This window comes from Gracilinanus agilis, chromosome 3, assembly GCF_016433145.1.
Source record: "Gracilinanus agilis isolate LMUSP501 chromosome 3, AgileGrace, whole genome shotgun sequence".
Classification (NCBI taxonomy): Eukaryota; Metazoa; Chordata; class Mammalia; order Didelphimorphia; family Didelphidae; genus Gracilinanus; species Gracilinanus agilis.
In genome coordinates this window covers 407,560,037-407,632,125 of record NC_058132.1, presented here as the reverse complement: position 1 = coordinate 407,632,125, position 72,089 = coordinate 407,560,037, and the positions used below count along the sequence as shown (strand labels likewise).

Genomic DNA, 72,089 nt, shown 5'->3' with positions numbered 1-72,089 from the left:
TAGGAGTTTGATTATCTACTCCATCCATCAGATTGGAATGAAGTAAGGAAAAAGAGCCAAGGATTAATTTTTTCTGTACTGGACCAACAAATTTTATTGGTTTAACTTGAGTTATTTGGCACAGTAAATTGATCATAATATCCAGTTTCAGGCTTTTGTGTCTAATTCATTTTTCCTTTTTTCCTATATATATATTTATATATAATTTTTTTAACCACCAAACCAAATTGGGAGATCAATTGACTGGTAGAGCCCAGTTCTCACATTAGTGGAAGAGACTAGGTCCATAGCTGAGGCAGATGAGGTATACGAAACTAGATGAGACAGAGACAGGCCAACTGTCACCTTTGATTTCTCTCTGGGCCAAACCAACCAAAATGAATGGGGCTGCTCATTCTTGCTCACATTGACAAGTAGAGCAGTTAGTGCATGACTCCTCTTTCAGGGCACATTAAATTCTAATCTTCATAGTACTATGTGACATTTGACACTTATCAAACCTCCTGGAGTAATCTGAATAACAATCTTATCTTGATAGAAGTCATGGAACTACAAAAGTCACCATCTTCTCTTGGACATTTTTTTTCTTTTGATTTAACTTGACTGTTCTGTGACTCTCTTACACACTTCCTTTATAAAACAAGGCAGGCAGCCCACAATCTAATTTACAAAGTTATTGCTTATGTATCTTTTTTACAATATCAAAATCTTTCAAAATCAACCAAAAACCCCTGGAGTGGAGGATTACATTATATATGTATCCTGGAAAGAGATGAACTCCTTTCTCCTCTTCCTCCAATAACCTTATATAGTACCTTCCATGCATCTCTCTGATGTATTTATTGTGATTGCCCATGGTCTGTATTCTTATTATTGGGGTATGTGTTATGATCCCCTACCATACTGCAAAATCTTTTAGGGCAAGATCTTTAACTAAACTACATTTTATATCTACCCCAATAGAGCTTTGTACTTAAATGCTGAATTAAATTTAGATGTGGAGAAGATTATATATTTTTGTATTTTCCTGGATATGCTTTGGTGGAGGATGATATAGAAAGAAGAACACTTTTTTGTGATTCTCAAAAATATTTTTTCTGATATTTTTTATTTTTATATTTCTTTCATCTCTGAAGAAAGACAATATGGGTGAAGTGTATAGAGAACTTGCTTTGGAGCCAGGAAGATAGGAGTTCAGGTTCTGCTTCTAAAATGTACTGGCTATATTATTGTTCAGTGGTTTTTGATCATGGAAATTCTTTTTTTTTTTTTTAAACCTTACCTTCCATCTTGGAATCCATACTCTGTATTGGTTCCAAGGCAGAAAGGTGGTAAGGGCTAGGCAATGGGGATCAAGTGACTTGCTCAGGGTTACACAGCTAGGAAGTATCTGAGACCAAATTTGAACCCAGGACCTCCCGTCTCTTGCCTGACTCTCAATCCACTGAGCCACCCAGCTGCCCCTTCATATCCAATTCTTCATGACCCTATTTGGGGTTTTCTTGGCAAAGAGATTGGAGTGGTTTATTATTTCCTTTTCCAGATCTTTTTTTCCTTCCTTATTCATTTATTTATTTATTTGTTTGTTTATTTTTAGTTATATGCAGAAACAGTTTTTAACAATTGTTTCTGGCATTTTAAGATTCAGATTTTCTCTCTCCCTCCTTTCTACCCTTCCCGAAGATGGTAAATAGTCTGATATAAGTTATGTTAGTGCTTTCATGTAATACATATTTCCATATTGCTCATGTCCTGACCAAAGACACATATCACACATACAATAAAAAACTCAAAATGGAAATAAGATGGAAGACGGCATGCTTTTATCTACAATCAGATTTCAACAGTTCCTTCTTTGGCTATGGTTGGCATTTTTCTTCATGGATAATGAGAATAATAAAGAACAAGACCTATATTTTCAAACATGGCATATGTGTGGATTTATTTTGCTTGACTATGTTTATTGGTTGCAGTGGGGAGCTGTAAATTTCTTTTTTTAGTAAGGAGACAGAAAATTGAAGTTGAAGAGAAAGGGTACCAATGAAACATTAAAAAAATACAGAATAGAACGGAGGAAGGTTCAGAAGGAAACAAGACCAATGTGACAACTTGGGAACTAATTTTCTGATTGTATTATAGATTAAAAACACAAACTCTCTATGTTGGAGATTTGCAATTTCATATACAATCTTCTTTCCCCACTTTGTATGTGTTTGTGGAGGAATGTTCATATTTTCTGTGTTATGTTACTGATATGGGACTGTAATACCGATGATAAGATGGCCCAAGGTCCTCTGATGAGATGAGGATCTGAAGCTGAGTGAGAGTGGGAATCCCTAGATGAACACCAGGTAGTGGTAGTGAACACCGAGACCCCACAGGAATATTTGTAACTAAACTAAACACCCAGCTCCAACATACAGTGTCCCAGGAATAAGTGATCAAATAAGAGGCTATGGGTTAGATCACACAGCTTCTTTGATTGCTTATCCTGGCTTCAAAACTGATGGATAACGTCGGTGACTGAGGCTTTGCTTTAGTTTGAGCAATCCCTCTTCCCTAGATACCCAAGGATATGATTAATGATCCTTAGGGCAATGCTGACATCCACCTAAGTAAGTTTAGAATTTAATAACAACAAACTTAGGGAAGGGAAACAGGGCTGAAGGAAAGAGGTGTAAGGAAAGCTTGGCTAAAACGACGGATGATCAGGTGTTATCAATTTAAGGGAGTCAGGTCTGAGATTATCAGCTGGAGAGGTTTGGCTCCTCAGTTGCAACTTGGCCAGGCCAGGCTGCTGGACCTGCACCAGACTGTTTAATGCAATTGATATTGCTTCTTCCTTGATGATCAATTGGCCAGGATATATAATACGGCTTCACACAGCAGTTGAGGATGTGATAGTGAATTGAATTGGATGCAGGTACCCTGGATTAATTTGGCCTACCCAAGATCCCAAGCAACCTCCCACCAGAAATCCCCTTCTCCAAATTGAGAGAGCTTCTTGTTCAAAATTCAGCTTTATATAGTCTGCCCTCAACTGTCTGTCTCTTGCTGGCTCATGGCAAGTTTGGTGGTTCCAAATTCTAAACTGCTGAGTGTCAATCATCCTGTTCTCTATTTTGCATAGCAGAAATGATATTACAGCTGGAATTTGTCAAGTTCAGAAAAAAAATTAAACATTATTAAAAATAATTAAAACTGCATTCCAACTCCCAAAGCAGGGGAAATTAAAAATATATATCTATATATCTATATATATCATATTGGAACATCTAGGGGACTCAGTGGTTAGAGAACCAGACTTAGAGAAGGAAGATCTTGGGTTCCCATCTGGCCTCAGACACTTCTAAGCTGTGTGACCTTGGGAAAGTCACTTAACCCCAACTACTTACCCCTTCCTGCTCTTTTGCCTGTGAACCTATACTTAGTATTGATTCTAATATGGAAGCTAAGGCTTTAAATATATATACATTTATAACATATATATGTTATGAAATGTAATCAGCAAAATTCTTTCTTTTAGCTTTAGAACATTATATATATAATGTAGCAGCATCTGGGATAAAGGAGGTGTTTGGCTAAAAACCAAAGCTTTTAAAACTCTCTCTGAGATGTTTCCTGCAACCAAAGTGTGGGTGGAACCATTCCTTTTCAGACATTCCCCTTCTCCTTCCATTGGGTGTAAATTTCAATGATCACCCCTCAGTGCTATCCCAGAGAGGTGGAGTTCTTTGAATCTGTGGTGAGAAAAATACAACACTAGGGGGAAAGTTTGCCTGAGGGATCCTTGTCCAGCTTCTACTGACCAACACCCCCCCAACCTCCTTTCAAAGCTTCTTTGTGGTTCAGGCTTTGTCTTAAATCAAAGGTCCAGATTAGTTTAATCTCTCTGGGAAGTTATGAAATGTAATCAGCAAAATTCTCTTTCTTTTAGATTTAGAACTTTGATCTGAGAAGAACAGACAACTTCCAGGAGGACCTATGTTTTCTCTCTAGGTAATCTGTGTTGCACGAATTTTCAAGTCCTTATTAGCCACTGCATGAGTAAACCAACACAAGTAATAGACCCATAGCATATTTATCCACTCAAGGGGTGATGGACATATGTGTCTCACAATTACACCCACACAGGCAAAGACAATGAGACAGAGAGAGGCAATGAGAGAGTCTCTCCTCCTGTCTACTCTCCAGAGTAGACAGACTTACAAAGCAGTTTTGGGATAAGATCTCCTTAAGACCAGAAAAGACACATTTTTAGCACAAGAAAAAGGATGCTTAAATTTTTGAAAAGGTCTTTAGGGTAATCATTTATACCAATGCAAAAAAAATGTTATCTCCTTTATTAGTGCCTTGCTCCTGGAATTTACCCCTCTGCCCTGGAGAACTGAATTTGAAAGAAGGTACTTATTTCTGTGAGAAGTAAAATACTTCCATCTTGCTTAGCACCCCAACAGTGAGACATAGGCGTCACAGAATCTATCCCTGATGCTTGTCCCCAGACAGCCAGTGTCAGCATGAACATCCCTATCATTAAACATGCCAGAGCTGGCATAATGATGCCAGGGAAGGACAGATGGCATGAAGCCAAGAAAATGGAAATGGAGCTGAGAGGGTTTGAAAATCAAGGGTGGGAAACCCGGTCGATCTCTTGATTTCTGTGCCTATTCTGGCTGGTCTCCGAATAGTTCCTTTTCTTATCAGGTGATCTCTTGCAAGCCTCTGCCCAGCCTAAGCCAGTTAAATGAAATATCAGATCTAGAAAGGCTGAGATCTTTCTTTCTCTACCTCTATGAATTCCTCTCTTTATTTAGGAGTTGACTATGCCTGGCACATAATAAATCTTTTTTAACTATTGACCTTTTTTACCACCTAATCCTTCTCTAGTCAATAATTAAAAAACATATTTAAGATTTCCTTCCTATCCAGTATCTTAGTAGCTCTAAATTTGCTCTAGTGGAGTAACACAATGTTTTCTAGTTCTTTAATGTATTTATGTAATGATGTATATTGTAGTGAATGTGTCTAATCCTTATACTACCATACCATTGGCTCCTTGAGATCTAGGAAGATATTTTACCTCTGTGAAGTATTGTTTGTTGTTCAGATATTTCAGTCATATCTGACTTTTCATGACTCCATTTAGAATTTTCTTGGCAAAGATATTGGGGTGGTTTGCCATTTCTTTCTCCAGCTCATTTTAATGATGAGGAACTGAGGCAAACAGAATTATGTGACTTGCCCAGGGTCACTCAGCTCCTAAGTGTCTGAGATTTGGCCTCAGAAAACATGAGGGTTCCTGACTCCAAGCCCAGCACACTATCCATTGTGCCATCCAGCTGCCAGTTAGTAGTGCCTTTTCTCTAAACTCACATAGCACTTTTATTTTCTAACCTTTTAAATATACTTATTACATTGGATATTATAGATAACAATTTCTATTTAAAAAATCCTGTCCAGTGACTGCAAATTCCCTGATGCTAGGGACTATGTCTTATTTAAACCTTGTAGCTCCCTAATGACTTTAAATATTGTCTCTGCTCCTCTACACATGGCAGGTAGTTAACAAATGTTCATTGTTATTGTACCCCTTTAATTTGTAAACTGGACAGCTAGTTAGGTGGCACAGTGGATAGAGTACCTGACCTAGAATCTAGAAGGCTCATCTTTTGGAATTCAAATCTGGCTTCAAATACTTACTTGCTGTGTGACTCCGGGGAAATCACTTAACTCTGCCTCAGTTTCCTTATAGGTAAAATGAGCTGGAGAAGGAAATGGCCATCCACTAGTCTCTTTACCAAGAAAACACCAACTGGGGTGTCTAAGAGTCAGACACAACTGAAAGTGATTGAACAACAACAAAAAATTTGTGAAAATCTTTACTAATCTTTACTAATTTACTAATATTATTTTAATTTTACTACTTAATTTTAATTTAAGCAATTTAAATAATAATTTAAAAATTAATATTTAATTTCAAAATGATTTGCCAATAATTTACTAATATTAATACCATATGGTAAACTCCTCAAGTACTGTTTTGTTTTTTCCATCTTTGAATCCCTGATATGGAAACATTCACAAAATACATGCTTCAGGGGGCAGCTGGGTAGCTCAGTGGATTGAGAGCCAGGCTTGGAGACGGGAGGTCCTAGGTTCAAATCTGGCCTCAGATGCTTCTCAGCTATGTGACCCTGGGCAATCACTTGACCCCCATTGCCTATCCCTTATCACTCTTCTGCTTTGGAGCCAATACACAGTATTGACTCCAAGACGGAAGTTAAGGGTTTAAAAAAAAAACAAAACAAAAAAAAGAAAGTACGGGCTTCATCAGTTTGTTGAATTACCTGAAGATTATCCGATATTCCTTTCCAGTGGCTACAAGTTTGAATATGTCTAGAATCATATTCTACTATAAACACCAATAAGGCAAACGTCTTGACTATCCTGGGAGATTTTCCATTGAATGATTTACTTGTATTTAGTGAGAAATTCACCTAAAAGCCTCAAATTTAAACCACAATGCAGAGCCCCAGAGGTTCTCCTATTCCAGCCATTAACTAACTCTTTCTATTGGCTATTTAGCTCTTGTTTTTCCAAGTGGGTCTCTCCATGACTTCAGCTTTGGAAATTCCTTAAGTTTAGGAAGTGAGATCAATGAAGTCTAAACATATTTTTAAGAGGAGATATGACCTTGAGTATCTGATTTTCTTGTATTCAGGGGTCATGCCACATACTCAAAATGGCTAGACAATAACGCACTCAGCATGCTCACCTTATAGTAACAGAAAGCCTAACTGGAGTTTGTACCCTTCCTCTCCTCAGGAAGTTCTTCAACATTTCTGTCATAAACCTCTTCTTCTGTGTGTTTATACCATGTCAAGTGGGGTTAAGATTCAGGGCATGAGATCTCAGTCTAAGAGTCATTTCTTCCTCTCTTTTTCTGAACAGCAGAAGAAAATATATCTTGCCTTCTTAAAGTCACAAAATGGAAATGAGGACTAGTAATGAGTTCCAGATGCTTTTATTTTCTCATTTTTATAATCTGAAAAAATATGGCACAACCCAAGTTTTAAATTCCAAATCACTGAAGGGAGCAAGAAGGACTTTGCTCCAGTGAAGTGAAGACACACTTTAAAAGCCACACTCACAGCTGGGGAATCATATTATTCTTTCACATTATGCAAAGACAGTTTCTACTAACCTGATCTTGCTCATCTGTGAAGTTCTCATTGGTACTGTTGGGGTTAATAACTCATATTTATACAATATTCTAAAAGTCTTAGTGCATTTTAAAGCTTGAATAGCTTAAATAAATAAGCTTTGAGCTTATTTAATACCTTAAAAACTATACTAAGACTTCAGGGACATTCTAGATAGCATTTTCCTGACAGGGATGAGGCAGGTGGTTTGCTATCCCCATTTTTGGATTTAGATATAGAAAATACTATAGGTCATGTAGGTCATGTAGTCCAACTTTTTCATTTTGTAAATGATGAAGAAACTAAAAGAGATCATGTAACTGAGTAAGTGGTAATGGTAGGATTTTAACCCAGATCTTTTGACTTCTAGTCTACCCTTCTCTCTCCACTGTGTCATGATGCTGTTCTAATTTTATAAGATGAGTAGCTTAAGGTTCAATTAAAATAAAGGCTTAGAGAGACTTGCATGATTTTAATGGTGGAGTCAATCTTCATACTCCAATGGGTGTATCCCATTTTTGGAATACTTGAGGTACAAAATCATAAAAATTTAAAACAGGAATTACATGTCTTCTAATGCAGCTCCTTTTTAATAACCAATCTGGGAATGGAACCCAAACCTCTGTATTGCCAGGCTAATAATGCTCCTTTCCCTGGTAATTTTTGTTGAGCAATCTATGAAACAGTGTTCTAAATTGAGATGACATTCTTCAACTTCTTACTAACTATAATTGCTAGCATTACTAATACTACACCAATAATTTCTACCTACCTTCTCCTTACAATCACTTTATGATAACAGCAACAATATCAACAACAAATGGTTAAGTAAAACTACTCTGACAGTCTCTGTCATATTCTGTACCCATACTTGCCTTTCCAAGAGGAGGGAGGCATATTTTACCACTTGCCCCCCCTTAATTAAAATTGGTCATGATGATTACTCAGTGTTATCTTCATATTCATTATTACATATAGGAATATTGCTTCTTTGATTCTACTTATTTCACTGCATTAGTTCATAGAAATCTATTAATTATCAAACCAACTTAGTACTGCATTAGGAAAAAGGATGATCAGTGATACAGATTAGGTACACAACATACCTAAACAGCACTGTAATCTAGTGTTTGATATATTCGAAGGTTGAAATTGGAGGGATACTATCCCACTACATGACAAAAGCTGTTGGGAAAACTGGAAAGCATTCTGGTCTGGCAGAAACTAGTCATAGACCAATATTTCCCATGGTATACCAAAAAAATTCAAAATGAGTACATGATTTATACATAAAGGTTGATATTATAATTAAATTAAGGGCATATGGAAGAAGTTATCTGTCATATCTCTGGATAGGGGAAGAATTCATGACAAACAAAAGAAAGAGAGGTTCACAGGAGGTAAAATGGATAGTTTTGGTTACTTAAAATTTTTTTGATACAATGTAGTTAAAAAGAAAAGCAAGAAACAGAAGAAAAAGCTATACCGCAAATATCTCTAATAAAGATCTCATTTTCAAATTATATGGGGAAGTGATTCAAATTTGCAAAAATAAGAGCCATACACGATTGATAAATGGTTAAAAGATAAGAATTAGTTTTCAGAATCAAAACCATCAATAGCATATAAAATGTTTAAAATTATTAATAGAGAAATATAAATAAAACAGAGTTGCCACTTCACATCCATCAGATTGGTTAAGATGACAAAAAAGGAAGATGTCAAGTGCTAGAGAGAATGTGAGAAAATAGGCTTATTAATGTACCATTGGTGGACATGTAAACTAGTCAAACCATTCTACAAAAAATGTGAAAATATAACCAAAAAGCTATTAAACTGTATGTATCCTTTTAGCCAGTTATCCTGCTGCTAGGTCTATACCTTACGACATCAAAGAAAGAAGGAAAATATTCATATTTTCAAATGTTTATACCACCTGTTTTTGTGTTAGCAGAGTTGGAAACTGAGGGGATGCCTATAAATTGGGGAATGGTGAATAAGTTATGGTATATTAATGTGATAGAATACTACAGTGCTTTAAGAAATGAAGAAGGGGATGGTTTTTAGAAAAACCTAATGGAGAAAGATATATTGCTGGGAATTAAGATGGTGAAGTAAGGGACATTCAGGTTGCCTAAGCCCTCTAGACACACAAAAATAGAAAACAAAGTGACTGAAAACAAAGGAAAGCCACAGTGAATGTGATTTGGGGGTAGCTCATTTTTCTTTAGCCTGTCTTATTTGATTTTTTAATTCCTTTTTGAGTTCTTCCAGAGCTTGTGACCAATTTGTAGGGTTTTTTTGGTTGTTGTTTTGGTAGTTTTGCATGTGGTTACTTGGATCTCATCATCTCCTTTTGGTTCTTTGCTCTTTTTCCGCTAAAGGCTCAGATAATGATTGATTAGGTTTTTTTGTTTTTTGTTTTAGCAATGTAATATTTCTAAATTAAGGTATGTACATTTAAAAAAGACATTATACTATTTCACACTGAATAGAGTACAGTAGAGTGTAAACATAACTTACATGCATTGAAAAATAACAAAGTTAATGTGATTCAATTTATTTTCAATTTCTGACTTGTTATGGTTGTCTGGAACTGAACCTGAATTATCTCCAAGGTGTGCCTGTATGCAGTAACAACAATATTGTAAAAAATAATCAACTCTGAAAAACTTAATATCTTTGATCAAAACAATGACCAGCCATAGTTTCATGGTCAAACTTTCTATCCACATCTAGAAAGAGAACTTGATGGACTCAGAGTTCAGATTCAAGTATATTTTCTTCTATTTCTTGTTTTTTTTTCCTGGAATATGGCTAATGAGATTCGATTTGTTTTGTGAGACTATACATATTTGTAATGGATTTTATTTTCCTTTCATTCTCAATAGGTAAGGTAAAAGGGAAGGAGAGAATTTGAAATAAAAAAATAAAAGAAATAAATTTGGAATTGAAACTAAAATACAATTGAATAAAAACAAAAACAAAGAAATACATATAGTTGAAATTAGGAACTAGAAAATATTTTACTATTCATCAAGCCACATGGAACTTTTAACTAAAGCTACTCTTGTGTTATGGCATAGAGAAATTACAAACAAATACAAAAAAACAAAAATAATGAACATATTCTTTACATGTGACAATAAAATAATAATTGACTCCAGGACCACAATCAAAATAAAGAAACCCAAGTGGAAACTTAACAACTAAATCTAAAATAATGAGTAGGACAAAGAACAAATCATAGAAACAGTAATTACATGACAGAATGTGATAATGATAAAACAATCTACACACATTTCTGAGATGTGGCTAAAACAATACTCAGGAAAATCTTGTGGAATTAGAATCTATTCTAATAAGGACAGGAATAAAGTAAGGAGGCTTATTCTACCTATTATTATTTTATCTAGTTCTGGAAATTCTAAGTAAAAGCAGTAAGACAAGAGAAAGAAATTAAAGGCATAAAGATGGATAATGAAGTAAAACCTCCTTATTTGCTGATATGATACTATAATTGGAAAATTCTAGAGATTCAATGAATCTCTAGACAAATGAAGACAATTTAATAGCTTCAGAAAATTTGCAGGCTACAAAATAAAGCATCAAAAATCAACTGCATTTCTATATTTTAATAATAACAAAACCTAAGAGGCAATAACAGAAAGGGAAATTCCAAATAACTATAAAATGTGTGAAGTATTTGGAAATCAATTTACCCAACCCAAAAAAAGGTTAAAAACCAATGCAATCCTTAAAGAAACAAAGTACAACTTAAATTGCTAGAGAAATATTTATTGCTCATGGCTAGGCTGGACCTATAGAATAAAAACAATACTACTAAATGCTAACAAAGTTAATTCATACTTTTAATGCTATATCAATCATATTACCATATTACATACTTTATAGAACTTGATAACATAATAACCAAGTTCATTTGAAAACCAAAAGATCTAAAACATCATGGAGAAGCTACCTTTGGACAAAAACTTGGTGGGAAGGGTGTTATGTAGAAACTGGGCTACATTGTGAACCTATTTCTCCAGAGTATGATGTAGTATAGAGGAGAGTATACGTTGGCATGTTTTGGAGAACTGTTTATACTTTTTTTGTTACTGTAATTTAAAAGTAAAAAATGTTAAATAGAACTGGGGATCTAGTCACTAGACCTTAACAATGGGTTAACACTACCCATGAGAAGCTTGAAGTGAAGACAGTAGAAAAAAGATATTTCAACTTTCAGAGTATTCTACTAGAAATCTGAAGCACAGAAATACTGGGAGAGTGAGCCAAAGTTTTTTTAGTGTCAATAAAACTTGTGTTCTTTTTTTCCTCCCAAAAGAGATCTTGTTTTAGAATTGTGGCATTGATTTGGAAGCTGCCAATAATTGTTTCAATACAGTTCATAACCAGTTCCCATTGTAAATACAGATCCTCCATAAAATAACTTTCAGTTATTTTCTATTTCTTTTAGGGCAGGGACCAGGAACCATTTTTCCCCCCTCTTTTGGAGGTTTTTTTGAAATGTTATAGAAGATCCTTGAGCAAAGAAGTAAGTGAAGGGAGTGCCTTTTTCTGTCCATTGCTGCATAAATATTCTTATTCAAATGCTATAGTTTTGAGAAGAGATAGTAAGATATCATAATATTGCACATAATGTCAACTTTACTTTGGCTTTAAAGGACCTTTTGCGAAGCCTATTTGAGGCTGTAATGAAGTACCTAAGGACTTTACTAGAAGAAGTTTATATACTAGATTTGGGGCTTATGCACACAAAGGTTGGTTTGTCTATTATCTCTACGTTTGAACACCTGAACACAGAGATAGTGTGAAGAAAAGATGGTCTCGAGATCTGTTTATCATCTCTGACAATCCATTAAGTATGGCTTAGTTGATAAGGAAGCAATGGACACTGAAGATCTTTTAGCTCATGCTTCCAGCTCTCTCTCCAGGAGCATGGAGTTTATTATATATATTTCAAGACTCATTTCACACCAAAGAACCCTCCCTGAAACTTCGCAGATGTGCAGAAGTTACAAATTATGTCATATCAAAACACAAAAAATCTCATTTGACTTCAGAATAGAACAAGGCTAGGGCTGAATTTTGACTGGGTTCTTATCAGAAAGCCAAGTCGGGGAATATTTTCTCAGGGTTGAATTGCCCCTGCTAAGGTTTTGGTTTCCTGCTAAGGTTTTGGCCTTGGCTGTACCAGGCAGCTGCATTCCTGGCCAAAGGGGAAGAGTGTTAACCTCTTAAATTCAGGTTTGCTAGGAACTTAAAGCTTTTCAATAAAGCCACAATACTTTTCAACAAGAAATCACAAGAATCACAAAAGGGGTCAAAAGAGGAGTCTCAGATTTTTATCTATTCTCTTATTGGCTTCCCAATGGAATGTGATGGCACACACACAAAAAAATCTCCATTTTTGTGTATGTTCTAAAGTAAGCAATGAAAGAGAACAAACAAAAAAAATACAACAAAAAAGCAAAATGGTTACGACTTGGCTTCTAAAAATCAAAACTGTATACATTACAAATATATGCATTATTTCTGCAAATGTGGAATTTGTTTCCAAAGAATTTTTTCATTTATTTTTCATTTGAAATTATGTATTCTATTTCATAAAACATAAATGTAAAGAAGATATGCAGTTGTAGCAATGTAGGACTCGGGGCATAACAAAGTCGTTGTCTGTTGGAGATGCATTTACTGTACAGTTAGCTAAAGGCAAGAGAATACTGGTTAAAATGTTTGCCTGGAGCCCATGATATAATATAAATTAAGGCTTCTATTTGAAAACATTTACTTTAATTTCCAGTAGACTGAATGCTAAGTGTTGAATTCTTGGACCTTTGTAAAATACAAAACAAAGAAAAATTCAAAGTGACCCCAGTCCTGTGTAATTCCTTTTGGTTTCTGCAATAATGGTGGTAGAGTGAAGGGAGAGGGGACAGAGAATGCTCCTACAAGAATTGAGATCTTTAATTATTTACATCTTTGCTACAAATGAATCTAGAAGAAAAAATTGCAACTAAATGGAAAGATGACTCATAATGTCCTTCTTGGAGAAGCATGTCATCTTTCCGAGTTACCAAGAGACACCACTTAATTGGATATTTAGTCACCTTATGTTGGTGTACTCATGATAAGCATTTATAAAAAGACTACCCTGAAAATAATTATAGTTTATATACCAACATCTATTGCATGAGATGAGAAGGCAGAGAAATTCTCTGAAGAATTCAATAAGATCTCCCCAATTAAATTAGCTAATACTTTGATGCAAAGGTGGGCAGAGAAGAGGACTATGAAAAATATGGTTCAGAAATTAAAAGTGAAAGAAGCCAAAGACCAGAAGGAAAACATCATGTCTATGAATCACAAATACTTGTTTTCAAGAAGAAAATGGAAAAGTCCTAGACAAGAGCCCAAAGCATCAAATAGAAAAAAAGAAATTCTCTCTCTCTCCTGTCTCTCTCTCTCTCCTTCTCTCTCTCTCTCTCTCTCTCTCTCTCTCTCTCTCTCTCTCTCTCTCTCTCTTTCTGCTTTCTCTCTCTCTCTCACACACACACACAGATACACACACATACACACACACAATTGATTATATATGAAAAGCCTGGAGGTCATTTCTTTTTTTATGTTTATATTAATATATTTGTTATATAGTTATAATTATACTCAAATTTATAATTATAGTACCATAATTATTGGGAGTCTGTATATAATCTGATCATGAATTTATCAAAGCAAAGATAAAAATCCATAGGAAATTCAAATAAGAAAAAAATGATCATGAAATTTATTTGTAAAATCTGATAAAGAATTCATTAAATTCAAATTAAGAAGCATTTATTTAATGCACTGCATTGTGCTAGGTACTAGAGCAGGGGTCGGCAACGTATGGCTCTTTCTGCAGGAGCCATAAAGTCAATCTTTTTTCAGGCGCTGTTACAGGAGTGCACACTGTGAGCACTGTACAGCTCTCACGAAATTACATTTTAAAAAATGTGGTGTTTATGGCTCTCTTGGCCAAAAAAGTTTGCTGACCCCTGTACTAGAGGTATAAAGACTTCATCCTTAAGAAGTTTACATTCTCAGTCAAGATGGTAAGCTAAGAGGGAACAGTACAGTTCAGCTTCTTCCCTCCCCTAAAATACAGTCACAACTACTCCAAAAAGACCTCTTAAATGTATTACACTGAATCAGGAGCATGAAATCCTCTTCCCCTAAAAAACGAAGCAAAACAAAACAAAAACACCACAGTGGACCATTTTTAAAGTGATTGGCATAAAGAGATAGACAAAGGTCTCTGAATCATAGAGACAGAACCTATTGTGGAGAACCTTACAGTGAGGAGACTAAGCTGAGGATACTTTCCTAGACTGTAAATTATAAAGATGGTGCCAACCTCTATTGGTAGAGGTAGTTTCTGCACCTAAGAGTTCCATATTTTGATGAAATCACAGGTCCATGTAATTTATCAAGTTATACCACAGAAGTGCTTATTTGAGAAATGAAAAACAACCCACAAAACTCACTCAGTCACAAAATGGAAGCTTAAAAACAACATGGGGTCATTTATGCTATGCTATGCTAGCAATGTTATTTTCATTATAGCCAGAAAAATTTAAAGAAAAAAATTCCATTCAAAATTGACTATAACACTTGGGAATTCATTTAAAACAGAGGAATATAACTGTAAATACAAACCATTTCTAAATAAATGGATAGTTATTAATCGTTCATTATTGCTCCATGTACATATAGTAAAAAGAGACAGTGCTACCCAGAGTAATTTTCTTTTTCAGGTCATAGAACAAACTACTAAAAGTAGTTACTTTATAGAGCCAGGAAAAAAAAAGATAAAAGATATTCATGAAGAAGAACAAAAGCTCAAGAATCACAAGAGAAATAGTACACTAGTACAAGATAAATGAATTGTGGCTAGAGAATAATTCTTGAGGAAAAAGATATAGGGCTTTTCTTAGACTGCAATTCCAATATGAACCAACGATTTGTTATAGCAACCAACAAAAGCTAATATATCAATATAAGTAGGAACACTGAGGTGTTAGAGCTTCAAAGCACTGCTGACAAATTTGCATAAGAAAGTCAGGAATTTGGACTAAGTGGATCTCCTCAGCCTACTTTTTGTTCTGACTTAAATTTTTTGGCCATAAAGCCTGAGAAGATTTTGTGAATGTGTAAAGTTGTCAGAATGTTAAATTAGATTGTTATTTGTAATTCCTCCCCAGATAAAGGAGATGTAATGCAATGGAAAGATTTAATCATGGTCGGCTAAGAGCTGTCAGCCTCTTCTTAGGGAGACATTCTAGGTGTCACCCTAGCTCCTGAGATGGCTAGGCTAACCCTGAGTAGATGAGTCCACTCTAGATAGGAAGCAACACCTGTCATTGAAGCACTGATAACAGCAGAGAGGCACACCAACTAGTAAAGACAGTAAGATAGAGACTATGTTGTGACATCAACAGAACCCATCAAAGAAGAGATGCTTTTCCATTTAGGAGCAGGTCTAGAGAGCCCAGTAGAAATGGCATGCCTAGTCTAGGAGTAGACCTGGTGACAGCAGTGTGATGACACCACTGGAAAGCATCAGAATCCTACAGTGCAGGAGGTATGAGGCACAATATGTGCCTCAGGGGTACATAATCTGAATGTATGCTCATTTTCCCTATGAATGATGTGTATACTTTTGGGCCCTAGGTTTATGAGGGGGATGTTCTCTTGTAGATCTTTCAATATTTTTGCTCCAAAATAATTGTGTTTTCTAGGCGAGGAAAAAAGTAAACAATTAATGGTGTTTTATAAGCTATTGTTCTTAATGGATATGGACCCAGAGTATTTGGAATTTAGGTAGCTAATCTGGAGATTCCACTTGCACCATAGCGAAAAGATATAAAATAATGCTCAGAACCGGGAAAGTAAGAGTTCTTTTCTATTCTGCCCAAATTTAGAGTATTGTCTTTTTTTTTTTTTTTTTTTTTTTTTTTAAGACAGCTAAGTGGCCTAGTGGGTAGAGCACTGGCCTTGGAGTCAAATAGATCTGACTTCAAATCCTTGGAACTTCAAAACCCTGGACAGGTCACCTAACTCTTATTTAACTCAGTTTTCCCATATTTAAAGTTATCTGGAGAAGGAAATAGCAAACCGGTCGAGTTCAATGCGGAAAAGAAAAACATTATTGTAGGTACCAAGTATAAAGATGGATATTGACGAATGAGAGTGTACAAAGGAAGAGCAACCTGTTGATAGAATTGTAGCCTGTGTTATTATATAGGATGCACTGTGGAGGGACTGGGCATATTTAGTCTGGAAAATAGAAGATTTAGGGGTGCCATGATAACTGTCTTCAAATATTCTGAAGGGCTGTTTTATATGGAAAACGGATGAATTTGTTTTGCTTGGCTCCGAAGGGCAGAACCAGGAGCTGTCGATGTAAGTTACAGAGGCAGATTTGGGATCTGTGTAATAACAATTTCCCAAAAATTAGAGTTGCCCCAAACTGGAACGTTTAGCTCTCGAAGTGATTGAATTTACAATAGTTTCGAGAGTCTAAGTATCTGTTCCGGTTCTTAGTCCATATAGTTTCCGGATTCCTTCTCTGCTCACAGTTTAGCTTCCTTTCAGGGTAGTCGGGGACTCAAGACCTGGTCTTCGTTGCTATAGCAACCGTTATATTTTCTTCGCTACCTCTGGCTTCCACCTGACCACTCCCCCTTTTCTCCCGCCCTCCCTTTTGGATCTATTGTTCTCTTCCAGACTCTTGGCATCGGCCACGCCTCATCTCACCTGGGTGCAAATCCCCACTCCTACTCCAGGAAAGGGCACCCAGAAATTGGGGAGTGAATAGAACTAGGGTGAAGGCGCGAGCTTCCTCTTCCTCTGGGTGAAGTGACTGTTAACAGAAAAGCGTCGGCCCGTAGGGACTAAACAGACTGGAGGCAGGACTGTCCGTGCGGTTGCGGTGGTGGTGGTGGTGGTGGTGGAATCATGTCGGATCTAGGCTCCGAGGAGATAGAGGAGGAGAGAGAGAATTATCTCGGGGTGAGGATAAAGATGAGGCTTTAGGGTGACACCGGGAAGAGGCTGGAGCGGGGAAGGAAGTTCAGCTTTAGATGATATCGTCATTCCTTTTGGATAATCCCTTGGTTTATTAATAGGATTAATAACACTTAAATATTCTGCTGGGGTTTACCTCCTGACTTTCTGACAACTACTCTCCTTTCCCACAGTCCTTGTGTGAGTGTGCCCAAAGGATCTCCCTTTGTGTCCATCTTCCGTCCTTCGTTGAACTCATCAACTCCAGTGGATTCAGTTTTTGATGTGGAAGAGGGAATAATGCTGAACTTTCTCCTTAAGCCTGGAGTTTGGGGCCCCGAATGTTTGTTTGTTTGTTATTTTAATTTTTAAAAAAGTCTTGCTTTACATCTTAGAAACAACTCTAAGACAGAAGGGTAAAGGCTAGGCAAACAGGGTTAAATGACTTGCCTAGGATCACCCAGCTAGGAAGTCTCTGAGGTCAGATTTGAAGCCAGGTCCTCCCAGTCTGGTCTCCAGACCTGGTGCTCTATCCAGTGCCACCTACCTGCCCTGGGGCCTGAGTGTTTATTAGTTACTTAAGAGTCCCAAGAGTGGGCTTGTCCTAGAACTTCTTTTTTTGAGAGTGCATAAGGCCCACCCTTTAGAAACCACCTTTAGTCAGTTTCCTCACTATAAAATGAAGGAGTTGCATTAAATGAACTTTGAAGTCCCTTTGCAAAAAGAACCTAGATCTATGCTTCTATGATTTTAAGCAGGCAATCATACATATTCATACACAGGGATGGGGCTGGACCTATGATTGCATCCTATCAATGCAAACATATCTCATTTCTTCAGGAATATGAAGGAGAACGCAATGAGGCAGGTGAACGACATGGAAAAGGGAAAGCATTATTGCCCAATGGAGATATGTATGATGGACTATACGAATTTGGTAAAAGGCATGGGCAAGTAAGAATCAATGTATGATCTAATTATTGGGGGTGGGGTGTATTTTGAATTAGAAGTGATGAGAACAATGTATTTCAGGGAACCTACAGATTTAAGAATGGTGCTAGATACATTGGAGAATACCAACAAAATAAAAAACATGGTCAAGGAATGTTTATCTATCCAGATGGATCAAAATATGAAGGTAATATTGTATTATTAGGTACACAATACTATTTAAACGTAAGAATATTAGTTCTTTTTTCCCCCTTGTGTCTGAGTTTATCTCTGAATACTGAAGTACAAGGAAAACTCCAAATTTTTTGTTTTAGTCTTTCAGAAGGTATCTATTGAGTGCCTGCTATGTACATTGCCTACTATGGAAGGAAGATAAGTAAAAATGTAATCTCTTCCTTCAAGGCTTTTGCAATCTAGCCAGTGAGACTGTACCCTTAAATATAAAAAAGATGCCTTGTAATTTAAGGCAACATTTAATAAATGCCAAGAATAATAATTGCTTTAAAATTCATTTTGGGTTCATGTGTTCAGGGAAGCAAAGAAGAGAATGACCCAAGTCCATGTTAGGAAATAATCAGATAAAAAGTTAGACAGTTATGCTGAGTCTAGGTAGGGCCCTTGAATACCAAGCTAAGGAGTTTGGAATTTAGTTAGGTAATGAGGAACAATTGAAGGATTTTGAGCAAGTGATTGACATAGTAGTGTCTTAGGTAGTGTTTTAGAATGATTCTAGGCCATTTGAAGTGAATGATGAGTTTCTAACATATGCCAAAATTATAAGCATGCTATAAGCTAGTTATGCTGTATGCTCTCTCCTATAAGAAAAGCATCTGGTAAGTTCTTTACTTGTCTTATTGATAATGCCATCTTTATTGTAGAAGGTAGAGAAACTGTAAGGGAAATTACATTCTAAATCTAATTTGGACCAGCAAAGAAGAACTTGTTGGGGAAGAAGGAATTCAAGAACCATTCAAGAAAGAAAATAATGCTGCTATTTTTTTAATTCAACATGTCCAAAATATAGCTCATTATCTTTACTTCTGACACTACTCTTGTTTTGTTAAGTTATTCCTCTTTTGTAGCCTTGGAGTAATTCTCAATATCTCAAATTTTCCCTCCCCTCTGTGTCTTGTGGGTCTTGATCCTTCATTTCACCACTGTCCTCACCTTTTTTTCACTTGTCTAAATTACTATTTACTATTTTATAGTAAAAAAATTTACTATTTTTGCTATTTACTAAATTACTATTGTCTATTATTACAGTAGCCTCCTGATTGGTCTCTTGACTTTAAGTCTCCCTACTTTCCAGTGCATCCATCTCAATGAAACACAGTTCTCCAAGGCAATGTTTCCAAAGCACAGGTCTGACCATGTCTCTCCCTTGTTCAAGAAGCTGCAAGTTTTCTCTTGCAGAAATTCTGGGATTAAAGTTGTTCACAAGCTAGATCCAGTCTGCCTTTGCACACATCATTCCCTTTCATGAACTGTGTTCCAGCCAAAGTCATCTTTCAGCTATTTCTTACACAGACTGTTCCATTTAGCCACCTTGTGCCTCTTCTATACTTGTGATGTAAGCCTTGCTTATTTCCTTCTCCTGGAATTCAAGGCTTGCCTTCAAAATTCAGCTAACCCTCAAGCCCCCAACATGCTAATGGCTCCCACCTCTGCCAGCTCTGCCTGTATTTACTTTGTCTTTACTTTGTATTTACTTTGCATGTCTGTGTGCATAGTATACATGTACATGTTTTAATTGATATCTTTCATTTTTATACCTCTTTCATTTTTTGGAATATTTTATTATTTTTTCAAGTAACAAGCATTTGTGGAAGTTAAAAAAATCAAATCCACCCTCCACTCTCTCTCTCTGTCTCTTTCTGTCTCTCTCTCTCTCTCTCTCTCTCTCTGTCTCTCTCTGTCTCTCTGTCTCTCTGTCTCTCTGTCTCTCTCTCTGTCTCTCTGTCTCTGTCTCTGTCTCTCTCTATCTCTCTCTCTCTATATATATGTATATATATATATATATCTGAATAACCCATGAAAACAAATTCCCACATGAACTATTGTTCATGTATGCAAATTTGTGTCTCTTTCTACACTTTATCAGGAGTGAGTCATGTTTCATCTTCATTCTTTTGAACTCTTGATTTATCATTCTTTTGATCAGAGTCCTAAAATCTTATAGGTTTTTTTCCTCTGTAATTTTTATCCTATAAATTTTTCTAATAGTTCTAGTCACTTCACTCTGCATCAGTCAAACAAAACAAAAATTATCACATTGGTCATATCCAAAAAGATATTTATTATCCTAAATTCTGAGTCTGCCACACCTTTCTGTCTGGAGATGAGAGGCATGTTTCTTTATCAGTTCTCTGAAATTCATCAGTTTCTAAGTCTCTTTACAATGTTGCTGTTATTGTATAAATTGTTCTGGTTCTGCTCACTTCACTCTGCATCAGTTCATACAAGTCTTCTCAGATTTCTCTAAACCAATTCTTTTTATCATTTCTTATAGCACAATAGGATTTCACTGTATTCATAAACCATAATTTGTTCAACTGTTTCCCCAACTGATAGATATCCCTTTTGTTTCCAATTCTTAGCTACTATAGTTTTGTACTTTTTGTATCTTGTAAATATTTAGATTCTTTCCTTTTTTTCATTGATGTCCCTTTTCCTAGTGTGTTCCTCTTCTCCACCATTTCCATTCTTCTCTTAAGATTATTTGAATATATGTTACAAAGAAAAGATGAAATGACTGAGGAAACAGAAGTTTGCTCCTCTGAACTTATTGATTTATTAAGCAAGCATGCCAACTGCCAAACAAATTGGGACCAAGCCCCTACCTCAGATTGGGGATGGAAGAAAGAGGGAGTCACAGAGAGACAGACTTTTATACATGAAAATTAATTATCAAATAAGACCAGTTAATTAAAAGGAAATAATACAACATTAGGCAATCTGACTTCTAATTGAATAAAAGATTAGAGACTTTCCAAGTTGGGAGAGGGAGACTAAACAGGTGTTCAAAACCTATTTTCATGTTATTTATATTTGTAGTAGAGTGATCTTTTAACATCAAAACCCTAATCATATCCCTATCGAACTACATGATTGATCATATGCTTTTCTTCTGCATTTCTGTTCCCACAGTTCTTTCTCTGGATATGGATAGCATTCTTTCTCATAAGTTCTTCTGGATTGTCCTGGGTCATTGCATTGCTGCTAGTAGAGAAGTCCATTACATTCAACTGTGCCACAGTGTTTCAATCTGTACAATGTTCTTCTGGTTCTGCTCCTTTTGCTCTGCATCAATTCCTGGAGGTCATTCCAGTTCACATGGAATTCCTCCAGTTCATTATTCTTTTCAGCACAATTCCATCACCAACAGATACCATAATTTGTTCAGCCATTCCCCAACTGATGGACATCCCCTCATTTTCCAATGTTTTGCCACTACAAAGAGCGCAGCTATAAATATTTTTGTACAAGTCTTTTTCCTTATTATCTCTTTGGGATACAAACCCAGCAGTGGTATGGTTGAATCAAAGGGTAGGCATTCTTTTAAAGCCCTTTGCATATAATTCCAAATTGCCCTGCAGAATGGTTGGATCAATTCACAATACCACCAGCAATGTATTAGTATCCCAATTTTGCCACATCCTCTCCAACATTTATTATTATCCTTTACTGTCCAATCTTCTAGGTGTAAGGTGGTACCTCAGGGTTATTTTAATTTGCATTTCTCTAATCAGGATGTAAGCTTCAACATTAATATTCAATATTCTAAGTATTATATTTAATAAGATTTTATCATTAGTAACTAACATAAAAAAGCTAGAGCAAAAAGTTTCCTTTCTCAGCGGTGTATGCAGAAAAAGGGAGAGAGAGGCAGAGTTACAGAACTTATAAACAATATGTGAAGACACAAATGTAAACAAAAGGGGAAAAGGAATTTTGGGACAAGGAAAGAATTCTGGGAGATGGAGTCCAAGGGTTCAAGATTTTTTCTAATTGTACAAGGAAGGATTTAGAACACTTTTTCATGTACTTATTGAGAGTTTTGATTTCATCCTGTGAAAACTGCCTATTCATGTCCCTTGACTATTTGTTGATTGGGAAATGTGTAGTAACTCTATGTTGGAGTATTTTTTTGTTTGCTTATTTTTCTAGCCTATTTCTTGACTTTGGACTTTATGATAGTGCTGGGCTCTATGTACTTCTTTTTTTACTTTTTAAAATTACAAATAGAAATTATTTTTGACAATTATTTTCTGACATTTTATGATTCAGATTCTCTCCTGCTCTCCCCATGGTAGGTGGTAAGTAGTCTGATATAGGCTATACCAGGCTTTCATGCAATACATATTTCCATATTGCTCATGCTGAGACAGAAGACAGATATCATATATATAATAAAAAAACTCATTAAGGAAATAAAGTGAAAGATGGCATACATAGATATACAGTCAGACTTTAACAATTCCTTCTTTGGCTGTGGATAGCATTTTTTATCATGAGTGTCATCATTATCCATTTCACTTTTCATAATGTTCTCTTTGTCTTATTTGGTCATAAATTCTTTCCTTAACCTGACAGGTAAACTTTTCTGTCTTCCATTAATTTGTTTATGGTGTTGCCCTTTATTTCCAGATCAAGTATCCATCTTAACTTTATCTTTCTGTCTATTCCTGGGGGGAAGATATCTGGCCCAAGTGTTTGCCCTGTTGTCTCCTGTTGCTTTCACAGCTTATGCTGGGGGCTTGCAAGCTTTCAGTGTTCCCAAAGTGGGGGTAATCCATGGCAAGATCATTTTACTGCCCTCCTGGACTGAGTTCTGCAAATTTCTCACCCAGATTTGAGCTTGTTGGCTTATCCTTGTTTGGGAGATTCAGTAGATGGGTCCTAATTCCAGTCATTGTTAGCTCACTGGAAAGCTCTTCTTTGTTGAGAATGACCTATCAATTGACTCTCCTTTGGAAAAGGACTCTTGTCCTGGTTATTCCACTACAGGCTTGCATGCTGTGGTAAAAGCTAGAACTGAGTCACTGTTCTTCGGATCAATCATTTAGCTATTATTTACTTCTAGAACTTATTCCTTGCTCACTATACAACTTGGGCCCATACCAGGGATCTCTTCTCTCTGTTCTGGATCTGAGTAATGGGGACAGAGCTGCCTTTTGGTTGTCATTATTGTACCTGCCTGGACCCTGTCCCCTATGTCCACAGACCTCTCTGTCAGTCTCCCTGAGCTGCTCTGGGCTGGGAAAATGTCTCAGTGTATGTATACTATGGAAAATTATAAACATTCAAAGACAGTTTAAATTGGATCGCTTATGTTGGCATGTTTTTTGAATTGTCTATTTTAGGAGACTGGGCAGATGACCAAAGGCACGGTCATGGAATTTATTTCTATGCAAATAATGATACATACACTGGAGAATGGTTTGCTCACCAAAGGTTTGTTTTTTCACTATTTCTTTGGTCATATTTTTATTACAGTAAGCAAAAGACCCTGAGTAAGCAAAAGATCCTGATTTATTTTCAGACTAATTACTCTTATTAAGAAAGAAAATTTATAATAACAAAATCCATAAAACTCATTTCAAACTTTACTTGATTTAAAAAGAGAGCATTATGGAAAATATTCTGTTTAACATGAATCTATAACATTCATGTCAGAAAATCAGGTTTACAAAAGCTTTTTAAGGCATCCTTCCACAGTTTTATGTGAAAGAAATTTTCATTACACAACTAGAGAAGTTAGTCAATAAACATTTATTAATCATTGTGCTAAGTGCCGGGGCTTCAAATATGAAAAATATAATCCCTGCCCTTACAGAGCTGAGGGAAACTGCAAAAAGGAGATAAAAATGGAGATTCTTGGCACGGGGCATGATGAAGTAAGAGAAATTCAAAACGACTGAAGTAACAGAGATCAATTTCAAGGAGAAGCTGGGTGGGAAATGAGGTGATATCTAAGGAAAGAAGAAGGTAGCTGCAACATGGCATGGGGATAGAATGTTGGACTTGGATTAAATGGACATAAATAAATTGGGGTAATCAGTCTTTACTTCATGTGCTAGAATCTGGAGGATTCTCATAACATTTAGATATCTTCAACAATATAGGAAAAACTAAGCTTTTAGAAAGAACATGTTTAACAAAAATAAATAGATAAACTAGGAATCTAATGGGTAGCATATGTTTTCTTCACCCTAACCCTACTGCAGCCCAGGTGAGTTTCACTTCCAGCCCCAAAAAGGATGGAGTGGCCACCATTATGTTCTACATTTTGTAAAACTTGCCCTGAAGACAAAATGGTATCTCTGAGAAAGCCCAAGATATCCTTTTTCCTTTGATACTTAAATCTTTATGACTAGGAATATCATTTGACCTTTTTATTTTTTAATTTAGAAAAAAAAACACTTACCTTCTGTCTTGGAGTCAATATCAATCAGTTCCGAAGCAGAAAAGCAGTAAGGGCTAGACAATTGGGGTTCAGTAACTTGCCCAACGTCACACATCTAGGAAGTGTCTGAGGCCATATTCGAACCTATATCCTTCCATCTCCAGGCCTGGTGCTCTATCCATTAACCTCTTTAAATCTTAGTTTCTTCAACTGTAATAGGAGCATCACAATATATGTAATAATTTTTTCACAGTGTTGTTTTGAGTCTTGAATAAAGTATATAAATAACTTTGTAAGCCTTAACATGCTATATACCATGAAAGAGGCCATGTAGAAGCTCCAGAAAAGAATTATAGTCCTATCCTCTAAGGAATATGCAACTTTTTGGTGTACCTTTTAGAGTGGTATGCAAAAGGACTATAACCACTCATCAATCATAGCCACGTGGCATTCCATGATTGACTCCTTTCTTTAAGTGTAGACCCAAAGTTTTTTTCTTTTGACCAATGTACAAGATTGTCGCTGTTCAGTCATTCATTTATGTCCCATTCTTCATGACCCCATGGACCATGGACCCACTTTTCTTGGCAAAGATACTGGAGTGGTTTGCTATTTTCCTTATGCAGTGGATTAAGGCAAAGGTTAAGTGACTTGCCCAAGGTCACACAGCTAGTAAGTAAATCTCTAAGGCCTAATTTAAACTTAGTTTTTCTTGACGCCAGGTTCAGCACTCTTTTCACTGAGCCAGTTAGCCGCCTTCTGTATGTGGTAAAATTGGACAATATGTTTCTTGTTTTATATATATAGGTCACCATCTGGTACACCTACTCAGCTCACTATGATAAATTGAGTTCCCTGAAGAACAACTACCCCAGTTTCAAAATATTCTGTGGTTCCAATAGTTTTAAAACTATAACTTATGAATCCTCACCAATGAGTTTGTCTTCAATAGTTAGCCAGAGGATAAAAAATGCAAAAGCATTTCCTAGAGTAACATAGTAATTAAGCACCTTCTTTATAAATTTGGGTTATATTATCCCATAAGTATTCAAATCCCCAATTGGAAGAGTGGAATTCATACAGAAGTCAAGAGTAGAGAGGTACACGTGTAGAGCAGCTGAGCAACCAGGAGGATTTTGCAGTATAGTGAGTTTTTTTAAGATGATTGGGGGGATTCTTTCAATTGATACTCCATGTTTATAAGTCATTTTTCTTTTCTTTCAATATGGTATTCAGATTTCTTTTGATTTGTGTACTTCTTGGTAACCTATGATGCTTAAACTATATTTTTTGTACCTTTCTTGGAGAACAATATGTTTTTCTTGGGGGCAAGAACTTCTGATAGAAATGGTTTTAGGCAATTATCATTCTCTTTATCTTTAGGCCCAGTTGACCCACTTCCCAACACACTCTGATACTCTGGCCCAGTTTCTTTTGTTCCTTAGTTCTCTAGCTAAATAATTATGTTGTCCCAGGCACAACAAATATACATTTTTATGTATTTCCACCTCTTGCACAAAGAGTGGAAGGATGGGCAGGAACAGGGAGGTTTGCTAGCAGAGACTGAAGTAGAAGCAAGAAAATGACTAAGTGGATCCCAAAGCACAAACGTGTTATTCACGTTGTTTATATCCAGCATGGACATCATGTCTTGGGCACAACAAACATCACTTAGCAATGGAGTGACCCAACCCAAAAGAAACACTACATTAAAGTTCAGCTACATGAGGACTCTAGAAACCAAAGATTTCCAGGTCATTGAAATAAGAGCTAGAATCACTCTTTGCTATATGTGTATTTTATATGTATACCTGACCATCATTTCACATTAACTGTGAATCCACTCTTTCCATGTCAGAGACTATACTCCATATTTATGGAAGAATATTTTGTAACAAGTCTTTTTAGCATAGCACCTTGCTAAATGGCTTTGGTAAAAACTAATTATTGATTTTCTGATTGCTAATGGGAAGACCACTGGTTGGGGCTCAAAAGCTATCATATTAGGCCTAGCTATCCACAAATTTAGTCCTGGAATCCAAAGTAGCAGCCATCTATCTCTGGACCCACACTATATGCGATCAAGTTGGGAAAGTCCTAGAGGGAGTGTTTTACTGTGGGTTTCATCTGGAGTATATTTGGGTATCCTTCCCATTTGCAGGCCCCATGGGGAAATTTTCCATTCATAGCTCTTCTATTTGGTCACCATATTTTTGTAGAGATCCATTAGACAAAAATTATATTTTTTTTCTCTTTCATATAGGCTGTTATTGAACAGTGTGTTTTCCTTTTCATGTCAGAATAGTTCCTTGAGATTACCTGTGTTTGCCAATATGGATCACTGAATAAATGAATGACTGAAGCATTTATTAAGCACTTATTTTTTTTCACTCTTTTATTTATTTATTTATTTATTTTTAAACATTTATTAATATTCGTTTTTAACATGGTTACATGATTCATGCTCCTACTTTACCCTTCACCCCCCGCACCCCTTCCCCACACATGGCCGATGCACATTTCCACTGGTTTTATCATGTGTCGTTGATCAAAATCTATTTCCAAATTGTTGATAGTTGCATTGGTGTGGTAATTTCGAATCTACATCCCCAATCATGTCTGACCATGTGTCTGCAGTCCTTCCTCTGAATGTGGGTAGCATCTTTACCATAAATCCCTCAGAGCTGTCTTGTGTCATTGCATTGCTGCTGGTACAGAAGTCCATTACATTCGATTTTACCACAGTATATCAGTCTCTGTGTACATTGTTCTTCTGGCTCTGCTCCTTTCGCTCTGCATCAGTTTATTAAGCACTTATTACATGCAAAGCACTGTGCTAGGCATTGGGGATACAGATATGAAAACAAGCAATCTCAGAGGAGACAACACAGTGAAGGTTTTAGATCTGAGTTATATTATTACATCCTGTACAAGTATGGTGGCTGATATTCATGAGATGCATGTTGCCCCTAGTGTTGTGTATAAGTCTTCTAGTGGAAGTAATGCCATAGAGACCAGGATACTGGGAGCATCTGGTGATATACTGATCAATACTTTGAGGAAGTTGTAAGTTAGAAGTATTAAGTAATCTGTAAATCACCAGGGAATGGAGACTGTTCTCAAATTCTTGATAAATTTTTGTGAGCATTAATATGATCATGGGAACTTTGGAAAATTGATGACTTATTGAAGTCATTGAATTTTAAGGATATGCAAAAGGGAAAGGTTCAGAGAAATTTAATTTTGGTGGCTCTCTATTGCATGAAATGTGGCAAGACCAGCTGAGAAAGCATCTTATTTGGAGAATGAAAGCTTTTTTTTCTGCAAAAGCAGAATGTAGAAAGTGTCCAATGAAGAACTCGTAGAATCTACATCATGAACTCTGGACCTTTTCAAGATCATTCATAGAAGATTTTGCTTTTTGTTATGGGTTGCTTAGCTGACCTTGCTTCTTACAGGGCATGATGGATCAAACAATTGCACTTCCTGGGATTGTTCCTTGATGGCAATTGCAGTCTCCATCACCTACAACTCTCAACCAGCTGCAATGCTATGTATTTTCAGGAACTGCAGAGAACAGTCTTCATCTGGTTCAGTGTGTCCAGCCAGCAGCTGCACAAAAGTTCCTAGTGGTTAAAACACTCAGAAATGGCAACCAGGGACCGAGAGAAAAATGGGTTACGATTTAAAGTCTAAGGGAAGGAGAGCATAAGGTGAGAATAAAGACACAGAAACAAAGAGTTCTGACATAAGGTAGTCAGATAGTGAGTAAGCTCTGGTGGATAAGAGCTTCCCTGGAATGAAACTCTGATGGTGAAGAGCTTTGATGGTCCAGAGCTCTTGTGGTCAAGAGCTTAACCCTTAGCTGACATACTAGTATTTTTATTTTTACAAAATTATTATTTTTTTTTACAAAAGTATAGGGGGAAGGGAAAATGATAATTAGACAAGTGGTCTGATATATTGACATTATGAGTCAGTCATGAGATACAAACTGCTGAAACCTAAAACAATAGATATAGCTAGAGCCTAGATCAGGAATCCATATGATCTGAGGTTTGATACATGTTAATTGATTGCTATTGGTACTGAGATAACTGATCAGTTTTCCGGAGTGTAATCTCAGAGAAGGGCTAGGAATCTGGCAAGGTTGAGGTTCAATTTAACTAGAGGTTACAGAAATTAATCTTAAGAATCAGCTTTTTGAGTGCTCCTAATATCAAAACTAATAAGCCTGGACTCCTACATTTAACTAGGTGATTGAGAACAGAATAGCAGCAAGGATGAAAACAGAACCCTAGATTGAGTAAAATCCACAAAGAGAAACTGTAATAACCTCATTTCTCTAGGGACAGCAAGAAAGCAAGAGTGAAAATGAGAGAGAGATAGAGAAAGAGAGAGAGAAGAGAGAGAAACAGAGACACTCAGAGAAAGAATTTTAAGTTTTAAAAGAGTAGGGAAAGAAAGGCTTCAATCAGAAAAGCCTGGCTTAGGAGCAATGCACACAGAAGAAGCCTTCTAGCTTGTGGAACTAGATTAAAAGTTGTGTGCTTAAGAGTATTATGATTAGATACAGGGATACCTGGAGCCTTCACCTGTCTTGCTCTGAGCTTGGAATGGTGTCAGGAGCTTGCACAGCTCATATAAGGAGGGCAGCAATTAAACTTTCCTTTAAGATAAGACTATTTAAGGAATTGGAATTTTTGATTTTTCTGGCCTATGTTAATTGAGGTCCTTAGAAGAGTACAGTATTTCTCACTCAGATGAAAAAATAATAAGATCAGGACGAAAGTCTTACTTTTCCTTCCAAAAGAACACAAAGTCCTAATTAAGGAAGTAAGGCTAGAAAAAGAGATTATAGAGAGGTCATTCAGGGTTGAACAAGAAAAATCCAGGAGACAATTCATAATATAAGTAAATCTTCAAACAAAAAGACTGCTTTATTACAAGCTTCAGTGAAATTCCTGGAAGAAATTATTCAAGTGTTTAGAAGTAATGTTATAAATTCAATGGAAGCTATAGGGAAAATAATTAGAAATGAAATGAAAGATTTAGAAGAAAGAGTGGGAAGGAGAATAAACAGCCTAGTATAGAGGTATAAAACTATGCCCAAGTAACAGCTTTCCTTAATATTTGAATGGGCCAAAGATGACTCCACAAGTGACTCCACAAACCTACAAGAAATACTAGTAGTAACGAAACCAAAAAAAGAGCAGAGATCTTTATTGAGGATTGTTGGGAATCTTTCCAGCTCTATTCATTCTGAACCAAAAAAATTTATAATCTAGATTGGTAGATCAAGGAATTTTTATAGATATTCTGTAGACTCTCTGGATTGAATCAAAATATTTGACAGTCTCTTATTTTTATGGATTTAGGCTATAAATTAATTTAGTTGGTGCGTTTGGGTCTCCTTGAATGTCTGTACTCAAAAATGAGTTGTTAAAAGTTAATGTCAAGTTGGGGGCAGAGTCAAGATGGTGATGTGAAGGGTCACAACTACCACATTTCCCTGCAAACATCTTCTATGGGATGAGCACAAAAAACACCAAATCAAATTCTGAGCAGAAAAACCAATAAAAAGTTAAAGCGGATTATTGTTCTGGTCTGGGGCAGAGGAGATAGATATGGAGACATCTGCAGATCCTGGAGTGGAGATGGAGGTGGCAACAGTTGGTAGATTTGGAGATGGCAGCTGTAGCATCAGCATCAGGAATCCTGGGCATGCCCATTGCATAGGGGGGATGGTAAGGTAACTTACCTGGTCAGAGCTTTCAGGAGATTCCTAGTATAGGATCGGGCACCGTTTGGCAGCTATGTAGCCTATTATCCAATTCTAGGTAGCAATTTTGAGGCTGAGAGGAGTAGTCACCATCATAAGGGAACAGGTTTCCCTCCTGAGTTACAGACCAAAATGCAGAGCAAAGGGATAGTGACCAGAATTCTTCTTAAATCATACCCATCTTGGAAACACCGAAAATCTACCGTTTCTCCTACAGAGAGGCTGGTATCCCCCTCATAAATGAACAAAGCCCATTCTTACAAAGTCCAAAGTCAAGAAATAGACTGGGAAAATGAACAAATAACAAAAAAGAAACCCTAACCACAAAAAGGTTCTATAGTGACAGAGAAGCTCAAGACACAAATTCAGAAGACTGGAAAACATCTACCAGCTGTATGTCAAAGAAAAATTCAGATTGGATAAAAGCCCAACAAAAATTCCTAGAAGAGCTAAAGAGATTTTTTCAAAGAGCAAAATTGATTTTAAAGACCAAATCAGAATGGCAGATGGGGAAATTGGGAAAGAAATGAGAACAATGCAAGAAAAGAGAATTAACAGGGCAGCTAAGTAGCACAATGGATAGCGTGCCAGACCTGGATTCAGGAGGATCTAGGTTCAAATCTGCATCAGATACATCCTATCTGTGTGACCCTGGGCAGTCCTTTAACCCCAAATGCCTAGCCTTTACTCTCTTCTGCCTTGGAATCAATACTTGATATCAGTTCTAAGACAGAAGACATGGGTTTAGAAAAAGAAGGGGAAAAAAGAGAATTAACAGCTTGGTAAAAGAGGTATTAAATCTTACTGAAGAAAATGACTTTTTAAAAATTACAATTGGTCAAGGAGAAGCTAATGACTCTATGAGAACTCAAGAAACAAAAAGTTAATGGTAAGTTGAATGAAAGCCTCTATTACAGTGTTCTAGGGATCTGCCCCTGTCATTATTTACTAAGCAATCACTTTGTTCTAAGCACTGTGCTAAATCCTAGGGATATGTAGAAAAGCAAAAAGACATACCCTGCCCTCAAGACTTCCTGTAAAGATGGAATTTTATCTGAGACTTGAAGGAAGTCAAGGGGCAGAATTTGTTTACCATTTTATCAATGACTTAAATAGTGGAATAGGTAGCATCATTGCTATTTTTAGGTAACACACATCTAGGAGAAAGAGTTAACCAGTTAATGTCAGAAAAACTAGAATGTTGGGCCAAATTAAAAAAAAAAACTTTTTAAGGACCTGTAATTTCCTTAGTGTAGAATTTTCTCTACTGACACAGATTGCAATCTATCAATAACTGATAGGATTTTTTTTTTTAATTTGGGGGAGCTGAGAGGTGGCGATTGTTGTATTTTCATCTGGTTAGTAAATGTGTCGGGTTTCCAACCCTTGTCTTCCAGACATAAGGTCTTGGATGCTATATATGCTATTCTTCATAAGCTCAAATTTTACAATTTAATATCTTACCATTAGTTTCTGATTAGACTTACCATTAGATTTACCATTAGACTGATTTCACAAGTATATGATGATGAAAGCATGACTAGATAATGATCACCTGAAAGCTATCTGACAGTTTTAGAGGATTACAAATTTACTAAAGGGTTATAAAGTTTATAAGTAACCCTCAAAGGAGAAGGCCATCGGTATAGCTTTGTTTGGATTTAAAGCTAGAATGGATATTAGATAGCATTGAGTATAACAGTCAAACAAGCTAATTTAGTATTCGTCTACTTTAAGAAAGACATGGTGTCCAGCACTAGGGAAATAATAGTCCTTTTGTATTCTTCCTTGTTCAGACCACATTTGAATTATAGTATTCCAGGATTTTCATAAACTGGAGTGATGACCAAGGCAGTGTGGCCAAGATGATGGAGTATCTTGAGATCATGTTCTATTAGAATCATTGAAAAGAATGAAGGATATTTATTCTGCAGAGCACAAGACTCTGAACTGATAGTAATTGTCTTCAAGTGTAATGTTGTCATGTGCAAGAGAGATTAGATTTGTCTTCTTGGTCCTGGAAGGTACAACTCAGAATAGTAAGCTGATGTTTCGAAGGCAGATCCAAATCTTAAAAAAAAAAAAAAAAAAAAAAGTTTTATTCAGCCACCCAAAATATATAGCTTGTGTCCTTTATGTTTCCAATTCTCAGTTCATTCTCTGGAGGTGAACATTTACAAGTTATTCTTCAAATATTAAATTTGTAGCTGTATATAATGTTCCCTTGGTTCTAGTCATTTCACTCTTTATTATCTTATGTAGCCCTTTCCAAGTTTTTTTAAAAAAATTGATCTGCTCATTATTTCTTATGGTACAGTATCATTCTATCACAATCTTATATGTAGATTGCAAAACTGCAAAACCACAATTTGTTTAGCCATTCTCTAGTTGATAGGTATACCCTCAATTTCCAGTTCTTTGCCACCACAAAGAGAACTTTTTTAAATATTTTGGAACATATAGGTTATTTCCCTTTTCCCCTAATATTACCTTGGCCCTCTCAGGGTGTAATTCTAAACTGCTCTCCCAAATGGTTGAATAATTCCATCTAGTGTATTAATGTCCCCACTTTTAAAGATCCCCTCCAACATTTTCATTTCACCCTTTTGTTATTTTAGCCAGTATGATGGATGTGGGATGATACCTCAGAATTGTTTTGGCTTGCCTCCCCCTAATCATTAGTGATTTTGAGCATTCTTTCATGTACCTATATATGGCTTTGATATCTTCATCCAAAAACCGTGCTCATATATTTTGCTCACTTATCAATTGGGAGATGGCTCTTATCACCATCAATTTGACAGATGTTTTGATATATTTTGGATATGAGACCTCTATCTGAGAGACTGACTATGAAAAATTTCCACAATTTTCTGATTTTCCCCAATCTTAGCAACATTTGTCTTATTTGTACAAAACTATTCAATTTAATATATTTAGAATTATCCATTTTACATCTCACAATGCTCTCTGTTTCTTATTGACTCATAATTTTCCCTTTCAGACATTCAGAAATTCAGACAATAGGTCTGACAGGTAATATCTTCCCTGTTTTTTCTAATTTGCTTATATCTCCTTTTATGTTTAGATCATATATCCACTTTGATCTTATCTTAGTGAATGCTGTGAGATTATGGTCTACAGTATACTTAGTTTCTGCCAAAGTATTTTCAAGTTGCCCCAGCAATTTTTGCCGAATACTGATTTCTTATCCCAAAAGCCTGGACATATATTTTTGTGAAATACAAGGTTATTATATTATTTTACTACTATTTGTTGTATGTCTGCTCTGTTCCACTGATTTACCTTTCTATTTTCATTAATTCTTTTGCTATTCTTGATAGTTTTTCTTCTAAATGGATTTTATTTTTCTAGCTCAATAAGATATTTTTTGGCAATTTGAATAAGTAGATGAATTTAGGTAGGATTGTCATTTTAATTATATTGGCTTTACCCCATCCATGAACAATTAATATTTTTCTAGTTACTTAGATCTGACTTCATTTTGTAAAAAGTTTTTTATAATTATGTTCATGTAATTCCTGGGTTTATTTTGACAAGTGTATTCCCAGGTATTTTATTCTATCTGGTTATTTTAAATGGAGTATCTCTTTCCACAAGACTTCGTTAGTAATATATAAAAATACTGGTGATTTATGTGGGTTTATTTTATTTCCTACTACTTGGCTAAAATTATTGATACTTTCAACTAACTTTTAAATTGAATCTCTAGGATTTTCCACATATTCTCTCATGCCATCTGCAAACAGAGATAGTTTTATTACCTCTTTGCCCGTTCTGATATCTTCAATTTCTTTTTCTTGTTTTATTGCTATAATTAGAATTTCTAATTCTATGTTAAATAATATTGGTGATAATGGGCATCATTGTTTCATTCTTGATTTTACTGGGAAGGTTTCTAGATTATCCCCATTACAAATAATACTTGCAGATGGTTTTAAGTAGATACCTCATAACATTTTAAGAAAAACTCCATTTATAACTATATTTTCCAGTGTTTTTAATAGGAATGTTGTATTTTTCAAAGGCGTTTTCTGTAATCAAATATAACTATATTTCTATTTCTTTTGTTGATCAATTATATTCATAGTCTTTCTTATATTAAATATCCAAATCTTAATACAAGAAAAGGCTTCCTAATAATTAGAGCTGCCTAAAGTGAATTTGATCACTTTGGGGTGTAGTAGGTATTTTGTAGAAGGCATTCTTATTCAGTTCTTGGTTGATCTTGTAGCATTCAGAATTTTAACCAATATGTAGATTTTATTTTAATAATTTCATTTCATGTTTCTAATTTCAAACAACTTTCAGTTTTCTTTGCTAATTTTTGTAACAGAAATAAAGGTTTAAACTGTGATTTAAATTAGTATACAATCTTGGGAAAAGGAACTGTCTCCAAAAAGTATGTTCATTACTACCTCTGTAGCTTATAGTCTTCAAGAGCCTTGAGAAATTAAATGTCTTGCCCAAGGTTATAAAAGCATTGTATATCATGTGTGGCTTGAAACCAGGTATTTCTGACTTGGAGGGTCCATCTTGCCTTTACATTTTTTAATAACATTCATGATCTATATTTTTAGAAGTTCTGCAGAAATTTAGCTCTGGATAAAGGAGTAGTGGGTTGGACTTGAAATCAAGAAGACATGGATTGAAATTCTGTCTCAGATATTAATAGCCATGTGACCCTTGTTCATTCACTTGACCAACTTGAGGCCATTTTTCTGAGTATGATATTATTTAATAATAGTGTTATGGGAGAGAGCTTTAAGGTAAAACCCTGGATGTAGAAAGGTTGCCCTTGTCAAGAAGGACAGACTCCAATAGCTAGCTTAAAAATAAAAGAGATTTATTAATTTGAATATAGGTCAAATGGTTAAATCAAATTGGATAGCTGAGGGAGGCAGAGTGCATGGAATGCTGCCTCCTAGAGAAGTGTTCTGAGCTTTATATACCCTTTCAACAACAGGCCCTGCATGACTAGAGATAGGATGATGATGGCATGTTCCTGAGTCTCTGGAACTCGAGATGGATCATATGCCTCAAAGTCAAAAGGGGGTGGTGACCTGTCCAGTTTAGAGGATAATCAGATATTTGGGATATAAAGTAGATGCTTATTGGGAGCAAGCTGGAAGGTGCCTATCAGTGTTCTTCAAGAATGAGGGGATAGGTCAGAGAGGATCTTCTTAACTCAAAAGTCACCTTCCCTAGCACTGCAGGAATGCAAGGAAAAACCAGTCTTTTGTGTATTCTCTGACCTGGAACACCATCTAGGGTTTTGGGGTGTCTAGGGGGAGCCTGTACCTCCATATCATTAGGAGCATGTGATCTATTTTTAAAGGATGGGTCAAGGCAACTAGATGGCTCAGGAGATAAGAGAGCCAGACTTGCAGACAGGAGGTCTTAGGGTGCCTGGCCTTTAATGCTTTTCTACCTTGGAAAAAATACTTAGCATCAATCCAAGTCAGAAGATAAGAATTTAAAAACAAAATAGAGGATTGGTCAATCCAATGTACAGGAAGTTGCAGAGCCTTTTAGCAGAGTTGTATTTTCCTTCTGATTGGCCGGACAGTAAACATTTAGACCTTCCTTCCAATTTGGTGGATATTTTAAATTGGTGGATTGGTGGATTAATTGGTGAATATTTTAAAAGAAGAAGGAGACTTAAAGATCTCAGCTCCATCTCTATTATTTCATGGAGGGAATGGGGTTCAGTTACTATTTGGATGGATGGATCTCTCTTGCTTCCATAAGCTCTTGGAAAGGTGGCTGACTCTCTGTTTTCAAATGCCTTAGGGAAGGGTATTCTTGTTTATAGATAATGAAGAACCTTTGTCCTTTACCAAAAGCCTTTAACAAAAGATAAAAGGTCTCTGCCCAGGTAGATGTCTCCTGGTTTGGGAGTAAAGTACAGCTTAAAAAATGGACTACCTTATCTTCAGAGGTTGGGGCTAGGGAAAACAAATGGTTTCACATAGAAATATTGCTAATAAACAATATAATTCAACATTAATATTCTTGGTGGCATCCTGGAGTTCTTTCTAACTATTGAGATTTAAGAACATTTCTAAGCCTCCACCAAAAGGGAAGTCTATCAACTATTTCATAGTTTTCATTTTACTTAAAATGAGAAAAGACTTTACTTGGTTCTGTGGTATTGAACACAAATAGAAAGGGGTCCCTTCAAGCCCCATATTGACTTAAAAAAAATCATCATTTGACATTATCTAGTCGTATTTTATTTTTATTTATCCTTTGTTAAACATTTCCTAATTACAATTTAATCTGAATTCCATCCCACATTATAATTTTTTTCTGGTTATATATGGCCAGAGTTTGACACCTCTGATCCAGTCTAACCCACTCACTTTGTTGATTATGAAATAGAAGCTCATGGCTATTGCTGATATATTTCTCAAATACAAAATGAAGAGGATGGTCTTAGAATTTTTATCTTGGTTTTCTTATTTTTAACCTGTAAAACTTTATTTCCCAAACAGTTAAAAAATCCTTTTTCATTCTTTAACAGGCAAGGACAAGGCACATATATCTATGCTGAGACTGGCTCTAAGTATGTTGGTACTTGGTTCAATGGACAACAGGAGGGATCAGGAGAATTCATTCACCTCAACCACAGATACCAGGGCAAGTTTGCAAATAAAAATGTAAGTAATCTTAACAGTGCAATTTTCTAATAAATGCATTAAAATATACTCATAACATGCAAATATTCTCAATGCATAAAAATTATAAAATAAAAATACTGAAACTGAAAATATATTAAAAACCATGGTGGTACCCTGTGAAATGCCAGTTTAGTGTGATGTATGAGAACATTAGAATCCTCTGCCTCACTTTGTGAATCATTATCTTTCCGCTTCTATTTTTATTATCAACAGAGGAACAAGATGTGGATGGAGACTTTGTCTATGAGTATCTCGATAACATTTTTTCTCACATCGCTTTTCTTACTACTTCATTACACCTCTCCAAAAATATTTGTCAAGTCTTTTAGTTCCTTTTTATAAATATTTTCTTCTCAAAAATTGGGAATTTGAATATATTTATTCTTCAAAAAAGATGCTTATACATTTATCATGTAAGTATAAATAAGCTTTTTGACCTCCCTTACATTTTTCGAAAGTCAGCATCTCTCAGGGATTATTCCCAATTGTGTGATAGATTGAATCTCACACAGCTTCCACTTCAGAACAATAAGAAATACATCAAATAGAATTATCAATCACAAGAAAAAGAAACATGTTATAGGGAACATTTACATATAAAGTCTTCTGAAATAGCAACAGAGGACTCAGTGATGATCTCATTCCCCCTTATTACACCCAGTGCAAATGACTTTTCCTTTTAGCTTTGGTTGAAGGTGTCTTCAAACTTGTCCTCTCTTGACAGTAACCCGACTTTATATTCCCATGCCCATCCCTTCATGGGAATACAGTGAACTTGCTCAGCTTTGAAATGGAGAAAGAAATCATCCACAAAACCAGATAATAAACCCCCCAAGAAGAGCCTGATTCTAAAGTCAGGCTGAAACAGTTTCTTCCAGAGGCTATGAAACTGGTTTGAGTGCCCCTTATTTTGCTTAGATTTTAAAAGGATTACAGGATTAAGGGTAGGGCTGGGAGCCATGGTGGATCCTGAATCAGTGTGTTCTGCATCCATATGGAACTGACCTAACCATGTGGTGAAGAAGTTGATTAATAAATTAGTTTAAGATTAAGAAATACTGCCTCTTGAGAGTTTCAGTCATTACACAATCAAACAATGAATCAAACACTTTTTCATAGTCAACAAGGAAATCAATACAACTTGATCTTGTACTCTATGTACCTTTCAGTGATTTGTGTCTCTCTAAAAAGGTAATCAGCTACAGAATTTCATTGTGAAAGTCTTTTCTTTTTGTTTTATCTATCATGATATATATGTATGTATGTATGTGTCTGTGTGAAAATATATACAAATGCACATACATGTATATACCTCAATATGTGTAGATCACTCTCACCAAGATTTCTTAGAGGTGAGAAAGCAGGTATGATTTAATAATTGATTTCATTTCAATCACCTTTTTATATATTGCAAAATCACCTCTGATTTTCCTCCCCACTCGTGTGCTGTTTTCTTTTCTTTCTCAGTTTCCTTAAAATTAAGCGCAGACCCCTCCTGTAAACTTGGTCTGGCACAGCTACTACCATACCATTGTGGAACCTAGAAAGAGTCAGAATTAAAAATCCAGACCCCCTGTATGACATTATAGTGAAATAGGCTTGTCTGTAGGAATTCCTAACTTACAGATCTTTGGTTTCCAGACCTTTCCCCCTTATCTGAAGGAATTCCTTCCTTCCAGACCTCTCCCCAGAAGGAACTCCTACCTTAAAGACATCCCCCTATCCCGCCCTCTGCTGCCTACCACTCTATAAAAACCCAGCTCAGCACAATTGGTGGTCACACATCAGCCTTTTGATATGAGACCCTTAGTTTAAACTAAGATAATAAAGTCCCTTTGCATCTTGCATTGTTGGTTCAGACTCATTTATTGGGATAAATTCTCTGGGCACTACACCATCTTTGTTTCCTTTAAGTGTCATTGATGCTAGTTCATATAATATTAATATTAGCTATGTATGATGCTTTAAGATGTTCAAAGTGCTTTACACATTTTTCATTTGTTTATTTTGAGATACGATGTTATAGTTTAAAGGTTGTATTTCCATTCTTATGGATAGAAAATGTTTCATATATTGATAAATCTTTTATACTTTATAGTCTGTTTTCCTCCACCTAGTTTCAATTTTAAATGTTCTTGGAGTGATTTGGTCTATTTAGATATCATGAAAATTCACATAAAATTCTTTATAGATAATTTGTGTCAAATTCTTTCCCTGACTTAAAAAATAAGTATAGAAAAATTAAGTCTTTTGAGTGGTTATAATATCATAATGATAGCTAGCATTTATAGAATGAATAAAGGTTCACAAAGTACTTAATAAATATTTCATTATATTCTCACAAAGACCTTAGGAGACAGGTGCTATTATTATCTGCGTAGTGTTTAACAAAGAGTACTTATATTTTATCTATTGTTCTTCAAGTGTCTTAAAATACAGATTTGGCATTTTATAAATTTTTTTTCCTTTTTCTTTAGTTATCATTTGAACTTTAACATAATATGCAGAAAACCTTATTAATTCAGACCCTCCTAGTCTGGAGATCATGACAATTTGATCAGGGAATACACCTGAACTTTGCATTCAGTTTGTGTACAGAAAGAATTTGCAAAGAAAATGAATGGTGTTGAGATTACTTAGGAAACAACTCATTTGATAAAGCCATATTTTGGAATTCTCTTAATATGAATGTAAATTAGTCTTGCCTATCCACTTAAGGAACTCTATTCTGTAACAGAATTTAATTCATAAAAGTAACCAATAGGTAAGGCTGCCCCTCCACTCAATGTTGCATGTTGTTGAAGTTGTGCTATGCTATCCTCTGGGAGAGGCAGTGTGATATTCCCGATAGAGGGTCTGCTTTGTAATCCCGACGTCCAGAGCACAAGTTCTCCCTTATAAACAAAAAGACTATATCTCAAAGACTGAAACTTATAGGCAAAATATCATTCTGCATTGATGGAGAGATTTTCTATACCAGTGAAATCATAGGTCTGGATAAAATTTTTACAAATTATTTATAAAGCGTACTCTATTCATATTATAAATTGGACTAACAGAATTGGAAGTAACATTTATTTCTTTTATGCCTAGCCATTGGGCCCTGGAAAGTATATTTTTGATATTGGATGTGAACAGCATGGTGAATATAAACTTGCAGATGTGGTAAGTTTTATAGTAGGTTGGAATTAATTAATTAGTACATTTGTAGGTAATGTGGCATGGCTAGTTATATTACTGCTATAGTCAGAAGTGGTATGATTAAAAAATTTAATCTGGCCTCAGACACTTAATAGCTGTGTGATCCTGGGCAAGTTGCTTAACCTTGTTTGCTTCAGTCTCTCATCTGTAAAATGCACTGAAGAAGGAAATGGCAAACCAATCAGGCTGGAAAAAAAAGAAAGAAAAGAAAAACCTTGGCCAGTTTTAGGAAATAATAGCCTACATTTTTTTTGTTTTCAGAAATAGAAAATTAAAATATTGATAATGTTAACAAAGTAGATTGTATCGTGCCTGCTGCTTATTGTTAAAGCTCAATTCAGCTTATATGTAAAAATTAAAAAATTAACATCATGTAAAGTTTGAGTGTTTTGTCTCTGAGGGTTCAAATGAAATTTACAATGTTATTTGTTATAGCATTCTATAAATTGCTATTAATCATTTCAAGGGTTTGGGCGATGGCATATATTTTGTTTTTTGTAATGGTAGCAGACCTATGTGGTCAATACTTAAAATTTTTGAGCTACTATTACATTTTTCATAGTTAAATTTGTCTTCTGTGTTATATACATGTCATATTTAATATCTAACAAATTCATATCTATCAGCGATCAGGAAATCAATAACTCGGGATTGATATTGATAATTTTTAAAGTCTTTTGATTTTCTCATTTAACTGATAACCACTAAATTTAGTTATTCCATCAACAAACATCTACTAAACAACTATATGATACAGCGAGGGAGAGTGGTAAGTACAGCAAAGATACTCCTGGGTCCCATTCCTGGCTCTGCCTCTTCCTGTGTGACTGCAGACAAGTCATTGAACTTCTCATTACTCTCTATGAGAGGGCTTCCTCCCATTTTTTTGGTATCATAAATGCCCATGGTTGTCTGGTAAAGCTTATGGATCTCTTCTCAGAAAAAATGTTTTTAAGTGTCTAATATAAAAAAGTTTAAAAGGAAATAAAGTATATTGAAAAATGAGCAAAATATTAAAAACAAAAACAAGTTTACAAACCTCAGGCTAAGACTGTCTTCTCTAAGAAAGTAAATTATAGCCAATTTATGATCTATAATCACTGGAAAGACACAGAGCATCAGGAGTTACCTCTATTAGTAAAATTTTCAGGGAGATCAGGTAGAATATACCATGATGTGTTGGGTAGTAGGGGAAATATAAAGTAAAGCTAAGATACTGTTTCTGTCCTCAAAAGGTTGATAGTCTAGTTGAGGAGAATAATACTTGTTTACTCAACCAATATATATTCAGTGCCTCCTATGTGCCAAAGCATCATGGTAAGTGCTTACTTTAGGAAGACAAAACACAAAAATGAATTAGTCCCTGCCTCCAAGTAACATTCTATTGCCACCTGATTTTCCTCCTCAGCTGATTATGCTTAACTCTCAGTCTTCCTTCTGAATTCTATCCACTCAGTGTTCTAGCCTGCCACCCCAAAAGCATGTAAAAAACCCTAAAAGCCCCTTATTGATTCCTCCTTTCACATACTGATGAATCATTACCTCATCCCTATTTCACCTTCCCTCATTGTCCTAGAGATGTTCTCTTCTGTATTACCTTGCTGTCTATATAACATTGATTTATGAAGGAATTTTCCCTCTGAGAAATTAATTCATTTCCTTACCTACTCTCCTTCAAATTTTTCTCATTAAAATGTTTTATTCCTTAAATCATCATTAATGATCTCTTTGCCTTCTTAGTGTTAGATGAAAAAAAATACCAGAAATATTCTTCCTCAACACACATACAGATTCATGTCCTTTTTAGCCCTAATCACATAAAAATAAACTTTATTTTCTTCATCTTTCATTACTATCTCAAAGTGTTTAACTTTCTATTATATGCTTTCCTTAGAGTTTTTTTGAAGGGATAATTCAAATTCTTTTTATGAAATATTTGAAGGGTTTTGTTATTTGTTTTTAAAATGGAGGCTCCACTTTTTAAGATATGTAATTTTGGAGGTACTACCTATTTCTTTTATATTCCAATTTCTTCTTAGTTTCCTTGTAACCACAGAGTTGTACTTTACTATTCTGTATTGTCTTAGAATTTGAAGGCTCATTTTCCTCGTGGCCTACATGAGGAATTCTTTTATACTGCAAATATAAAATTTGACTGTATTGTTCCTTGGTCAGTTAAACTTGGGATTTCTATCTGTTGATGCTCTGTGGAATTTCAACCTGAACTTTGCCACCTACTTCTGATATTTCTGAGTAATTTGGGGAATGATATCATGAGACAGTATATTCAGATTTTCTTTTCCTGCTATTTATTTTTGAGACTTAACCATGATTCTTAGGTGATCTCTTTTGCATTTTATCTTCAAATTCAGTATTTTTGAGCCATAGGCTTAGAATATATTCTTCTCATCTTATTTTTCATGATTTTATTCCTTAATTTTTCTCATAGTTCTGAATTTTTTACTTTCAAATGTTTAAACTTTTTTCCATTTTACAAAATTGACTGATAAGAATTAGTCTTTTGTTCTTTCTGGCTATAATTGGCTGACATTCCTTAAGTGCTCTAATTTATGTCCTCATTTCTTTATCTTCTTTTAAAAAATCTACTCTTTTGAGCCATTCTATAGATTCCTCAAATATTTTTGTCATTTTAGTAGTCTTGCAGAATTTGTTATATCTTTATTTTCTTTTGGAGATTTTGATTTACTTTCCTTTGTGACTAAGAACTTGTCCACTGAGTTAGATCTTCAAATGCTGACTTCAAATGCTTTAATATTCACCTTTAGTATGTCTGTCAATCTGTTGATATTTCGAATGGGTTCTTGATGAAAATGTGTTAATACCTTTTCTTTGGAAGTTCTAACACAGTTATGTTGGAACTTACGGAAGAGGCTGTGTGAGTAGAGAGAAGGGGTGTAGAAGGAACTTGTGTAGCTAAGGAATATGCTTGAAGACTCACATGCCAAGAGGACAAATGGAAGGAACAAATAGGTGGCGTATGGGAAGGGGAGTCGTGGCGAAAGAAGCAACTACTTTTAATACTGTTGGGTTCCTGATGACCTAAGCTGATGTCATAATGTTGCTTTCTAATACTTGGAGTATCTCTGCTGTCTGATGATGGTGCCACTTCTACTAGATGTGTCTTCTCCAATGAGGATTTCTTCTTTACCACTGACTTTTTTTTTTTTTTTTTGGCAAATTCTTTATATTTCCTCTTGTTTTGACAAGCATGCTAGAGAGCTGAGGTCACCTCTAGCGACGAAACCAAAGCCAGCTATTAAGCAGCCAGAAAGCTACGGTAATCGAATACATGACCATTTCTCTTTTTGCACGTTCTATGTTTTCTTCTTCCAGAAGCTGGAGGCGTCGATTGAGTTTGATGATCTGCCGTCTTAGAGAAGCAGCATCTACGACAGTCACATCATCTGGTGTTCCTACAATTGCTGTGTCCAGAGCTGAAAGGCCATATATGGAATCGTTTTCTGACCAGCTGTCTGTTCTGTCGTACAGCATTTTCACTCATGGACCTCTCCCTTTTCAGTCGTCCAGCTAAACGGACTTGTTCTTCATTTTTTGAGGGGTTGGAGGGACAGTTCTTTCTAAGTTCCAGAAAATCAAGTGGTCCCTCACTTAGTGTCAGAACCCAAGGAGGTGTTTTTAACGCCAAGGGTTTGAAGGTGTTGACTGGATAAGGTCAAAGTCTGCTGGTCTCGAAAATGGAATGTCTTCATTATTACCTGCTATGACAATCCTCTCTGGAACCTGCATCGTGACACTAGCGTGCGGGACTCCTTCTTGGAACAACGGCTCCAACTCGGAAGGTGGCGGAGCAACTTTTAATTTTTCTGGAACCCTCAACCCTCAGTGTATTCCATCTCAGATTGAATGCGATTTATTTCTGCGGTGTTGCTGTGGGAGGAGGAAATGCTGCCCCACTCATCCTTCCTAGAGGGGTCACTGCTTGTTCTTTGATTCATTTTGGCAATTGTATGGGCACCTTTACCAGGACTATTCAACGCTGCTACCCTGTACCTCAGCTCAGTTTACTTTACATAATTACCCTACAGATCTAGGGGTTTTTTTGTTTTTTTGGAGGTACAGCTCTTATGTACAGATAAGAGCATGGACACTGCTTTCCCAGCAAAGTACTCCAGCTATGGCTTGCTATCCACTCTCTGCTTCTGTGCTTCATATCAAATCCTTGAACTTGTTTCAACTGGCATGTACTCTATTTGTTACTTCGTTCTTCCTAGAGCTCCGTTGGTGAAGTCACCAGCATCGGCCTGTCGGACCGGCTCCCCTGGTGGCTCGGGCCGAGCGCTCTGAGGCCATTGGCCAGGCGCATGAAGACGCCCGGGACAGGCAGCCGGCTGGATGAACAGGCAGCCACTGGACTGCAGGGCAGCAGATCCGAAGAGAGAGAGATGGGTCTGGCCCTTTAGAGGATAACACTGACTTTTAGGCTCCAGCTCTTCAGGGCCATCTGCTAGGTTTTCTGTACCATCTTACTAATGTAGAGTAACTGTAAAGTTTTCCTTTACAAAAAGCAGATTATTCCCTATAGTCCATATCCAAGGTCACCTGATCTAGCTAAGTGCAGCTCTGCAACTATCCCGAAGACCCTGAGGCTAAGATTATCTCTTCTTTTGACTGCTGGCATCTAGGGATAAATTCAAAGTCCTTTTAGACAAATATTTAGGGTTAGTAACTCCTATTTTGAAAAAAAAATCCTTACCTTCTGTTTTAGAATCAATACTACTATTGGTTCCAAGGCAGAAGAGCAGTAAGGGCTAGGCAATGGGGGTTAGCTAGGAAATGTCTGAGATCATATTTGAACCCAGAACCTCCCATCTCTAGGCCTAGTTCTCAATTTATTGAGTCACCCAGCTACCCCCTAGGATTAGTAATCCATGATTGGAATTGTGTGCCTAAAATCAATTGGGGGGCTCTCCACAAACAGTATTAAGAAGCTGGGAGGCAGCAAAATTCCCAGAGTCCTTTTTGAGTTACACATAAATGAAGTTTAATAAGGACAAAACTAAAAAAGGCTTTGCCCTCTATTCCTCTTTCCCAAATTCTTGTTGAAGTACTTTTCTCTTCTAGCAAAATCAATAATTGGCTTACAAAAACAAACTATTTTCTGAGCAGAGAAAAAACTTATTATTTTTCTATGCTACCAAGACCTATGGGGTATAACCAGTGAAAAAAGAACAGAATTTGGATATTGAGTATCATGTGAAAGGATCAGCAAGTAGGCCAGGTTTGGTGTATCAAAAATTATGTGGAACAGAATCAAAATGTAAGACTGAAAAGCTAGGAAGGCTCTAGGTTGTAAAGGCTTTTTAAAACCCTTACCTTCTATCTTAATATCAATATTAAGTATTGGTTCCAAGGCAGAAGAGCAGCAAGGGTTAAGCAATTGGGGTGAAGTGACTTGCCCAGAGTCACACTGCTAGGAAATATCTGAGGTCAGATTTGAGCTCAAGATCTTCCATCTCCAGGCCTGGCTCTCTATCCACTGAGCCACCTAGTTGTCCCTTGTGAAGACTAAAAAAAAGACTATTAGTTTCTCTTTTGTGGTGCCAAAGAACTGTAAATCGAGGGGATGTTCATCAGTTGGGGAAAGGCTAAACAAATTGTGGCATATGATTGTGATGGAATATTACTGGGCTGTAAAAATGATGAGTTTTTTTTAAAAACTTGGAAAGAACTACATGAATGAAATGAGTAGAACCAAGAGAACAGATTTAATAGCTGAGGAATAATTTGTGTTTACCTTCAGAGAATGAACTGTAAAATGGAAAAACAAAAATGATCATCATATATGTTTATACATGTCTGTTTGCCCAGTGATACCTTCTTTCGTGTGGGAAGGACAGGAAGGATTTGAAAAACTTGGAAATAAATTCTTTTAATTAAAAAAACAATGAGAGGATTGTATATTTGATTCTAAAAGGAGGTATAAGGGAGTTCCTAGAATTTATTGAGTAGGGTAGTAACAAGGTTAGACTTGCATTTTAGGAAATCACTTTTGCATCTGAATGGATAGGACTGGAGAGAAATAAAGCAGGAAGACCAACAAGTGGAGTATTGCAATAATCCCTGTTAAGAGATGGAGGGCATAAACTGGGCTGTAGTTTTATGAGTTGGAAAGAAGGGGACATACATGAGAGATGTGCAGTTAGGATAGATGGGACATAACAACTGGTTGGATATGAAGCATGTGAGGGAGAATTTGAAGATGATAACCAAGTTCTCCTGTGGTAGTATGGTAATATCTTCAGTAGTAACAGAGAGAAGAGATTGGGGTGGGGTGGTGGTAAGGAAAATAATTTTCTTTTAACTAGTTGAGTTTTCTAATGGGAAATCCATTTTGAGAAGTCTAATAGACAGTTGGTGATATTTATTAAAATAAAAAATTCCGGAGGTAAGCCTGGATATAAGGAGAAAGGTTATGAATGGATAAAGAATTTAAGAATCATCTGCATAGATAATCAAATCCATAAGAGGCGATATTACTAACTGAAATAGTACATAGGGAGAAGAGAAAGCAGAGGAGAGGTGAACCCAGGACAGAGCTTTGAAGGACATTGATAGTTGGTGAGTGTGACTTTAAGAATGATCTAGCTAAGGAGAGTGAGAAGTACCAGTCAGAGAGGAAACAGGAAATAGGGAGTAATAAAAAGGAGGGTATATTTAGGGAAAGATTAGTCATTAATATCACAAGCTAACTTTGGAGGAAAGATCATTAGGAAAGGCTTATAAGGCAAGAAATAATGGAAAAGAACCTGTGATTAGGGTCCAGGTGAGAGGAAGAGAAGAGGGTCAGCAAAATGAGGATTGATTGCAATATAGAGCACTCAACCTTCTTTGGGGGAAATTGACAGTAAAACTATAATAGAGGGGGACTTCAATGTATCCATTTCAGATCTAGACAGTTTTACTGAAAAATAAGCAAGAAAATTAATGACTGAAGAAAATTTTAATAAAGTTAGATATGACAGATATTTGATGGTCATTGAATGGGAAGACCAAGGAGTGTATCATTTCTCAGTTGTGCATGATAGCTTTCCAAAATTTTACAATATATACAAAAAGCTTTGCAAAGGTAGAAAAATAATCAAACACATCTCTTAACTGACCACAATTACGATGAAAAATATATTCAAAAATATGCTGAAGAAAGTATTAAAATTAATAAAAAATAATTTGGTTCTAAAGAACTGGTGGGTCAGCAAATAAATCATAGAAGGAAGACATAATTTCATTAAAAATTATGATAAAAATAGCATTTTCCTATGTTTTTTGCCCCTGGTACAACTTCTTTCCTTCCATGCATCCTGATTGGTCCCAGTTTCCCTGATGTATGTTTAAGGGCATAAAAAGTCTCAGTCACTTGTAGTAGAGGCTTCTCTGATTTGGGGGAGGTGCTTGAGACTGTAAGTCATCATACTCTGATATAGCTCTACATTTCTCTCCCTATCTCTGTACCTACCTATTGGACTAACCAACTAGACACGTTTCTAGATGGAACCTAGGGGGTCTTCATCAGGTCTTTATACAGAAAAGCTAGAAAAGCTAAGTGTTACTTTTTCCTGTAGGATAAAGCAAACTTCCTCATTCCTCTTCAGTAACCTGCCAGTGTCTCATTTCATTCCAACATCAAACCTGAACTAAAAGGGTGATAGTGTTAAAGATACACTCAAAACATATGCTAGTGTAGGAAAACATCCCCAAATTTTAGGGATGAAGCCAAAGCAATTTTGGGGAGAAATTTTGTCTCTTTAAATACTCATCAACAAAAGAAAGATCAATAAGTTAGATATACAACTTGGGGGAAAAAAACCCTAGAAAACATTTTAAAAAGTGAAAACACTAAAATAAAAATGAAAAAATTAATAAAATTGAAAGCAAAAATTCATTTAATAAATAAAACTAGTTTTTAAATAAAAAATGAAATTGTCAAACAATTAGCTAATTTTAATTTTTAAAAAGAGGGGAAATCCAAATTTCCAGCATCATAAATGACAAGAAAAAATTCACAGCAAATAAGGAATAAAGAAAATTATTGGATATTATTTTGTTCAACTACATACCAAAACTAAAGTAATGAATAAAATGGATGAATATTTTTTAAAAAGATATAAAATATACAGGTTGATAGAATTAAACAGCCTTTTCTCAGAAAAAAAGAAATTAAATGAGTTCCAAAAGAAGGAAAAAAAATCTGGGGCCAGATGGATTAAATAAGTAAAATCTATCAAACATTCAAAAGAAAAATTAATTCCTTTTATGATACAAATATGATTTTAATAATCACAAGAGGAAAAAAAGTAGAGAAAGAAAACTTTTATAAAGACCAATATCCTTAATGAACATTTATGTAAAAATTTTGCATCAAATCTTAGAAGTTGCTGCAACTTATCAAAAATATCATATAGTATGACCATTTGGATTTATTATATCAGTAATACAGGATTATTGTGATATTAGGAATGCTATAATTAACAGATTAGTTTAATAACAAAAGCAAAAAAAAGTATATGATTTGTAAATATAGAAAAATCTTTTTACAAAAATAAAACACCTGTTTCGATTAAAAAAGAAACCAACCCTAGAAAACAGGAATGAGGACATTTTAAAAGTATAAGTAGCATCTATCCAAGAGCAAGAAGTAATATTTCATGTTAGTGTGATAAACCAGAAATCTTTCCAATAAGATGAGGAATAAATCAAATATGTCTATTATTGGCTTTTTAAGATTTTTTCTTAAAACAAAATAAGGCACTTGTAAGTCATCATCATTGTTCATTCATTTTCAGATGGGTCTATCATGACATCATTTGAGGTTTTCCTGGCAAAGATACTGGAGTGCTTTGCTATTTCCTTCTCTAGCTCATTTTACAGATGAGGTAACTGGGACAAATGGGATTAAATGACTTGCCCAAGGTCACACAGCTAGTAAGTATCTGAGGCCAGATAAAAATTCAGGAAGATGAGTCTTTTTGATGTTGGGCCCAGCACTCTATTCACTGTGCCATCTAGTTGCCCCACACATAAGTCACTGAATAGTAGTTGAAAAGGAGATTTACTTTGCTCTTGTGGCAACAAAAATATTGAAGTTCTTTGATAAACTTGACCTCTCATGCTTCTTTTTAGATAAGTGTCTGGTCAGCAGGTCAGTCAGGGAGTAGTGATTCTCAGACACAGACACTCATGAAGTCTGAGAAGGCTAAAGTCTTTTTATGCCTTTACAAATGATTAGAAAGCATAATCTGGAAAGCTGCGATTACCCTAGGGCTACTTTTAGAGTAAAACTAAAGTAAATTTAAGTAAATTCCTATTAAAACATGAAAAAAGGAGTAGTCTAGGCTTATTTTCTGTTGTGGGGAAATGCTGGTAGATTAATCCTATCACCCTGCTACTTTTTGATAATACATGACTAGAAATATTGGTTATCTCAATAAGATATAAGAGAAATTGAAGAGATAAACATGGGGAAGAGAAAAACGGCAGCTACATGGCCAAGAAAACCCCAAATGGGGTCATAAAGAGTCAGACACAACTGAAATGACTGAACAACAACACTTATTTGACAAAAACTACTGGAAAAACCATAAAGAAGTCTTACAGAAATTAAGTCTAGACCAACAGCTACTTCTGCATACCTAGTTAACCTACAAATATATACCTGATCTAGACATTACAAAAAAATTTGGTGAAAAAATTTTATTTCTACTCTATGACTTGAAGATTTTATGAGCCAAAAAAGGCATAGAGAAAAACCACAGAAGATAAAATAGACAATATTAATTACATAAAATTAATAAGTTTCTCCCAGATAAAATCAATAAAATTATAAAGGAAACAGTTAACTGGGAAACGATCTTTGCAGCAAGTTTCTTTGATAAAAGTCTAATTTCCAAGAAACATAAACTGGATTCATTCAAATTTATAAGAAGATCCATTTTGGAATTGGGAAGACCCAAGTTAGGCACAAAGAGCTTTGCAACCCTGGGCAAGTGACCATCAGTATCTGCCAGTTTCCTTATCTGTAAAATGTATATATCTATTTTCTAGGATTTTTATGAGGAAAAAATTGATATTATAAAGTGCTTTTCAAACTTTAATGCACTATAAAAACATTAGCTATTATTATCCTAGAAGTAAAAAATGGTCAAAGAATAGGCAAGAGCAACCTTCTCTTTTGGCAAATAACTTCCTTGAAGCAAAACAAATCCTTTCACTAGTCATATCTAAAAATGTCATCTCTCATTTTACATATCATGTTCACTTTTTTTATTAGAAGGTAGGTTCTCCTAGTTCTACTCATTTTACTCCAAATTGGTTCATTCAGCTCTTCTCTGTTTCCTCAAATTCCATTCTTTTTGTCATTTCTTATTGTAATATTCCTCTACATTCATCTACCATAATTTAACAGTTTCCCCCAATTAATCCATACTCCCTTGTTTTTCAGCTTTTTATTTTTAGGGAGTTGATTTTTTCAATGAGATGTTCCCCCCACTGTTGAGTTTTTCTAACAATTCTCTCTCTTTTTTTTTTTTTTAATTTTTAAAAGTTCTTGAAGGGGTTCTTTTGGGGCCTGGCATTCTTTTACCCTTTCCTTTGAGCCTTCATGTGTTTTCTTTTTGGCACTGTTGTCCTCTTCTGACTAAATAACTTTCTAAGGTCAGGGTTTTATTTTTTTTAATCTTTTGCTCATTTTTCTAGTTTTATTCTCCCATTACCATAACTATAGAGGCAATTCTCTCTTCCTGGGGTAGAAGGGTGCACTGCCCCAAGCTTGCAGAGTCTTCTTTGGTAGAAGGGTAGGTCTGGCTGCCTTTCATGGTGTGTCTGTTGAGGAGGTGGCCCTGCTAGCTCGTTCTGGGAAGGTTCCCAGCTTTTTTGTCCAGCTAGGTTCAGCACCCCATGTTTGCCATTCCCCTGTTGTTTTTGTGGGCTGTGCTGGTCCCTGCTCGGATACTTTTCTGCTTCTGTCAAGTGGCTTGCACTGGGCAGGTCTGGGCTTGGCTGCCATGTTGGAGTATGATATTTCCTCCAGTTCAACTGGCCCCCTTCTCTGCTCCTTTACAGTCTCAGGCCTCCACTTCCACATGAGAGTGTGGGTTTTCTGCTTCCTTCCTTCTATACCCAGGTAGGGTGGCTTGGACTGAATTCCTATCTGTTCTGCAGCCTTATTGCTTCTGGTGGAGTCCAGTTGTGTTGGGCTGTTCCAAATTCTGCCTGTTCTCACAAATGCCATAGTCCAGCTACCTGGGCTACTCTGTCTTCTTACTCCAGTGAGACATGCTCCTCTAGTGTTCCTTGGTTTTGAAGTGATTTATTATCTCTGTGTTTACTCCACCATCTTAGTTCCTAGCATGCAATTCTATCAGTTTTTTTAAAATTAAAAAAAAAGTGATATGTTTATGAATACTTTGTGCATGTGAGTCCTTTTCTCTATCTTTGATCTTTTGGAGGATATAAACCTGGCTATGATAGCTAAGTCAAAGAGTATGACACTTTATGATTTTTTGAATATTGTTCCAAATTACTTTTTTTTTTTTTAACCCTTACCTTCCGTCTTGGAATCAATACTGTGTATTGATTCCAAGGCAGAAGAATGATAAGGGCTAGGCCATGGGGGTTAAGTGACTTGCCCAGGGTCACACAGCTAGGAAGTGTCTGAGGCCAGATTTGAACCTAGGACCTCCCATTTCTACGTTTGGCTCTCAATCCACTGAGCTACCCAGCTGCGCCCCCCAAATTACTTTCAGGATGAATGGATTTTATATTATTTCACAACTCCACCAATGGTACATCCCCTCCAACAATTTCTATTTTCCTTTTTAGTTTTTGCCTCTCTGATGAGTGTGAGGTAAAACCTTAATATTAAAGCAAAGATATGAAAAATAATGACCTTTTACTGTGGCATAGACAACTTTACTTTTATAGAATAAATATTTTGTGCCAGGGTTAAGTACAATTTTCTATAATTAAAAATATAAGCATTTATAACAAGTAAAAAAATTTTTTTGTTTCTCTAAAATCTTCCTTCCCTCTCCCTTTTCCTTATCTAAACTCTGTGGCCTAAGTAATGTTATACAATTATATGAGAGAAACTACATAAAAGGTTTTTTTGTTTTTTTCCCTAAGACTTTATAATTGCCAAAAGACTTTTTAGGGGCAGCTGGGTAGCTCAGTGGATTGAGAGTCATGCCTAGAGACAGGAGGTCCTAGGTTCAAATCCGGCCTCAGACACTTCCCAGCTGTGTGACCCTGGGCAAGTCACTTGACCCCCATTTCCTATCCTTCCCACTCTTCCACCTATAAGCCAATACATAGAAACTAAGGTTTAAAAACAAAAGACTTTTTAATAAGGACTTGTTGCCATTACTTTGTTGAGGGTTGGGGAGAAGAGCTATTATTTTTTCCTAAACTTTGTACTTTTATAGATGAAATTATATATTCATATAATAGGAAAGAGCAGAAGAGGAAGAGGAAGAGGAAACTACAAATGCAATTCCAAAATGGAAGGCTCAAAAAATTACTGCATTAGAACTCTGGAAACCAACTCCTGTTGAAGAAGCCCCAGAGCATGAAGTCTTACAAACAACGGAAGAACCACATGCTTATTCAGAAGGTATTTCATATGCTTAGATTATTAAAGATAGTGAAACAGTTTTCAAACTTCTCAGGAATCCATGAAAATTTCATAACTTGCTATAAAGAGTAGCATAATCTGATTAGAAAAGATTTAAAAAAAATCCCTACCTTCTATCTTAGAATAGTGTGTAAGGCAGAAGAGCAGTAGGGGCTAAGCAATGGGGGTGAAGTGACTTGCCCAGGGTCACACAGGTAGGAAGTGTCTGAGGCTGTATTTGAGCTCAGGACCTCTTGTCTCTAGGCCTGGCTCTTAATTACATGATCTGATTTTCTAACTATTTTAATTTCTGTCATTCTATTTCAGGTGGTGGGGAAACGACTGAGGATGCTCAGCCTCTTACTGATTATTCAGAAGTAGATGAGCTTGAAACACTAATTAAACAGGGAGAAGATTCTGAAGAAGTAAGGGATGAAAGCAGAGAAGAAGGTAGAGTTGAATTAAGAAATTATAATATGGATCAGGGTGAGGAGGTAGTTCCTATAGACACTGGAAATAAAGAGTAAAATTAATTATTGCTTGTCATAAATGCTAGCTAAATGCTGGCTATTATCACTATAGAGAGCTTAATATTATGATATTGAAATGAAAAGAAATTCTTTTAAGCATATAATACTGACAGAACAAAAAAATCCAATCTGCAAAAAAAGGCAAATGAGATGACGCATGATCAGTTTATTAGGGAGTCTGGTGTTTTCATATCAATTAAGATATATTTTTTGACATATCATCCTAGATAGCTTACCACTGAGTCCTCTATGTATACTTCTTCTAGCTACTATGATAATGATAACATTTTTAAAAGTTACAGATATCATCTTTCCATATAGGAATACATGCCATTTGACCTTATTGTAGTTCTTAAATTTTTTTCTCTTCTTTCTCTTTTTATATTTCTCTTGAATTCTGTATTTGGGCATCAAATTTTCTGTTTAGATCTGTTTTTTTTTCCCCAGAAATGTTTGGAAATCTTCTATTTTATTAAAGGACCATACTTTCCACTGAAAGAATATAGTCAGTTTTGCTGGGTAGTTGATTTTTGGTTGTAGATCCCATTCCCTAGACTTCTGGAATATCATATATCATGCCTTCTGATTCCTTCAGTTTGGATGCTGCCAAATCCTGAGTAATCTTAATTGGGGCTTCATGATATCTGAATTGTTTCTTTCTAGCAGCTTTAAGTATCTTCTTCTTGGCCTGGGAGTTCTTGAGTTTAGCTATGAGATTCCTGGGAGTTGTCAGTTGGGGATTTAATGCCAGAGATGATCTGTGAATTCTTTCAATCTTTATTTTACCCTCATGTTCAAGAATTTCAGGGCAGTTTTCTTGGAGAATTTCCTATAGTATGATGTCTGGGAACTTTTTTTTTTTTTTTTTTTTTTTTTTTGGGTCAAGATTTTTGGGTAGTCTAATAATTCTTAAATTGTCTCTCCTGGATCTATTTTCCAGGTCATTTATTTTCTTGAAAAAGGGTGTCTTATATTATCTTCATTGTTTTTCATTCTTTTGATTTTGTTTTAATATGTCTTGGTGTCTCATGAAATCATTAGCTTCTAATTGTCCAGTTATAATTTTTAAAGACTGAATTTCTTCCACGACCTTTTGATTCTCCTTTTCATCCACTCTTCCTTTCAAGTCATTTCCCTCTTGTTCCATTTTTTTTGTATCATTTTCCAGCAGATCAATTCTGACTTTCAATGCCTGTGCTTGTTTCCAGATGACCCATTTTGCTTTATAGGCTACTGAATTTTTTTTTTTTTTTTCCATTTTTCTTCAACCTGTCTTATTTGATTTTTAAATTCCTTTTTGAGCTCCTCCATAGACTGCATTCAATTCCTTTTTTTTTTTTTTTTTTTTTTGAGGTTTTGCTTGATGTTTGCTGGATCATGTCCTTGTCCATTAGTTCTGTTCTTTGGTCCTTGCCCCCACAGAAGCTTTCAATTATAGCTTTCTTTTTTCTCTTGTTTACTCATTTTATTTACTTCCCTTGCCCTCCTGCCCTTTGAACTATATTAACTTGCCCTTCTGTTGATTTACTGAACCAGAGTGTTTGAGCTTTTATGCACTGAGGCTAAATCTTCTCTTTTCTCAATCCTTTGCTTGGTATACTAGATTCAGCCAGTTGAGCTAACCTGCTGAGCTGGCCTGCCATGGGGCAAATTTTTCACTATAGCCAGTGAGCCAAGAGTGTCCAGCCAGGTGGCTCCCTCCATTTCCTCCCTGCCAGTAATTATCAGAGCCCTGGACCATGTGTGGTGGGTCAGAGGGGAACCCTTGTGACTACAATCTTTACCCGGGGCTCACACAGTCAGCCAGGTCTTATTGCAGGTCTTAGCATTGGATGGGGGAGGGCATTCAGCCAGCCTGTCTCTCTCTTTTCCTGTGAAAATAGACACACTGTGCCTATCTTCTAAGTTATTTTTAGAAGGATAGTCTTGTGACTTCATATTGTTGTTGGATTTGGATTTCTTTTTTCTTTGAAGCTCGATATAAATAATGTTTTGGAAGGATTTCTGGAGAGGTTTGGGTTTTAAGTACTCCTAAGTTGCCATCATGGCTCCACCCCCTCAAATCAATTAAGATAGAAGACCTTCTTCATGGTCAAGGAATCCTCTTCCCTTAGGGTTCTGGGGTGGCATGTGGGGAATGGTTATAGCATTTGGAAGGTTCATGATTGGTTATCTTCAGGAGTAGGGGAAGTCTATGATTGGCTGAGGCAATGTCCATCAATCATGACTATTTTGTTAGCAGGTCTTTTCACAGATAATCAATTACTAATAATCTATCATAAAGCTTTCCATGGGTCATGAAACCTTTTTTCAGGCCATCTGGCCATCTCAACAGTTGGTCAGCAACATTCCAGGGTTCAAGGGCATTGTGATGGTGGGGGTCCTTGGAAAGTTGTCTTTTTAAAGAAAGTCACTTAAGAGTGGTGATAGTAATCCATAGGCATGAGAGATATTGTTAAAGCAAATCAACCTTATTTCAGGCATTTTAACCTTAGGAAGCACAATCTTAGATATAAATCCTTATACAAGTCTAATATAGTATGAATCTAATAGATTGAATACAATTAACATAATCATTGATACATGTAAAATGTCACCAATACATGGTGAGTTAGTTAATTTTAACCCATATAACTTTTATTCCTATAGTATTAAGTAACATAACTAGCTCCAACTTAATTCTATTCTGCTTAACTCACTAATAAAATCACCAGTACTTATTAAATCACCATGAAATGAATAAATACTGAATAAATCAAGTACAGATATCAAAATTATTTTTGAAAAATGTTACACTGCATTTTTTTTGCAGATCACAATTGACCCTTATGAAAAGAAATTTAGTTTTCTCAGTCAAAATTGGAGGAAAAAAATCAGTGAGAAGCTTAAGTAAATTGCCAACTTTTTGTCTTGACTTTTATTAGTAGAAAAGACAAATGAATAGTTATTCTGAATATGTATCATTCACAAAGTTGAGAGATTTTTTTCTATCAACATAATGGAAAATAATTGATCTTTTATTTTTTTTAAACCCTTAACTTCTGTGTATTGGCTCATAGGTGGAAGAGTGGTAAGGGTGGACAATGGGGGTCAAGTGACTTGCCCAGGGTCACACAGCTGGGAAGTGTGTGAGGCCTGATTTAAATCTAGGACCTCCCGTCTTTAGGCCTGACTCTCAATCCACTGAGCTACCCAGCTGCCCCAATTGATCTTTTAAAGAAAATATGTACTTATCACTTGTAATTAACAAAATCCACTGTTACAGTTAACTAATTGATCTGAAAGTTTCAATTATCTACATTCATAATAGGGAACAGTGACATCAAACATTCAAATAATTCTATCACTTAATAAGCACTAATTAAACCCTGCTACATGCTAGGCACTAGAAATAAAAAGACAAAATGAGAAATAATCTTTGCTCTCAAGAATCCTGTTATACTGAGAGATAGAACACTTGAACACCTTACCACTAGGTGGTGCTTATGAGTGACATGAGGCACTGCTGTGTGGCCAAGTGCTAGCTATCATGTCCTACCAGGGCTAGGCTGGCACATGCTACTGGAGTCTACCAGCATGGCTAGGGCTTGCAGCCCACCTTCTTCAGAGCTTTTTTATTGTTGTTAAACTCTTACCTTCTGTCTTAGAATCGGTTCCAAGGCAGGAGAGTGATAAGAGCTAGGCAATGGAGGTTAAGTGACTTGCCCAGGGTCATAGAGCTAGGAAGTGTCTGAGACAAATTTGAACCCAGCATCTCCCATCTCCAGGCTTGGCTCTCTATCCATTGAGCCATGTAGGTGCCCCATATTCAGTAAACTTATGGTTTCTTGTCACCTCCAAGATCAAATTTGATCTTATTTTAAAACTCAAATGATTTAGACTGAAACCATTGGTGACTCCCACCAGGCAGAGGTCCTAGGTCTACAAAAGACCTTGAATGGTGAAGAGCTGTTCTTTGTTCATCCTGAAATAAGAACTCTTAGATATTGAGATCTGGGAAACACCTTGGCCATGTTGGGGGAGAGTGCACATGCTTTGTGGGATCATTCTGGATTGCCACATGTTGCTCTTGGCTTCCAGAAGACTCACTTCTTACTCTGATTGAGGTCTTAGTCCTCTAATCAGACTCAGGAAAAGGACAGCACAAAGAGCATAAATTGATGGAGGAGACAGGAAATATGGGGGCTTTTCCCTTGGAACCAGAGACTCTGGAAGGTACAGTCTGGCTCTGGGTTGGGTCAACCTGTTTGTTGAGCATAACTGAAAGAGCTAGTCAGACACATGGCTGATCCTCTTCTTTCTCTGGCCCGCTTTTTTTTCTATTTAAGAAATAATAATTATAAAATTTAGTACAATGTCCAGAGAATTGTAATTGTAATAGGAATCAAGTCAAGGGATAGTATTCACTAATTTAATTAGTTGCCTTATTCTTCTTGCCATATAGTCATCCCTTTTGCTTCACCCACTTGGCCATCCTCCTTTCCCTTGTGTCCTTCAGAGACTCATCTGTCACATGTTGGATGCTAGCTGCAGCCAGAAAACAGCCTGGTCCCTCAGAGGAGATTATACCTTCAGAGAAGCTCATCATCTCTAATTCCCCCACTGAGAGCTAAAGCAGAGAAAACTGCCCCCTTCAGGGAGTTAAAAGTAGAATATACCATTAGACTCCCAGCAGAAGCATATCAGGAAAAGTGCCTGCACAAAGGCATGTGGACAGCTGGAGGAACAAGACTGAGTTATAGCTAGCCACAGTGTGGTTTGGTGGGAATAGAGCATGTTTGAAGGAAAGACATGAAACAAAACTGGTAATGTAGGATGGAACAGCATTATGGAATGTCTTAAATGCTAAGCTAAGGAATAGACTGCAGCTGATCCTCTCTGCTGTGGAACAATGGCCTTTTAAAAAATTAATTAATAGGGGGCAGCTGGGTAGCTCAGTGGAGTGAGAGTCAGGCCTAGAGACAGGAGGTCCTAGGTTCAAACCCAGCCTCAGCCACTTCCCAGCTGTGTGACCCTTGGCAAGTCACTTGACCCCCATTGCCCACCCTTACCAATCTTCCACCTATGAGACAATACACCGAAGTACAAGGGTTTAAAAAAAATAAATAAATTAATAAAGGTTTATTAGGGAGATTGATGGCCAGGAGGCAGCTCCCCAGTGGGAGTCTTTCTCCCTAAAGTGACAAAAGTGGGGTTTTTATTGGTTTTACAGGAGAGCTGAATAAACAAGGGGACAGGGAGACATGTGAATTACAGGTGACTGGGGAGAAAACCTGAGACAATGACTTCAGTGGGATGGGGCTCAGTTTATGATAATGGATGATGGAGCTGTCTGAACTGGGATCCCACCCCACTGTCTGTAGAGGTAGAAGTAGGAAGCTATCAAAAGTTTTTGGGCAAGGGAGTGATTGGGTCAGATATGTATTTTAGGAAACTTATTTGGGTAGCCATGTGAAAGATGGACTAGAGAGGAGAACATCTTAAAGACAAGACCATATACTTGCCTCTCATGCTGAGGATGCATTTTGTCCCTTCCTCTACTTCCTGGCTGCCTAGGATTCCTTTAAGTCTTGACAAAAATACCAGCTTCTACCAAAAACAAAACAAAACAAAACAACCCTTAGGGGCAGCTGAGTGGCTCAGTGGATTGAGAGTCAGGCCTAGAGACAGGAGGTCCTAGGTTCAAATCTGGCCTCAGACACTCCCCACTGTGTGACCCTGGGCAAGTCACTTGACCTCCATTGCCCATCCTTACCACTCTTCCACCTAGGAGCCAATACGCAGAAGTTAAGGGTTTAAAAAAATATATTAAAAAAACAACAACAACCCCCCCCCCAAACCAAACCCTATTCTGTTTTCTCTTAATACTAGTGCCATCCCTCTAAGATTACTTCCAATTTATCTTCAAAATGATGAAATTTTGATCTAGGGCTATACCAGTGAGAGTGGAGTGAAGGATACAGATTTGAAAAATGGTTTAAGGTCAAATTGACAAAACTTGGCAACCACTTGGATATGGATGATAAACGAGAGCAAATATTTGAGACTGCCCTAAGGTTACAAACCCAGGTAACTGGGAAGATGATGGTGCCCTCAACAGAATTAGAGAAGTCAAGAATGTAAGAGAAAAAGATAGGGGACACAATTTTGGATATAGAGCATATTGGGGAACACAGCTTATCTGATGCTACCTATCACAGGGCTGAGTGTATTTCTGTGCAGGTGTCATGGATTTTATATCCTTCTGCTGCTTTCACGGCTCAATCTGGGAGTCTGTAAGTTTTTGGTGCTTCCAAAGTGGTATGATGTGGGGAGAAGTCTGTTCTCTGACCTCCCTGATCTGTGATTTTTAAGTGCCTGCCCTAGTTTGGATCTGTATGGCTTGTGTGTGGTTGAATTTCCATAAAGTGCTGCTGCTAGACTCAGTCACAGTTAGCTTGCTGGGAGGGTCTGTAGATTCAGTGACTGAACTGCTGACTCCCCTTTGGTTTTGATCTTCTGCCCTGGATTATTCCACTTCAGGCTTTTGTGCAGGGCTAAAAGTTAGAACTGAGACACCCCAATCCCAACCCCCTACCTTGGACTCAGAGCCACGTGGCTTAGATCTTTGAATTTATTCCTTACATGAGTCCCTAATCCTTTGTGACCAAGACTGCAACTGATCCTCTCTGTCCTGGAAATGCGATGCAGTACTGGGTAATGGATGATGGAGCTGGGCTGTGCTTCTGGACAGCTCCCACCCCAGTGTCCGTAGACTTTTTCTCTGTCTTTCTAAGCTACCAGGTGCAGGAAAAAGTACTTAACTGTAACTTTCTTTTAGCTTTTCCTATCCGAATTTGGTCTAGCATAGGTCATAGTTGAGAAGGTTAAGGAGGGAACTAAGGCAAAAAAAATGTTACCTCTCTTGCCATCTTGATTCTACCCTATGGAAGGGCCATATCAGTGACTAAGCCTCTAAACCAGTGATGGCGAACCTATGGCATGGGTGCCAAAGATGGGATGCTGAGTGTTCTCTCTGGGCACACACTGCCCCCTCCCTCTCTCCACTGTGCCTGATGACTTTGTTTCACATCCCTCGCTCCTCTGCCCAACAGCCCAAGGAGAGCCCTTCCTCCCTCCCCTGTGTGGGGTAAGGGGGGCATACCCAGCACATGATGGGGAAGGGCATGGCACCTCACTGCCCTAGACCATGTACTGGCCTTCTTATATTACTCTTAAATAATTTGAAAGCCAAGTCCATAGCTTGTAACCTAGGCTCTTAGACCAATGAGGAATTCTCAAGGACAATATCCTTGCCACTTAGGGGAAAAATTAGCCTTGTCTCACCCTGGTAGGGACCCTTGCAAATACTGTTACCACAAAGATGCATATTTAACAAAAATGGATAATTCTTGTGCATTTTTCTGCCTTGAACTCTTTCTTTTGGAAAATTTAAGTTCCTTAATTTAACGAGTAGGGACTCTGTTTTGGTTTTTATGTCGCCAGCACCTAGTGTTTGGGAATGCAATATTTCTTGAATTGAATTAAAATTCAAGCTGTCCTTAGTAGATGGTACTGAGAACATAACTAATAATAAATTCCTTTTCTATCTTTAAAATATACTGTACATACCATTTCATGCTTATTGTCACTTGAGATTTGCTAAGTAATTTAAGAATTTAAATTGTTTCAAATTAAAATGTGCTTCACATTTGTTTCCAGGATTAAATGAGGAGGAGGAAGAAGAAGGAGCAAAATGATCAGATAAAAATGAGCAGATCTACAGAAAAAGAGAGCATCTGCTGGATATATATTATAGCAAACTTATCTTATTATTTAAGTTTATTTAAATATGCTAATAAATACTTTAACATGTTTATGAAATCTTTTTTTTGCATATTCTTCAAGCTGAAAGGTTCTGGGTTGTCTTTACCAGGCAGCCTGGTATGTTGGATATATAGTAGCAAACTTAGAGTCAGGAGACATGAGTTCAAATCCTGCCCCTGCCACCCAATACACTTTCATTTGCACTCACAGGTTGGTCTGATTTATACCCTTTTACTGACTTCTACCTTTTCCAGGAATAACACTGAGTTTCTCAGTTTTTTTTTCTTTTAAAACCCCTTCCTTCTGTCTTAAAATCAATGCCAAGCTACTGTTCCAAGGCAGGAGAGCAGAAAGGACTAGGTGATTGGAATTAAGTGACTTGCCCAGGGTCTCCTAGCTAGGAAGTGTCTGAGGTCAAATTTGAATCTAGCACCTCAAGTTTTCCTAATGTTGGCATTCATGAGTTTAGATGTGCTTCCCATGGCTCATTAGACAGAATTAATTAGCTGTTATAAAGGCCAAGTGTAATAAGAACAGTTATTGAAATAGTTCTCCTCTCAACTCCGGGGAGCACTCAAGTGCTAGGTCCCTGGGGCAGATGGGTTCAAGCTCAAAATACAAAATATAGTAAGGCACATATTCAAGTGTAGTAGAGCAGATAGAATATTGTGGAATCAGATGCAGAAAGACCTGAGTTCTAATCCTGCCTTAGACTTTAGTAGCTTTGTGACCTTAGACAAGTTACTTAACCACTATCTGTCTCAGTTCCTACATCTGTAAAATAGAGCTATTAGTAACACCTCCCAGAATTATTGTGAGGATAAATTGAGATAAATACTTGTAAAGTGCTTTAGAAACTAAAGAGCCACAAAAATGTGGTAAAAGGGCAGAGGTATGCTAGTTTCTGACTCTCTGGGGAAAAAATGCACACATGACACACAAGTTTAATCTTCCTTAGCAGCATTTTCTCCATCACTTTCTGGAGTCTAGACGATCAACAAAACACTCATTTAAGCTCTGATTTGTAGGTTGAGAGTTTGCCAGTTTCCAAGGAAGGATGCTCAAAATGAAAATTAAACAGTTTTCATGAGCCAGTAGTGAATGCTCCCAACATAGCCCTGGAACTCAGATCTCGTTAACTGGAAGTCCTTTTCTCCCTTCCTTGAGTCTTCAGTGGGCTCCAAGGGTTGATGCCTTGATAGAATTCTATACTTCTTTGCCGAGACCAACAGATCTCTCCTCTCCTCACCCTCACCCTGCCCCTACCCCCAGGGGTTGTGACTTTCCTCAGTGTGACCATTGTTGTTGTGGTCCTTTAACAGTGGCCGATTCCCCATGAACCACAGCATGATAATACCGTCTGTGGGATTTTCTTGGCAATGATACTAGAGGGATTTGACTTGCTGGGAGTCACACAGCTAACGTTTGAGGTCAGACTTGAATTCAGGTCTCCCTGACTTTATCTCCTGAGCCACCTAGCTGCCCCTTAGCCTCCTACCGTGTCTCATTGGTCCTTAGTATGTGAGTCAGTTTTTGATACAGGCACTGCCATCAGGCACTGATGTTCTTGGCACATGCCTACCTTTCTGTGCTCATAAGGGCATTGTCACTCCTCCAGGTTCCTGAGGGGGGAACGAGAAGGAGAGAAAGTGGAGCTATCTCAACACCCCCCCCCAAAAAAAAAGCCAAAAATAAAACAATTCCTTCTCTAGTGTCCTTTACTACTGTTTTTAACCATTGGACTGACTAGATGATCTTGAGCAAATCATTTAAGTTGTCTGAACTGCATCTTGTCTGCAAAACTGGAATCTATCTCTAACGCCTAGCTTAAAGGGTTGTGATGTGCTTTATTGTAAAGCACTCTGCAAACTTTAAAGTGCCCAGTATGATTATTACTGTGGCTTTTTTCTTATTTTCTCTGTTGCTTTTGGAAAGTCTACACTTAAGTTCTATGTTCTTACGTCTTGGTTCTGGAAGGCTGTGGCACAGAAGTTATGGTTGGCCCTACCAAGCTTGAGAGACTTCAAATATGTGAGCTAGGGGAGAGATTCCCAGCTCAGTTGGGAAAGGGAGCTCACCAACAAGTTGGCCACCAAAGAATTTAATATGGCCACAGCGGCTCAGGATGCTCATCTTGAGACATAGAAAGCAATCTGCACCAGGCAGGGAAAACAGGACTCAAATCATGGAAATTGTGTATGTTTTAGAATTTTAAGGCAAAAAGGTAAAACCGTATCTGTAAAAGACAAATTCCTAGAAGGGACTTCAAGGAAGTGAGAGAAAGAACTTAATGACTTACTGGCTGAAATTATGTACCAGTCATATAGATAGTGACAGTGTATAAATGAATAGTATCTTATATTCAATTGATTATGTCTCTTAGTTGTTATTTTTTAACAGAGAATTGTTTCTTAGTTATTAGCAATAAAAGTCAAATATTATAACGTTTTTTGCTTCAGTCATTATTTGCGTACCAGGGAGAGATAATGAGATTTTGCTTTCATGCCTGGCTTTGCTAAACACTTATATGACCACCATTAGTGATTAAACTTAAAACCTTAAACCATCTATTTTCTAAATAATGCCTACGACACTTGCTTACTTTTTGTAGTAGTTGGAAGTTTTTCCTTAGCTAGCAAGGTAATTTTTGTGTCAAAGCAAAAAGATGTGTGCTGATTTCTTTCATCATCTACTTCTAATTGTCCCTTCTTCTCTCTCTTGCATAGTAATACCCTCCTCACAAACCTTTGCCACTGGGGAAAATTATGCTTGCCAATATAAATTGTAATTATAATTGAATTATAAATGGAAAATGTTCCTAAATATCTAAAACTCAATAAATTCAAAAGCAACCCAAAACATAGAAATTTGGAAAGAATATACAGTCATGGAGTGGATAACTATAAAGCTGCTCCATTAATTTTATTTAGGATAGACTGTATCTCTCATGTCATTTAAAATGATAGTTTAAAAAATATATTGTATACCCATTCTAGATTTTAAACATCAGGCACGAAGGCAACATCTATTCTCTCTTATATTTTTATAACTCTCAGTAAATAGCATAGTGTTCTGTACATTAAAAAGTACATAAAATTTTATTGAATTGAATCTGTGCTTTATATGATTAGGGTCTTGTCTAAGGTTATGGCACCATGAATGTGGAAGGGATGTTCATGACATATTTTGAAGGAAAATTGAAAAGGACAAACTGAATATAAGAGATACTGGAGACTGTTAAGTCCAAGATGAGAGAACTAATTTAGGGGAAAAAGCAAGGAAATGTATATATTTTTTTAAAGTGTGGCAAACACCAAACACAAACATTCAGAGGAAGTCACAAAGGAAGGAAAAAAGCATGTATATTACATACACTATATATTTTGGCATCTCCTGAGGAAAGAATAATGAAGAAATAAGATTCTTTTAAAATCTCATAGGAAAAATATTTTATTTGACCATGTCTCAGTCTATTTCTTTTGCATCAGTCATAATAGAACTTTAAAAAAGCATAACTTTGAAGTTGACATTATGATAGGTATTAAAATATTCACTATCACTAGAAGTCTTTGGTTGCAGTCCTAATTTAAATAGAAATTCATGAAATTTCTATCTATTTATGTGTATTTGTCCAAAATGGCAGATTCAAAACAGTTCTGGATAACAGTATAAGATTTTCTAATTGAAATAATCATTTCAATATACATTTATTTTAGAACAGATCACAGAACTAAACTTGAACCTGACTCCACTACTTAATACCTGTGTGATCTTAGGGAAATTATTAACCCCTGAGCTTCACTTTTCTCATTTACCAAATGAGGAGGTTGTACTAGATGACTTACATGGTACTTTCCAGATCTAGTTCTATGATTCTATGATTTTGCCATGTATCCAAGCTAAAAAAGCTTACTTAGCAACCAAGAGGTAAGCTTTAGTTGCTTTTTTTCAAAAATGAATAGAGAACCACATTAAACAAATATTCAGGCTATCCCAATTTCATTACAGTTAAAGGTATCCCTGTGTTCCATCTCCTAATCTTCCATGCTGCATTTTTGCCAACTCTACTTTTGTAAATAAATTTAAAAACTATCAAGACATATTGTTCCTCCAAATGCTTTAATTTCAAAATAAATTGTAGTTAGTTGACACAAACTGTATCTATACATTAACATTTTAAGGGAGGGGCAATTTAGTTACAACCCCTGTACCATTTTCTGTCACCCTCCTTAGCACCACTTTCTAGATCATTGATAACTTTGTAGAGAAGAGTTTCAGATGAATATCTATAAAAAAGAAGGGTGTTGTTGTAATCTAGACAAGAGGTATTGAAGACCTGAACTAAGGTGATAGCTGTTTGAATAGAAAGAAGGAATCAGATGCTGTGAAGATAGAAATTGGATAGGTGGAGAGAGAGAATGAGGTTATAGAGCTGTATTGGTGGAAAGATTTTCCATGCTGGGAGTTGCCTACACCTGTGAAACCACAGGTCTAATAACTCCCTTTCCACACTTAATTTTTTTTTTCAGAACTAGGAAACATACCACCACCACCATCAAGTAAATACAAATTGAAATGTAATAATATGTCATATTAGCCATCATAAACTGGTTAGATGGTGGTGGGGGTAACTAGGTGGCTAAATGGATTGAGATCCAAACCTAGACACAGGAGGTTTGGGGTTTAAATCTGACCTTTTACCTTATACACACTTCCTAGTTATGTGATCCTGATTTAATTTAACTCCCATTGCCTATCTTTTACCACTCTTTCTGTCATGAAACCAATAATAAATGGAAAGTAAGGATTAAAAAAAAACTGCTTTGGGTATATGTACAACATCTTCCAACTTAGAAGCAGCTCTCACTTACATAATATTCAGGTTTTTGGCCATTCTGGGAGCAGCCTAATAGTTCTGAGGATGGCAACATGGCTAATATTAGACAATGCGTCCATTTGGATCCTTGGTGACAATCTGCAAAACCAACTTTGCCTTTTGATGAACTCGGGCAACTTTCATTAGCTCTACTTCACTTACAAAAGATGTCTTCTATACTCCACTGTGGGCAACATATTTAGTTTGTGACATGTTTGCAAGAATTTTCCTAGATTATCTTTTCTATTAAAAAACTTTTTTTAAATTATCAATTACATGTTATAACAAATTTCCACATAAAATTTCCCAAGTTTTTAAATCAAACCTCTCTCATTCTCTCTTCCCTTCCTCCTCCTGGTGTTGGCAGGCAATCTGATCTGGGTTATACATGTTATCATGTATGATGTATTTTCATGTTGTTCATTTTTATAAGTGAATAATATTATAAAACCCAACCCCCCCAACATAAACCCAAATAAACAACTGAAAAATCATATGCCTTCATCTGTATTCTCTGACTCCAACAGTTCTTTCTTTGAATGTGGATAGCATTCTTTGCTTACGTTGGTTTTGTTTGTATAAAACTCTTTAAATTTAATATAATTAAAATTATCCATTTTAAATCTTATAATGTCTCTATCTCTGGTTTGTTCATAAATTCCTCCCTTCTTTGTAGAGCTGACAACGATTCTATGTTGCCCTAATTTATTTATAATATCACCCTTTGTGTCTAAATCATAGATCCATTTTGACTTTATCTTGGTATAAGTAAGGCATGAGATATTGATCTATACCTAATTTTTGCAATACTGTTTTCCAATATTTTCCCAGGAGTTTTTTTATAAAATAGTAAGTTTTTATCCCAAAAAACTGAGATCTTTGGGTTTATCAAACACTTGATTACTGAGTTGATTATCCTTTCTAATAATCACATCCTACGACTGAACCACTCTGGGTCTGTCTCTACCTTTTGGCTAGTATTTGCTGTCAGGTATAAATGAAAGCACTGATGAGGAATGATGAATAAAACTGAAGTGTTGGGTCAAGATCATAGAAGTGGAAAAGAAGGAAGAAGAAAAGGAGAAAGATAAGAATAAGTAATACTGTGTTTCTATTTTGTACAGTATCTGTAAGAGAAGGAAAATAGTAAAAGGGAAGATTTATTTCATTCTGAAGAATAGTGATAAAGATTCTTAATATTCACTAAACTGGGGGAGGTGGAAGAATAGCCAGAGCTCTGAAGCTGAAAGACTTAGATTTTCATCCCATTTCTGCTACTAATTGTGTAATTAAGCATTAAGCAAGAGGAAAAAAATGGGGGCAGCTGGGTAGCTCAGTGATTGAGAGCCAGGCCTAGAGATAGGAGGTCCTAGGTTCAAATCTGGCCTCAGACACTTCCTAGCTGTGTGACCCTGGGCAAGTCACTTAACTCCTGTTGCTTAGCCCTCACTACTCTTTTGTCTTGGAATCAATACCCAGTATTGATTCTAAGATGGAAGGTAAGGGTTTAAAAAAAAAGAGTGGAAAAAAGACCATTTCTAATGCACCTCCTTGCTCTGAAATTGAGTGATCCTGCATATGTGGGCATAGGGAGGGAGGATTAGAATTCTTCTTATAAAGCAGAGAATTAGATGTATAGGACATACAATAAGAAGGCTGTCTAAGTTCAGTTTCTACAGTTCCTTGTGTAGAGTTTTGTTCCCAATAACAAGTCCCAAAATCTGAAATAGTTTTTAGAAATTTATCAGGCTGTTTGGTAGAGGAGAGCAAGCTGGAAAGGAGATGTGCCTCTTGTCTAGGCACTGGAAGTTTTACATTATATAGGATTTAGACAAAGGTATCCACACACAAGCCACATGTTCAAAGTTAAGCAATTTTGCTAGAAGAGAAACTTGACAGCATGGTAGATTGAGAAGAACATGAATAAACATAAACATTCAATAAAATATGGACAAAACTGGGGCAGTTAGTTGGCTTAGTGGATAGAGAGTTAGACCTGGAGGTGTAAGGTCCTGGCTTTAAATTTGACTTTACACATTTACTGGTTGTGTGACCCTGGGAGGGTTATTTAATTCCCATTGCCTAACCCTTGCTACTCTTCTGCCTTGGAATCAATATTCAGTATTGAATAAGGTAAAGGTTTAAAAAAATGTGGGCAAAGCTGAAAACAAGGAGAACCTCAAACATGAGCACAGGTGGAACCAAAACAAGACCTGGGTGTAGACACCCAAAACAAGAATGTTCTAGGACTTGGGAGAACCCAACATTCCTTGTAGCCTTTGCCAGCATTCCTGGAGGGTTACTGTGGTCAGGATGACATTCTGGGTTCAAACAATCTCCAATTAGATTTGAACAATATATAATGAAGCATTTTCTACAGTAGAGAATTTAGAGGATTATTGATTGAGGGACCACTTCTGAAACTGTTCTTGGAGGGGTGCAGAAGCCAGAGAAAATCACACCATACTCCCTGCCTCCAACACCTTGAAACAAGTGAAATCAAACTAAAGAAAATATCAAATGTCCATCCTCAAATGGGAAAAAGTTATAAAAGGGTAAAATGATGTGGAGATGGTAGTTGACCCCATTTGTGGAAGTGATTAGTGGAAGAGGAGGATTTGTCTACATGTAGTTACTGGACAACTTGACCTTCTACCACTAGGTGTTGGTCTTGTCTTGGTATGGTAAAATACTTATTGAATTTACAAATGTCAACTATAGATGAATGAATCAGTTCCTGAGAGTAATGTCCATATAAGGAGAGAGTGAGCCCCATGTCTAGAGGGGCCCATCTATGATTGTGTGGCTTGAAGGAAGGCTAAATAAGTATCTCTAGCTTCTTCTGCTCCATCCTTCTCCAAGGGAGACTTTTATTTCTGCCAGGAAGGGAAGCAGAAACTTGGGGCCATAAGTCATTTTGCTCTCCACAAAAAGTGGTGGTACCAGGTTAGAGTTATATCTAGGGGTTATTATCAAGTTCAAGCTAACTTTTCTTTGTTTTATTATGTTGGGCAGAGGAGAACAGCAAGTTCTATATCCAAGGATTGACCCCTTTCTTACCTAATATAGTACCAATTCTACAATGAACACACATAAAATAGCAAAGAAACCCAATTATCCAAATCATAACAAAACAGAGAAGATACACATAGAAGAATATAGATTGGATAACACAGAGTAAAGGATTCTCTCATTGAAGTCAAGATGATTTGGCTCCACCAAGAGAGAGGGTCCTAGATCTCACTTACGAGGAAATTCCCTGAAGTCTCTGGTGTAGCCAGCCGGGGAAAGGAATGTGATGGAGACTTCCTGCTCCTCCCATGTCTTTCCATCAATTTGAAGTGGGATTGGCCTCCAACTTTTCTCTTGATGCTGGAACCAGGAGAGAACCTAGAGTGACTCAACATCATGAAGAAGCCTCAAAGCTTGATGAATCCCCAAAGGGGACTAAAAGGGGACTGGTAAACACCCCTCATCAATTCTACTCTGCCTCTTGTGTAAGTCAGGCTTTCATCTCCATCAATCAGCAGAGAATCCCAAACCAATGGGCTTTGGGACAGGAGTTACACCTATGAGGCTGAAACTTAGTGTCCAAGTGATGAAGAATGAGATAGACAAGTTATGGATGTAATTAATAATCGGGGATCATTTAGTAGAGTTTTTTCTAACAAATGATCAGCTAACCTTTATTTGAAGGCAACTTGAAGGTAGTATTGTTTATCAGATGTATGGTCCAATTCAGAAAGAACATTATTCAACAGGAGAACATCCAGGATCTATATCTATCTATCTATCTATCTATCTATCTATCTATCTATCTGTCTATCTATCTATCCTTAATGAGGTATATGATCTTGGGTTAATAACCATACTTCTTTGGACCTCAGTTTCCTTATAATGTGAAATGATGAATTAGACCAAATTTAATGCAGAAAAAGATTTTTGATGATAATAATAATCTCTAATATAGCACTTTAAGATTTGCAAAGCACTTTACATGTATTATCTCATTGATCCTTTAAAAAACCCTGTAAGGTAGCTGATAATATTCCCATTTTACAGATGGAGAAGCAAATTGAGGCCAACTAAGACTGAGTGACCTGCTCAAGGTCACAAAGCGTCTGAGGGTGTTTTTTAAATCAGTTGTTTCTGACTCCTGGCATAAGTACACCACTCTAGCATGCACCAGGGCTACCATGCTGTCTAAATATTTTAGTACAGTGTCTAAGACCAAAATGCTGGCAAGATGAAATGACAGACAAAAAAGCTTATGGAACCTTTCCCTCCCCACCCACTTCCTTTTTGGTGTGTGTATGTGTTTTCAGTTGGGAAACTGGACTTTTGATTTAATTTGGTATAGGAAACTCCATCCATGTAGACTGATACCTGTTCTGCTGCCTGAAATCTTAGGGAATTTCTTGGGTTTGAGCCAGTGAAAACCTGTTTGACTGGTATGGCTGACACCCTTCCCATTCTTACAACCCCTTCTGCTCCCTGCTGGAATGCTATCATTAGGGTTAAAAACTTTAATCACCATCCTTCTTCTTTGCTCCTGATTCCCACTTCTCAGCCTCATATTCCCAACCCATTAGTAGAGAATTTAAATTTTTAAAAAATTAAGTTTTTTGATAACTTAGTAAATTGTAATTTAAAAAATATCAGCACTTTACTGGAACTATACATAATAGGACAGTGTCTCCTTGGTATGATTCTGGCTCTTTGTCTCAAATGATACAGAAGTTTAAACCTGGAAGAGCTTTGAGTCGTCAGCTGGAGTGATGTGCAGAAAACCTGCCTGAGACCCAGGAGGCTCTAAAGCCCAGGGGCATTCCAGGATCATTCATCAGAGCCATTTACAGAGACATGATAGGCATCTTCCAACTCCTCATTTCACCTGGTGATTGACCAAGAAGAAAGTGATATTAACAGCTACAATTAAGATGGAGCCACCATTTGGAAATAACAATTCATTTCTCCCCTTCTATGATTTTATTTTTTATTTTTATTTTGAGGGAATGCTTATTAGTCCTCCTTTGCAAGAAAGGCTCTGGATGGATCTATTCCCTTGGGGAAAGTAAAGGTATGAGTGATTCAGGTCTTCATTCCTGGTTGTAGCTGCTGGGAAGTTGAGATAATTTTAGGACCTTTTGCTGTCTTTTCATTTTAATTCCATTTAGTAAATGTATTCATCCTTGGTGTGAGTACTTAGTCCTTTTGTAGTTCCCTAGAAGCTGGGAAAGACATTAGAATCTTAATGGTAATGGGTCCAGGTAGTCCAAGTCAATTATGATAATCTTTCTATTCCTCCATAAAGTAAATAAAATGAGTTAAAAATGGGGCTGATTTCTAGGGTGGGAAATGGGGACCTAGAGTAGTCTGGTGGCATCTGTGCAAAGGGAAGGAGCTGGAACACCTTAAAATTAGAGCACCACCTGGAGGCTGACATAAGCACTGGGCTCTGAGTGGCTTAGTGGCATTTGACACACAGCCTGCTCATCTACCCATCTACCTACCTTTCTGTCTCTAGAGTTAATTTAAAAAATCATTCTTTTTGAGAGGGGGAAAAAATCTATGACTATATGCAACAAATTACAATAGGGTTTGGTGGCATATGCTGCCAATCACAATCTCTCAGATTGTTTTGCTTAATTACTTTGTATTTGGATTAAAGACCAGACTTGAATTTTAATCAAATTTTATCTTAGACACTTGCTTAGCTGTGTGACTCCGGGCAAGTAACTAAACTTCTCTTTCTGCTTTCTCATCTAAAAAAAAAAAAGAGTTGTGGACTGGACCTCTAAAATCCTTTCCAGTTCTAAATTTTAAAAAATTATAGATTTTTCCCCTAATCTGTATAACCTTACACATGGTGCTTCTTCAGATATGAATGCCAGAGAGTCTGAAACATTATTTC

The 72,089-nt window shown here is 36.5% G+C and overlaps 1 protein-coding gene and 1 pseudogene across 1 annotated transcript; one reads left to right on the top strand and one right to left on the bottom strand.

Annotated features, from left to right (window-relative positions):
- The first annotated feature begins 17,225 nt into the window (after nucleotides 1-17,225).
- On the top strand, nucleotides 17,226-61,232 carry LOC123239586 (radial spoke head 1 homolog). Its single transcript, XM_044666850.1, has 9 exons — nucleotides 17,226-17,279; nucleotides 18,114-18,227; nucleotides 18,306-18,411; nucleotides 23,588-23,678; nucleotides 36,960-37,095; nucleotides 40,210-40,281; nucleotides 52,801-52,963; nucleotides 53,291-53,413; nucleotides 61,195-61,232. Exons 1-9 carry the CDS (start codon nucleotides 17,226-17,228, stop codon nucleotides 61,230-61,232), a joined length of 897 nt encoding a protein of 298 aa, XP_044522785.1.
- Nucleotides 43,570-44,294, bottom strand: LOC123239587 (annotated as a pseudogene).
- Nucleotides 61,233-72,089: the final 10,857 nt, after the last annotated feature.

What these genes read in the sequence shown, in the direction of transcription:
- LOC123239586 (XM_044666850.1), top strand. Translation starts at nt 17,226, where the DNA reads ATGTCGGATCTAGGCTCCGAGGAGATAGAGGAGGAGAGAGAGAATTAT. An exon ending in AGAGAGAGAATTATCTCGGG is followed by an intron (nt 17,280 to 18,113) that starts GTGAGGATAAAG and finishes TCATTTCTTCAG; the next exon opens with GAATATGAAGGAGAACGCAA. An exon ending in TTGGTAAAAGGCATGGGCAA is followed by an intron (nt 18,228 to 18,305) that starts GTAAGAATCAAT and finishes AATGTATTTCAG; the next exon opens with GGAACCTACAGATTTAAGAA.